Source organism: Acomys minous (assembly GCF_964271855.1).
Source record: "Acomys minous genome assembly, chromosome: 17".
Lineage (NCBI taxonomy): Eukaryota > Metazoa > Chordata > Mammalia > Rodentia > Muridae > Acomys > Acomys minous.
In genome coordinates, this window is record NC_140500.1 from 23,912,041 (window position 1) to 23,984,129 (window position 72,089).

The following is a 72,089-nucleotide window of genomic DNA, read 5'->3' on the forward strand; positions in this document are numbered from 1 at the left end:
ACAGCTGCAGGCTATTTGCTTTCTCACTTGCTCACCCTCCCTCCCTCCTTCCTTCTCTTTCTCTCCAAGTTCTTGCCATTAGGAAAGCACAGACTGGTCTGAGGCTGGTGGCCTCCCTTACTTTAGCCTTCTGAGTGCAACAGCCGGTAAACAGAATAAAGAAGAGACTACAGTACACAAAAGAGGAGTGCAATTAAGAGGCAGAAATACTGAAAGTAATAAAATCAAAATATTGGATATGTACAACTGAATAAATCAAACAAAAAATCCTAGCATTAAGCCTTACCAATAAAATGGATTAAATGGAAGACAAAAATAACAGGACAAAAATCATGGGCATAGAAGGAGAAGATCCCTCTTCCCCTGTGTGATATTTGTCTTTCTGAGTCTGGCTAAAGAGCTATGTTTACCGCAGCATTTTTAAATACAGTTTTAAAGACTATCAAATAATCCTTTGCTTTCTAGATAAGAAACAAACAGTTGGTATTTCAGGGACAAACCTTTTTTGGATGAAGAGTGACAGCTAATGAGCTGCCACAAACACTCTTTGAAAACATTTTCAATTATGTGCCCCTCACAGACGAGGAGAAAAGGGACTACAGCTGTGAGGTGCTTACAGCATAATTTATCATAAAACATGAGTGCCTTCTTGTATTCATGCAGGAAACAGAACTAAGGATTGTTAAATTTCAAAGTCCTTGTATGGCGTCAGTTCACACCACTTACTACCAAAGTAAACACTTTTTTTTTTCATGGCAAATTAAAGCTACGGTGGCCAGGACTGCCTTCAGTGTGCCTTACCTCTGAATTCTTCTGTCTTAATTTCTTTTCTGCTCTTTCCCTACAAGTCTCCAGAAGCTTTCCACATACCCTTTCACATAATGAGTCATTTAAATACTGAATGCAAGAAAAATAAAACAAGGAAGGAAAAGAGGGAGACATAGGAGACCAGATATTGTGAGTCTCTGGGGTCTGTGTCTAAACTAGCCGTGACTTTGTTTTCAGCCTTTCACTCTGACTTGATGATCAGGTGATAATTAAGAGACACAGGTGGTCTAGCACGCCACCCTCCCATTTGGGCTTGAGTCATACAGTCTTCCTTCTGAGGACACTGGCGTCTATATGGATCACAACTTTAGTTGGCCATCCACTATGGAATCTGAGAGCCAAGGTTGATGGGTGGGTCCCTCCTACTACTCCTTGGAAGATTTTATCTCTTCATAGAACACATTAAACCCCAAGCAGTGAGGGTACTTTCTGCTAAAACGTATCCAGCTTTGTATTTCTGGTCAAGTCAGTCTTTTATTAGTTCATAAAAATACACTCTTTGGCTCTTCCTGAAGGTGTCCCTACAATCATTCTTTACTTTCTCTTAGCTATGATCCATCCCCATCTCACGAAGACTATTTAAACCAATATCACTGTACAATTTTTTTTGGTATTCTAAATTCCTTCCATTCCTGATTTTATCAGTTTTTATTAGATGTGGAAGCATAAAATGTAAAAAAAAACAAAAAATGATGACTGAATTAATGATAGAATAGTGGCTGATAAATTTGAAAAAAATCATTTATTTATCAAATCTCTGGAAATACAAAAACACGGTTTCTTTTATGAAGTTGTAGGAAAAGGGCTGTAATAAAACACTTTTTATTCACGATGTCCTCAGGCATTTCCATAATCTGTGGTAGTGGAAAGAAAAGAAAATTAAGATAGGCTTGGGTTGCCATGAACGAACGACATCCCCTGCCTCTAAGTTTGAACAGCATAGTGTCCAAGACACAGCAGAAAACAAGACCCACTACAGATAAACACCCAACTTGCAGTGCAGCAAACTAGCTGAGGGCCGGAGAGGCACCACACCTCTCCAACGCACACGTCTTCCCATAATAAAATGCAATATAAGCAGAATGATTACTAAGAAGAGTATTTGCCTAGAATGTTCCAGAGGAGGAAACTTGGGAGACAAGTCAGAGAAACTGTGGGTGCCTTTTAAAGGAATGTGAACTACTTACTTGTGCTGCAGGGAGCACTGTACTCAGCCACTGCAAACTCATCTGAGTAAGAGAGAAAACGGAAACAAATGCATCATGTGATGTCACTATGGGCATCTTCGACTGCATCAGAAACGGCCCAGGCCTTCCTCTGATGCACTGCTAGCTGCCTTGGGCATCCTTCCAGGTACAATGAGCCACATTTTCTTTTACCCCAGGTTCCTGACAGTCGGTAGGACAGTCCTTAAACCCGCATACTGTCCTACAATCGGCTTATCTGACAAAAAAAAGTCACCTCTGCAGCTATTTTGTTTTTGCTGGTTGATATATTTAAACCAAGGAGTTTTTTTTTTTTAATTATGTGTCAAACTGGATGGAGACAACACAAAGTAACGAGCAGCCAGGGCTGAGGGGTCACCCAGCACAGTCCTAAGTTTAATGTCTCTGTGTTCAGGATGCTTGCACTCACCTTTCTCGTAGTAATCATAGACTTTCACTATGGCTGGCTTCAGGTCTTTTATTGGGATATCTTGCTGAACGGTGAAGGACAAGGTCAGTATCTGTTTTGACACCTGGAAGTCAAAAGGAGCTAAATGATTTTCCTGGAAGCTTTCTTTTTCACTTTAAAATTAATTTGGGTCTTCGAGGGTTAGGGACTTTATCTACTAACACTGTGGTGCTTGGTGCAGAAAGCCCCCAATGTAAATGGGAAATTGCCAAAATTACTTCTTAAATAACTAACATAAATTCATCACTATACAGGCCTTAATTCGGTGGTTCTCAACCTCCCCAATGCTGTGACTCTTTAATATCCTTCCTCATGTTGTAGTGACTTCCCCAACCATAAAATTATTAATTTTTGCTACTGTCATGAATCAGAATATAAATATCTGATATGCAGGATTTCTGATATGCAAACCCCAAAGGGGTCATGACCTATAGGTTGAGAACCACCACCTTAATCAAAACCAGCACATGAGTGTGTGTGTGTGTGTGTGTGTGTGTGTGTGTGTGTGTGTGTGTGTGTTTTCTGTTCAACTATCTATTATGCCTTCTTCTAAATCTCAGAGGTGTAGTATAGCTTTGCCTTTCTATGTTGTAAAAACACGGACATAGACCCAAAGAAGTCTATAAAAGATGAAGCACTGCTGCTTTGCCAACTGAAATTCCTATCAATAGAGGTATTGCTACTGTACCTATCTTTTCCATCATTGGCCCATAGGTGGATTGGTGTTTTACTATTGCATGGTCCAAGTGCCAGCTGAGGTTGATGGTATCTTCTCCTTTTATACTATTGATGAAGATGATAATATAATGACTGGCTGATCATTCTAATCTCTTACTTGCAAGTACCTTCATGCTAACTGGTTGATAAAGTGAAAACTGCTGTTGAGAATGCCTTACAGGTCCCTGAAATTATTCATATCCCAGTAGCACAGTGTGGCATTTCTAGTCATAGACGTGGGTGAAATATCTCCAAAGAGAGGGCAGCCACTGTGGTCTTAGAGTTCCCACGTCTCTAGCACGGAGGTGATGGCTCTGAAGCTTTCCCTTCCCAGGCACTTCCTGATGGCTATTATCTACGTGTTCTGCACACAGACAGTCAAGGCTCTCACCTTATCCAGGTAAATCAAGACGTGATTATTGCTGACTTCTGTCCGGCTCACATTCACGGATCTTTCAAGCTGAAGAAAATGGAGACACCACAAGGGTTAATAGAATAGATTCTCTGGAGAATCCAGAGAACACCAGACTATTTTTATTATCGGAATACCCTGAAGGTAAAAGTAAAAATGAAAGGTAATTTCAAGGAAGGGCACACTATTAGTATGGCATATGAACACACACGAAGAGCTAATTTATCTGAAGAAAGAGGGACTATTTGTTATAAATACAGAAATTACTCATTGCTCAAGGTTCAAATTATATTTATTCATGGACACTTTTTTTTCCCTTCTTTGTTTTCTCTAACTTAAAACAACCTCATTTTCGCTTAACTTCTATAAGTGTTACAGAAGTTTATGACATCAGTCATTTCCATATTAGCTCACTGATTGATATTCATGTGCTTTATCTTCTTAAGTGTCTAAGATCCATGCAATTAGAAAACTGTTGAAAAGAGGCCAATGAGTCTTTCCCTGGGAAGAGCCCATTACTGGTTATCCATCACTGAACGGTCAACTCTGAAATCATGTCCACATAAACAACATGAAATGGACTTTTATTTATACTGTTTATGTGTTTATATATGCATACATATTTATACATACATGTACATGCACACATGTATGTAACAATACTACAGGAAAAGATGCCATGAATTTTAAGAGGGAGTAGGAGGGAAACACGGGAGGGTTGGAGGGAAGAAAAGAAAGGAGAAAATAATGTAACTGTATTTTAATTAACACAAGTAAATAAAGAGAAAAAAACCTGTTTATACATTTACCCAGTAGCCATGATGTCTAAATAGTGCTACACACACAAACACACTTTATCTGGAAAAGGCCTAAGTCTTTAAGATTTAATGTAATAATGTTTTAATAAATACTGCAGAACTATATAAAATTAAATGCACTATTTGGGCTTATAATGAACATACCATCTTCACTGTTGGTTTCAAGGGAATAAAGCCAGACAGCATCTTTACATCAGCAATTGCCATGTTGGAGTCAGAACGGCTTCCAGTGTAACTGAAGATCCAGGAAAGGGGAAGTTAGGTTTTCTTGAATTACTAAACCTTCCCTTTCTATGTCTATATGTTGAATACTTGATGGTTCTACAAAATTTGCATAAGTCTTTCCAAGGGTCCTGGAAAAACTGTCTGTATTAGAATTTATATAAAGCTTAGTAAATCCATAGAAACCTGATCTAGAACCAGAATTTCAAGCAAGTGGACTCAGGTCTGTTTTAAGGAAACTTGGCAGATCACATGCCTTGGAGACCTCTAATCTGTACCAAGTCCGAGCTTTATTGCCACAATTTCCTAAGCAGAGCAGGCAGCCAAGCCAAGCCAAGGGCCTTGTGGGTACATTTTTGTAAGTCTTGTGGCCACTTGACTATTGCCATATAAGTATATGCTGTTTTCCAAATGGATTAAACTATATGCGACTGGACTTACATATGGACAGTGGAATTACAGTGGGAGAGGTGTTACTTCCTCTTATTTAAGTCTTCCAAGAATTTTTTTTCCTGTAAAGATCAAGATTACTAAAAGATTTCATTATATAGAAGGAATTCAAGTGCTAGACAAAGGATGGCACCGCTCATTTATTTGCTATCAGGGATAAGTAATTATTCAATGGAACTAACTTCTGAAGCTACATGACGAGGGACACAAGCTCCATTGCTGAGCACCCCAACCTTACCAACTTAAAAGAGCATCTAGTTTTAAAACAGATCTAAATATTTGCTATCCAATAGCTTTGGTTTAGTGACAAGTTCTGGTAAGAGAATGGGTTGTTTTCCTCCCTGCCCCAAATTATAAAAAATGGCTCTAACCTGATATTAAGTGAGATCTGGAAGCTGGTGTGAGTGTTGGGACCCTCACAAGTCTGAGGCAGAGTCTGCAGCACTAACGCAAAGGGGAACTCCTCCTTTTCCGGGAGAACGTTGTATTTCAGGGATGTCTGTGGAGCATCAAAGACAGAGGTCTATTTTTCCCTTCTTCAGGATGTCCTCAACTCCCCCAACCCTTTCTCTGACTTGTCCATTTGCTGGCCAAGCTATGCCTTTACAGGGACAGTGATTCCTGGGGGGGACCTTCTTCCTCTGCCCAAGTCTCACCTGGAGGTAGACACATCCTTCTCCTGTCACCGTGGCGGTGTAATCCTCAGGCACGGTCGGCAATGTGACCCTCTGTAGTAATAACTGGTTGCCCTTGTCCACTTGGAATTTTTTTAAAACTACATCTGAAGAGTGGATGGTCACCGTTACAGCTTTCTTAGCTCTTGTGAAAGTAGCTGCTCGATATTTGGACAAGGCATGGAGAGCCACTACTGTGTCCTGAAAGAAGAATGGAATAACCCCAGTCGGGGATCGCGTTCAGGAGTGATTTGTTCTCAGAAGTCTGAAGCTTAGTGCCCCCCACCCCCACCAGTGGCGCTATTGGAAGGTGGATCAAAGCCAGGAGGTCATAATGGTTTCAATTAAAAGGTCCCACATAGGTTTATATAGTCGAATACTTATCCATCCCCCTGTTGGTGGCACTGTTTGAGGATATAGGTGGTGTGGCCTTGCTGGAGGCATCACTGGCCAATTGGGTTTGAGAGTAAAACGCCTTGCATCATTGCCACGCTGCTCCCTGTCCCGTGCTTGATGTTCAAAGTGTGAGCTCTTAGTATCTAGGGCCTGCCTCCATGTCTGTCCCTTGCTGCCACACCTGCCCTCCATGACTGACGCTTATCGCTCTGGGAACCATAAGTCAAATAAATGTTTCCTTCTTTAAATGGCCTCGGTGGTTAGCATTTTGTCACAGCAGCAGAAAAGTAACTAATGCTTTTTAAATCATTGGCAGTAGGGTTCCTGGGAGGGATTATGTTCTGTTGGGAATCCCAGGGAGTTCTTGTGAGTATGAAAGATCAACCCTGGCCCTACATGGATCTCTGGCCCCCTGCTTTAAAACGGGGTGTCATCGTCTTCCCACATTTGTTCTCCCCACAGCCATCCACCATAAGGTGGGAAAGCCATCAGGCAAGGCAGCCCACAGCAGAGCCTTATTTCACATGTTGACACGTTCTCTGGACTTTTGGTATCCAAGCCTGTAAGCTTAATTAGCTTCCTTGCCTTGTAGAATTAATTTCTCTCCGGCATTTGGTTATGGAATGAAAAGGGCGCTCTCATTTCCCAGAGTTCTGTTAGCAGTCACAAGGGTTTTAGGCTTTTGTACTTTTCCTCGCTTAGATATTAAAGCTTTAAGGATTGATTATAACCTTCACATGGCTAAGAGGACCACAGCATCTCAGCTATCGCCTTGGGCTGTATGCCTACAAGTCCATCAGCAAACTGATCTCGATCTCTCCCGTCAAAACCTGTGTGATGCGGGTCGTAGAAGATACGTGTGACGGGAGTGGAATATTTTGTCGGCGGCAGCTGTTTACTTATGAGGTCCCTCCTGACCACCCTATCTGCTGTTTTCTAGCCCGAGCTTGGTCTGGCCCCTTCCCAAATTAAACCCTCCTCCTCTGCCAACGAGAAGCCAAGGGCCTCTGTAACTGCTCAGAGTCAGCCTTCAGTTTCTCCAAAGGAAGCAAAGGGGGCTTCTTATAAACACCCTCCTGCTGTGCTGCTGTTCTTGCGTGGCTCTCCTTTTTCGTTAACGCACCACCTGTGCTCACTTCCCCCTCGCCATGCCGTGTTCTCAGAGCCACTGACACGGAGCTGGGAAGGCATATTTAAGTAATTGACTTCTGATAAATAAATGAAAAGCATTTTGATGACATCATTAATTTTTTTCATTCATGTGGCAAAATAATTTTATTTTTAATACAATAGAAAAGGGCAAGATTGTATTTCTCCATATCCCCTTTTCCCTTACAGAGAATGTATGCTAACATCTACTTTCTCTGAAAATTTTTATGCGTTGTTTAGATGCATAAGTGTACAGTTGAGCTTAAAAGACAGGATAAGTAAAGATATCCCATTATGTCCCTAATAAGCATGTTTGTGTACTAAGAGGAATCTGGGGGTCATCAAAAGTGTCTAGTCTAAACATAGACCTATGAATGGACGCATTTGCAAGGAGTGAATGTTGAGTTAGCGGTTCCCATTAACAGCTCAAAAGAGCATCTTAGCATTCAAGAAGAATGTTGGTAACCTCCCCCTTCCTTCTTCTGGTGGCCTAGTACTGCTGTAGGCACATAGATTTCTTACTGAAACCAGGAGAGCACAGCAATACAGGGATGGGGTGGAGTAGCATCATTTAAGATTCCATTTTAGCTGCCCTTGAATTTCTTTCCATTATCTCTGTATATTGGTAATCCTTCTAGTCACCTCCGCTATTTTATTCTCAGGTGTGTTTTTAGTTGGTGAATCTTTTTCACTAGCTAAAGACGAAGTCAAAGCTTCTGGCCAATCACTGACCTGAGTGGAGGAGAAGCCGCCATGGGAATTCTGCTGCTTTGTGAGCCACTTCACGATGAGCACCGCGGTGGTCAGGTCTTCTTGGGTCGGGGCTGGCTGGTTGGTGAGGTAAGCAAGGAGCACATAAGCAGTCATCTCTACCTCAGCAGAGGGGGCCTGGGGTTGGTACCAAAGACCCACGGGCACTGCAGGTTTGGTTTTCTTAGATCTGGTCCAGTGGATGGAATTGTCTGAAAGTGAGGGAAAGATATTTGTGAGCAGCTAATTATTTATATGCAATTGTTTGAAAGTAGCCAAGGCGGAGCTAAAGTGAGGCTTGCTCTTCCGATGTAACCTCTCCAGTCTTAAAGAAACCAATTTCCCTTCGGTGTAAAGTGTGAATTGGACATTCCAGTTCAGTAAAGGCAGGGAGTGTTGGTAGAGGCACAGGCGCTTTAACCACCATGACTTAAGATAGCTGCTCCAGTTGTATGGTGGGGGAAACGTCTCTCACTGGTTGTGGGTGTTGTGTCTCTGACATGACCTAGAGCTTAATTAAAATGTATTAGATGCCTTGCAAAGCCTTTTCTGAGGAATCTCCTGTGCAAATCAGAGAGCACACAAGAAAACTTTATACTCATTAGATTGTAAGCTATACTGCTGTCTTTAGAATACCAGAAGCTAACATGGCTGATAAGGAGTGGGAAAGACAAGGACTGTCATGGAAAGTCAGTTTCTCCTTGGGAGCAAGTTAGCAAAATTCAACAAATAAAATAACGCTTGGCTCATAGTGAGTCATCATGCTTCTAGAAGTGCAACCTGGAGAAGTTGGCATGGATGCAGAGAGATGGGCACCTGGGCATCCACTGTGGATGTCCACAAGGGACAGGAAGTAAGTCTGATGTAGAGGCAAATGTCTGTCATTCCAGGAGTTGGAAGGCTGACACAGGGGGATTGTGAGTTTGCAGCTAACTTAGGCTACCTAAGAAGACTTTGTCGCAAAATTAAAAACAAAGAATGAAAATTAATAAAGCATGGGGCTGGAGAGATGGCTCAGTGGTTAAGAATACAGTTTGTTCTTCCAAAGGATCCAGGTTCAATTTCCAGCACCCACATGGCAGCTCACAACTGTCTGTAACTCCAAGATCTGGCACTTTCACACCAATGCACATAAATTAAAATTAAATAAAATACTAAAAAATGAAAATTAATAAAGCAAAGTTGCAAGCATTGCTAGGGAGACTTATTTGTATAATCTTAAAATCAAAAGGAAAACATGTTGCTGAAGTATCAACAGGTATGATATTGCGTATATAAAGATGGAAACTTTATAAAATTAAAAATATTTATGGATACACATGCAACAAATACATAGGTATATACTGCATATATACATATAAATAGAAATTGTGATAATGAATTTAAAATAATGTTAACCGGGCCTGAAGAGATGGCTCAGAGGTTAAAAGCACTGGCTGCTCCTTCAGAGGTCCTGAGTTCAATTCCCAGTTCAAGTCCCAGGGATGGTGACTCACAACCATCTGTAATGTGACCTGATGCCTTCTTCTGGCATGTAGACAGAGCACTGTATATATAGTAATAAGTAAATAAGTATTAAAAAATAATGTTAACCTCTAGAAGTGTAAATGAAATAGGATTTTTTAATGCATTGTGAGTAGTACTTTATTTCTTATACTGGGAATGAGGTGCTCAGGTATTTTCTAATTATTCTTTCTGACTTTTGCATTATCTGAAATATTTCTCAGCATATTGAGAACATTTAATGACACTATCAAAGAAGAAAGATAAGGCCAATTTTATTGGATATGTGCATTACAGTTTCTATTTCTTTAACTTGTCACGTAAACTGTGATATGTGCAAACATCTTATTTGAAAATAGAGAGATTGGTCAACATGACTGATTTGTGTAATGAGATAAAACACCATAACTTTCTTATGAGGTCACCAACTAAGGGTCACATGCTGATGAGGAACGGACATCTTAGGAGTAATGACAGCTGGTGCTTTTGTAACGTACACCACATGCCACAGACTCCACTAAATGTTTACATTTATTACTCACTCAATAGGACAACCCTATAGAGCAAACGTTATTCCTGTTTGCAGATGGAGGAAGAGAACTGCCAATTACTGGATGGTTTGCCCAGCTCCATACATGTACTTCATTTTGGAGAGACTCTCCAAGGCTGAGCTTCTCACTGTCACACATGATGCTTTTTATTTTTGGATATGTATGTCACAATCCCTCCAGTGGAGTCTGTGTGACAAATGATACGGCACAACCCAAGGTGACGACCCCTACCCAGGGAGAGCCTCCTGGAATGGGTCTGATGTTCCTGCCAGGAGTAACTAACTGATTGTAGCCTTCTTGTTTTGGAACATTCTGCCTTTGTTTTTGCTTGCATATCAGAACTTTTCAAATGTAACTGTGTTACTAGGAGACGCTCTAACTTGGGACTGCAGCCAAGGGACACTCAGGTTCTGCCCCACTTATTAAAACAAACATGGCTAAGAATCACCAGTTAATAGTTTATATTATGACTTACAAATAAAGTGTTTAAGAAAGCTCCAGATAGTGACGAGAAGAGCTAAGAAAAAGCTGTCATGACACACAGATGTTTGGCATAATGAGAAAACATTGACCTTTGATAAAGAGGGCACATGCGTCCTGACACCAATCTAATGCCTTGAGATTGATGATTCAACATATATGACAGCATTATTACTCTGCATCCTGTATTTTAAATTGTATGAAAAAAATGTAACCACAAAAACACTCTCCATTCAGAAAAAATGTGTATAAAAACCTAGCTTGCTTGTCTGCAAAATACACTCAGACTTAAACTTTCCCCTTAATTGGTCTGTTTGTCACTTTGCCTATCTTTGTCCAGTGACGCTTCAAGAACCCCCATTCCCAAGGACCTATACATGACTGAGACGGTCCATGGCATATGTGGTTTCATTTTTGAAGTCCTAAATTTAAAAAATATTATATGGAACAGATAGATACCTAGGTGTCTGGACAATAGATGGTAGGTAGCAGAGAGGTCCAAGATTGCAAAAGGCAGCGTAGGGACATTCTGCGTTATGGGTTGCGTTATGGATGCTGTTTGTTTGTTTTGGTGCACAGGATGCTGGCAGGAGAATGACCTCAGATGTGCTCTCACCTTCTTTTATAGCTTCCTTATCAAGTGATTTCAGTATCTCCCTCTTTGTGTCCTGGTTACCAGCAAGGGCAAATGCATAGGCCAACAGTGCCTTAGTGTAGACGTGGCTGCCATCAGCTTCCTCCCTTGCTGACTTCCAGGCTGTGTCCAGGCAAAAGAGGGCATTGCGCACAACAGGATGCTGTGAAAGGAGAGCAGAAAGGAAATGGCTGTGTGAACAAAGCTGCTGACATTCCCAGGTGAGCCCAGCAAGTATTAACATGGCACTGGAGATAAAGTTTTTTCCAATTCATTCTTATCCATAGAACAAACATCACCTAACCAGGAAATACCACAGAAGAGGTAGAAAAAAAAATATAAAAGCCACAGGAGAGGGAGGAGTGTTGTGACATGGTATCTTATTGTGGAGGAATGCCTTGAGTGGATGTAGTAGTTGTCAATAAAGCGCTGTTTAGCCAATCAGCTGGGCAGAAGGACAGGAAGTGGAAGGCGGGACTTCCACAGGAGGTGGTAGGAGCCTGGGGGGTTGACAGTTAAGAGTGGACAGTTGACGGGAGGGTTGGGGGAGAGGAGCCGCAAGAGGAGGATCGGATTGGCAAGTGCCTGAGATATTTGTAGGTTATGAGAATTAGGATAGCTTATTTTAGTTTATTGTTAAATTAGTAGCAGTTTAGATTCTGCCCAGTGTAGTGCTTGCAGTTTTGGATTACATATCAGTCTCTTTGTGTCAGTTATTGGCTTCCTAGGCCAAACAGATACATTTTATTGTGACGTGAATATTATAAGGCTAACACACTCATGAGCTTGCAGTAGCTGGGGCTACCTGCCCAAGATCCATGATCAAGCCAGCCAACATTAGGTGCTCTCTTGGCACTCTTGGCCAAGGTGCTCTTGGCACTTGGTAGTTTCTGGAGGAAGAGAGAACCATTATTTTTCAAGAGTACAGCCATTGGTCAGACCCCCATGTCTCAGTAGATGGCCCTACACCATGAGCATATGAGCAGCACTAACTGGACTCAGTGGGCTACTTTTTTTTTTTTTTAAAGCAAGCATGAAGTTGGGAAGGGCTGTGTTGAAGTGGACGTGGAAGGGAGGAAGGAAATAGGGAGGGGTAGATATGATTGTATGTTATTGGGTCCGTGTATGAAATTCCCAAAAGTAGAAAAATAAATAATCTACTATTAACCATCAATCTGGTATTATCTGTGTCTTTAGGATTCTTTAGGGAGTGGCAATGGCCATAGGAGAGAAACAGCACAGCTGCCTCCCTCAGAAAATGTAAACCTTCCTTCTTTGATGGAGCAAATGGATTTGGGAAGCATTGGCACTGCATAGAAGGAAAGCTGACACATGGCATGTAGGAAGCTCGAGCTTCAGACAACCGGACAGGGTTTTGTTGCACCCCGAACCATCTTTTGACAGGGAATGAGGTGGTACCTACAGTGACAGGGAGAGACATCTCCAGGAGAGCGATGGTGATATAGGCAGACAAGGTGACTTCATCTTCTACTCCTCCCTGTGAATGGGCAAGAGGAAAAGATCTGAGCATTTCTGAGAATTCTGTTAACTAGTTATCTTTATCCTGCTGTGCTGTGGAACTTATAGCAGCATTCCCACAGATAGCACATCACAATTAGTATGAACTCTATTGTCTCTCTCTCTTGGTGGTGTCCAAGTCTTCGATGGCCCTGTTGGTGATTTCTACCCTATAATCTCTGTCCTCACAGCTCTCATAATGGGTAAATAAAAACAAGCTCTGAGATGACTCACCTTCATTGCATTGTTGAACAGGGACCCGGAGCTCCTGAAACAGCCATTGTCCTTCTGCTGCTGAGAGAGCCAGAGGAGGGCTTGGGTGATGTGTTCTTCCTGGATGAAGATGTATCTCCGAGCCTGAGCAAAACTCTTCAGTACAAAGGCTGTGAGCCTGGGTGAGATGGAAGCGACTGCATGTGTGCTGTTACAATGACTTTAGATCCACTTCATATCAACAACATGCTTCATGCATCACTCCCTCATCTCCTTTAGTCTCCCAGAGAAGTCTGCTAGGCCTAGAATTTGCCTGAGCCGTCATAAGGAATCTACAGATTTCTGACACACTTGGGTTTTTTGTTTTTGTTTTTTGTTTTTTTGTTTTTTTGGGTTTTTTGGGGTTTTTTTGTTTTTGGTTTTGGTTTTGGTTTTGGTTTTTTGTTTTTTGTTTTTTTGTTTTTTTTTTTTTTTTTTGGTTTGTTTGTTTGGTTGGTTGGTTCTTAGAGAACTAAGGCAAAAGATATATACAATCTGAAAATGAAACAGCACGAGATGGTTCTTGGCCCTCCCCTGGAAAGGTACCTTGCTATGATGTGTAAATAATGCCATTCTCTCGTGTCCAACTCATCTATGCAGTGACTTTAAATTTGCTTTTACTTAGGAATGTAAAAATAAGATTTTGCACCATTCTATTCTTCATTCTTTCCCATGTAAATGAAGTCATCCTCTCTCAAGATAAACATGACCCAAGAAAGATGATATAAACTGAAGTTGATATGGCTTATCTAGAAGTCATGTGATTTGGTCACTATATCCCTTTAAAACTCTTGGTTAGGGGAGAGTCGTTTTAGGAAAGAATACATTGGTAGAGCATGACCAGAATGACTTTTAGAGACACATTTAACATACATGTACTTGAATATCAAAGTCTCTACTTGTTAACTTGCAGACATTGGTGCATTCCTCTATACTTTAGTTCTAATAACATATGTCTTAACTGAGTTGATATTGCTATGACTACAGGGACCGCCTGTAAAGAGCTGATTCAAAATGAGAGCTCAAGAAACTGGCTTCTCCTTACCAGGTGTTGCCATCACTCCTGCTATCCTTAGCCCCAAAGGTGCTGTACGAGCCATCCCGGTGCTTGTAGTTTAATTGTCTTTGGTAACCTGTAATGGAAGGTTCGTGAAACAGTGTGGCAGGTTGAGGACCCATGGAAGCCAGAAAGGTTATTAAAATGATTGACATCTCTTGTAATTTTAAGAATTTTTATCTCTATATATGTTATAAATATCCTATGTATCATATATACATTATAGATATAATTTTGGTATACACACACATATATATATGTGATATATGTATATATATATGTATATATATGTGTGTGTGTGTGTGTTCTGAGTTCATAATATTTTATCAGAGAATAGATAGTTCCTATGAAATAAACCATGCTAGTGTTTTCTATTATGGTAGTAGGATAATACGCAGTAGTAATGATGAATAACTCAACCTTATTGAACCAATACAACCGAAACAGTACTGTCAACTCCCAGTCCCTTATTCAGTACTCACCTGTACTGAGATATTCAATGGCCTTGGTCTTGATCTCCTCAGTCAGTTGCTGTGTTTCATTCAGATAATCCAGGACATAGATATTAGGAGCAAACAGAACCATATTCTGTTCTCCACAGCCATAAGGCATCTTGAGGAGATCCTGTGTATTTTGCATGGCAGAACCCAATATGTCTCCTAGAAAATGGGAGCAATGGGAAATAATGAAAATTTTTAAATTTTATTCTTGTTACATCTCAATGGTTATCCCATCCCTTGTATCTTCCCATTCTTCCCTCCCTCCCGTTTTCCCCTTATTCTCCTCCCCTATGACTGTTCCTGAGGAGGGGGATTACCTCCCCCTGTATATGCTCATAGGGTATCAAGTCTCACCAAGGAAATAATGAAATTTAAAATTATATCAAGAAGGAGTTAGTGATTAGTCATGTTAAAAAACTGAGTAAGTTCACAAAGGGCACAGACAGGACAGAAGGATTATTGGAAACAATAATTCAAAAAGGAAAAGTTAAAATTACAAGTTCATGCATGTGAATGTATGTATGCTTGTACAAATGCATGTGTGTATGTATGTATTAAGACAAGGTTTTGCAATGCAACCTAGGCTGGCCACAAATTCTGTATCTTCCTGCCTCAGGTGTTGGAATTGTAGGTGTGTACTGCCACATTTTTGTTGTTGTTGTTTTGAATTAATGTTTATAGAAAAATAACACTGTATGAATTGAGCAGTTGTATTAATATATTTAGGAATGGGGCTGGAGAGATGTCTCAGTGGTTAAGAGCACTGCCAGCTCTTCCAAAGGTCCTGAGTTCAATTCCCAGCACCCACATGGCAGCTCACAACTGTCTGTAATTCCAAGATCTGATACCCTCACACCAATGCACATAAGTTAAAACTAAATAAAAATATTTTAGATAGATAGATAGATAGATAGATAGATAGAAAGATGGAGGAAGGTGTGTGCATACGTAACAACAATTTTTTAAAAAGAGGTAATAACTTAAGAGAGTGTGCAAGGGGGCACTGGACAGCATTAGAGGGAAGAAAGGTAAGGAGGAAATGCAGTTATATTTTAATTACACAAATTAAAAATTACAAAGCAAAAGCAATTTTTGCTGTGTAAATACAAACATCACACACACACAAACAAACAAACAAAAATACAGCAAAACTTAATGCCCTGATTTTCTAGGGCATGAACTCACCCAGCACTGTAACAGAAGCTCGGGCTGAGTCCTGTACCACTTTCAGCGGCAGCCTCAGGGTTATCTGTTCAGATACCTCAGCCCCTAGGGGAAGAAGCACAGCAGCTACAGAAAGGCAGGTCTGCCCCAGGCATTTGAGAGACTTTGATGGCCAGGAAACAAAAATTGCACCTTAAATGTAAGCTACTGCTGAAAAGTTGTTCCTTTTCAAAAATAAAAGTTTTTGTTCTGATCTTAGGGCCTACTAGGAGTAGGAGGTATTCAGAATTTCATCCCAAACCACCTGTTCCCCCGTGGTGTGAAGTGAGAGTCAGGAGCTGAGGTTCTGTGGCAGTCACCCCACAGCCTGCACAGTGCGCTCAGGACAAGAGCACCCATTGTAGCATTCACACTCACGGCTCCTCTCTCCAAAATCATGAAGGGGGGAAAGCAAATCCAACAAAGGCTCGTGTGTGTGTGTGTGTGTGTGTGTGTGTGTGTGTGTGTGTGTGTGTGTAATTAAGCAAAGAAAAACTCCCTAGACGTTTCTAAATTCTACAATTTCACATTCTTTCTTTCAGACATGACCTCTAAAATAAGAGCGAGAAGGGGAATAGTACACAACTCATTAAAAAGAAAACCACTATACATAAAGGTAAAATAGGAAAGTATAACAGTCATTTTCCTATGTACCTTTTTAAATAAAGTTAATTTCAGTAGTTTTGCAAGAAAGAAAATACTCTAAGCAAAGTAGAATAAAAATAAGAAGTGGAAAATATTTTGGCTTGCTTAAAATAAAGTAATAACAACTAGAGAGAAGCATGATGAAACGGGAAATGTTAAGCCCCACTATTTCCCATGCCAGGCTCAGCCCGCATCTTTTCAGGGACTAGAGCATCTTTGGAAATTCACGACACAGAAACAAGCCTTAGACACGTGGAGGGGGTGGCCCACAACCAAAAAGAACCCAACGCAGAAGGGTAAATATGATGCCAATTTAATCACTCCATCTTCACTTTCCACAGGTTAGCACAACTTGACACAGAGTCCCCCCAAGTCCACAGTTTGTACAGGGGAAAAGACACAACCAGAGAGAGTCACTCATCTCAGTTGGCACTCTAAGTTGCTTTCCAGGGAGCCAGCCCACCATGGTCCCAACTCATAGAAAACCTGAGGGCGATGTCACAGGTAGACCACACATACTCTGATGAGGATGGCTTGGGACATACTGCTATAAGAAAGATCCTCTATATTTGCCTTATGGTAACTAGAAAGAAATCTAAAAAGGATTAAAAGCACACTGCAGAAAAACGTCAGACCGCAGAGAAGACATTGGGAGTGGAGGAAATGACGCCTCTGCGGTACTAGGAATGGTTACCATGTGGAGAAGGCCTTGCCTGCCAATAAGCACCTCGAATGGAAAAGGATTAGGGTCTCCACTATAAAGACAGAACAGGAGTAAATGAACAAATACAAAAACCTCACTTTATGGTGCTACAGTGCAATCGCCTATTCAGGACACATATCGGAACAGGAAATAAAATGGGGGTAACGGCACTTTTATCTTGTAAAATAAATTAAGAGTGTGTGAAAAGAATCAAAGACATTATACAGAGACTCATTCTTTAAGAGAAAATAGGAGGTGTAAAGATACATGTCTCTCCAAATCAGAGTGCGTAGACAGATATTAAAGGATATGCAGTGATACAGACTGTATTGCAATAATGAAGGGGACCTCAGTACCCCACTTTAAAGTGTCCTCCATCTTCCTGGATATAGTAATACTAATACTAATATTAACACTAATAATAATAATAATATAAATTGCTAACATTTGCTAGTTTTTTTAAAAAAATTAGCTCTTTAAGGCGTGTCTTCTTTTTCTTTGATTATTATTGATATATATGTATGTATATACACATATATGCATGTGTATGCACAAATATATAGCTACAACCTGCTGCGTCAAAAAAAAGAGTTTCATAAAACATACTTTAGTCATATTCATGCACTCTCAACCTTCCCGAAATCCGCTTTCCTAACTATGTCTTTTTTTTTTCTCTCTCTCACCTCAATACCAATTTGTTCTGTCCAAACATTCTTGCATGTGTGGTCATCCACTGGAGTGTGGTTGGTGTTCCAGGGGCTACACTCTTAGAGAAAGCTGCCCCCCCCCATCCTAGCATCTAAAATCTTCCATTTTCTCAACAGCCCGGGGAGGGACTGTGGCCAGCACACTTCCATGCTGGGATGTGGTCTGGCATGGGCTTGCACAGGCTTTATACATGCCGTTGCAGTTGTGGTGAGCACATACATGCAGCTGCCCTGCTTCCCTCTGCTGTGACACTGCTTCCTTGTAAGTCACTCGCCACCTCTGGCACTTATACTTTTTCTGTCTCCTTTTCCACAGTGGTCTCAGAGATTCTGGGGGGGGGGGAGGTGCAGTGCGTATGTTCCCTTGAGGGCTGAGCATTCTGCAATCTCTGATTCTCTGGGCATTACACTGTTTGGGCCTCTGTGCTAATCACCATCTACTGCAAACAGAAGCTTCTCGAGAGATGCATTGATCTCTGGGCATAACAATATGTCTACCTTGAGATTTCATCTTACCTCATTTTGAATGCCTAGGATAAAAGACACAAGTAATGACAAACGCTAAAATGGGTGTGGGAAGGAGTATGGCAATAATCAGTAATATACCAGCAAGCTAAGTCCGATACCACGCTTAAAGAGTTATCCGCCATGATCCATTGGGATTGGCCCCTTGGATACAAGTGTTGGTCAGCATAGGCCAGTCATTGTAATATGCCACAGTGACAAAATGAGCAATCAAAGCGCTACCATTTCATTAATGGAATTTGAATGAAATTCGAAATACTTTCTTGATTTAAAAAAAAAAAGCCCTCACCAAATTAGGTGTAAAGGAACATCCCTTAACACAATAAGGGCAGCACCCACTCAACGGTGAGATTTTGAAAAACTTTCCTCTGTGGTCTGGAACTAGTTAGGAACACCTGCTGTTTCATGTCTACCAATAGTGCTGTACTATTGAATTCAATCAACTATCAAAAGGAAATAACACTCGCCTGTCCAAGTCCTTAAAAAAACATTAAAGATGGAATACTTCTGAATAATTTTTGTGAGATCATTGCCAAGAGCAATAAGACAAGAATAAGAAAGAAAAAAAATCATCCAAAGCGTGAAGGGAGAAGTGAAATCATCACTGTGCCATGAGGATTGCAGGACGCCCAATCCTCCACTGTAAAGTCCTCGCACGTAGTATATGAACACAGTACCTCAGGGTTCAAAATCAGCAGCGCCACTGTGTTCACCACAGCTATCTGAGAAGAAACTAAAATAGGGGCTGGACAGATAGCTCAGTGGTTAAGAACACTGGCTGCTCTTCCAGAGGACCCGGGTTCAATTCCCAGCACCCACATAGTGCCTCACAACCATCTGTCACCCAGTCTCAGGTGGCCCAATGCCTTCTTCTTGCCTCCATGAGCACTGCACATGCACATGGTACACAGACACACACGCAAGCAAAACACTCATAAAATAAAAATAGGTCTCAAGATCTATACGAAACCTAAACAGCAATCTAAAAGAACTCTAAGTAACAATCCCATATGTAGTTGCTTTGGGGGAGAAAATATGTAGGAATAAATTCAACCAAGACTTACAAGAGATAGAAAAAGAGATCCTGGGAAAGAAGCGTTGAAAGAAACTAAAAGGGAAACAGATAAATGGAAAGCTATTCCCCTGCTCATTGGTTAGAAAAAATAGTGTAAAAATGCTTGTATGACCCAAACCAATTTATAGATTTAGCACAACTCTTTCCAAATTTCATGATCATTTTTCATAGAAAATGAAAAGGCAACCCTAAAATAGATCTAGGAGCATGAAAAAAAAAAAAAAGCAAAGGTGATCAAAAGTGAAAAGAACAGAACTGGAGGCATTACACTGTATCTAAACATGTTTTTAAAAAAACAGACGTAATTAAAATCACATAATATTTACATCGAACTATACACAGAAAGAACATTGTAAAAGCATAGGGATCAGAGAAATCAGCCCGCACATGTATAGACAATCAATTTTAAATGAAGAATAAAGAATACACTGAAAGTAGGAGGGTCTCTTCAAAAATTGGGACCCAGAGAATGAGTTATCAGTCCAAACACAAAAAGAGCTAGATCCTTGTCTTTGCAAGAAACCTCTTTTTGTTGTATAATGGGTGGTTGGTTGTTTTTTTGTTGTTGTTGTTTGTTTGTTTGTTTGTTTGTTTGTTTTGGTCCCCTTGCCTCAGCATCCTAAGTGCTGGGATTATAGGCAATATCCACCATATCCTGGCCTCTTCAGGAATTACTTTCTAACTTACTTGTCACATGTATTGATGACACATCAGGTTTCCTCCCACAGAGAACATATAAACAATCTTTGAACTTCAAATGTTATATGAGCCTTAGTCAAGGTGAGTCGAACTACAGTGGTTGAGGCTTACCCGATGGACAAAGCAGACTGTTGAATGTCACTTCGTTCTCTAGACCTTCGGGCTTTAGGCAAAAGAAAGAAAAGTTAAGACAAAATGCATTGACCCTATTAATATGTGTGTTGTTGATTTGGGGACCACAGAGTCCCACATAGTGAAAAGAAGAATTTGGAGTATTATATAAGAGAATGAGTGAAGACTAATGAAGAAAAATAGCAAGAGGGATGGAGATAAAAAGAGATGTTGAAAGATAGATAGATAGATAGATAGATAGATAGATAGATAGATAGTAGATAGATAGTAGATAGATGGTAGATGAGAAATTTGTGAAACATACATATATTACTATGGTTATCACAATATCTACATATTTATGTTATTATAAATCTTATTCTGGGCAGCACATGAGTCAACATTAGAAGAGTTGAAATTCTAAAACTAATTAGATTCCCAACTGAGGTCACTCTTCTGTGACTCAGCGTGGTGTCCCATCAGCTAGGCAGGGTCACTTACTTCAACCAACAGGGACTTGATGACCGTGTCTTTCTTTCCAAGTCCAGGGACCTCTGGTATCTTGTGCCTACATACCTCCTGAGAGTTGAGTGCCTCTGCACTCACAGTGAAATTCACATTTCCTGGTAGAAAAAAGAAAAACCAAGCAGCTATGAGTATGTTTCCCCCTTGCCCTCACTTGCAAACTCAGAATTACGAAGCTCTAGAGTCATAAAAACATAGAGCGGAAATGGAAGGGACATCCATCGAGGTCAGTGACACTCGAGGTGGAGGCGAAGAAGCCAGGCGCCCTTAGACCCTTGTCTTACAAGGAAGGGCTTCTTTTTGTTGTGGCTGAGTTGTTTTATTTCAGGTGGGGTTCAAATTATGTAGGCAAGACTGGCCTTGAACTCATGGTAGACTTTGTCTCAGCCTTCTAAGTGCTGGACTGTGGCTGTGCACCAGCATACCTGGAAGTGCTTGCCATTCTGTTAAAGAAAAACAATCCTCCCTCTTGGGGGTGGGGTGGAGGGTCTTTGCCTGTGGGGCCTGGGTGGGGGGAGGTGGGGAGCACTGTTTAAAAGGTCTGACTGGGACTCCTGATCCTCTGGGACTCTGCTGCTCACCTAATGACTTGGGGATTATTACCCAGGACACAGTATGCCGCTCGTTCATACAGATGCAGTACGATGTTTGTTCCTTCTCCACCGGGGCAGCTATAAAGTCAGGGGAGGCCTCCAGCTTCACAGCCACCTGGAAAGAAGCAAGATTAGAAGCAGAAGGAGACCACTGTTAAACTGAAGCATGCTTGGAGATGGTTAGGTTTCCGGTTGCCTAACATCAATGAGACAAATAAAGACCCAGTATTGTGTGGTCCATTTACTAGCGTTTCAGAGATAAACCTCAGCACCTGGAGGGCTGCTTGTTGGAACCAGAAGTAAGACAGTAAAAAAAAAAATGTTGCCTGGGTGAGCACTGCTGCTGGGAACCTGGAAGGGTCAGTCACTACACAAAAATCTATAAACAGTTATGGTTTTGACAGAGGTGAGATGCACACAAACAAATGTACGCACAAACAGAATCACACAAACAAACATAGCTTTTAAATGAAGCTACATATAATGAATAGATATATAAGAATGCAAAAGGTGGATCTACAAACTCTAAAACATGGGATGGGGGAAGGTGACGATTGCTCACGTAAGAAATCTTTCTATTGCACAGCCAACCTAACTTGAAAGGATTATGATCAAAGCTTGAAACTTGTCTATGTGGGTTGGTTCTTAGAGATACCCATTTTCACAACATATGAATACGTGTAGCATAGTTTCTTTCTCTGTTGACTGAGTTTGTATAGACAACGGGTGGATTTTTACTTATTCTTTTGTTGTTATTGTTGTTCCTTCTTGGTATTTCCACAAATGTGACTTTTAATTAGCTTGTGCTCAATTGAGGAAATAAATCTCTACCCAGATGCATGTTTGGAGGAAGTTCAGCACAGTGGCCTTGAGCGTGAAGGTTTCTCCACGGATCACAGAGTAGGGCATCGTGAGCTCCACGAAGAAGGGCTGGAAGGCTTGGAGAGATGCCACAGGGGAGAGGCCAAGTCCAGTGTCGTTGGACAGGCAGAAGGCCCCAGCCTTCCACTCAGTGATGGTGTCAGGAACCTTCACTTCCATCTCAGCCACTCCTGTTGAGCTGCAGGGGGTGAGATATGAAGTAAAGGAAATGAGATCTAAATAAATCCCTTTACGAGAGAGGCCTAGAAATGACCCTATGGTCATAACTTAAATGCACTCAGTAGAAATGTCAGTAACTGAAGAGCAAAGCTAAGACTTTCAGTGGGGAAATGGTGGACATTTCTTCTGTTTTCAATTAAGTCCATATCATAATCATTTCCTGATAATTAGAGCTAAATCTCTTACATAAAAGCATAGCTATAAACTGTGAATGTAATTGGTATTGTTCTCAACTTCTGTTACAAAATACAACCCTACTAGGATGGGTTTAGAGTTACAACTTCTGCTACTACTGTTTCTATTTGGCTGAATTATCTTAAGTGTAGCCTATCCTTTTATCAATAAAGAAGCAGATCATTTTTAATATCTAAGATGCTCACTTGCATTTGGTCCTTCTGTCCACTTTCCAGAATCTTGTAATTAAATTTTTCTAATAGTTTTTACTTCTGACTCAAAAGATATAAGTAACACAGTAATTTCTCCTGAAAACGATAGGATTTAAAATTGGAAAAATCACATGAGAGTTTTCAGCTTCTCTTTAGAAGGGGTTCATTAAGCCTCATTGTTCTCTGAGAGTTGGACTCCTTGCTAGCCCACTGCCAGGATCCTGAATGGAAAGGGGGCCCCCTCCCACTATTCTGCTTCCAGTTTTTCCTTCAGTGACAAAATGAGCTTCTAGCTTCTCCTTGGAAGGGATTTGTGAATGCATGAAGCATTTCAACTACTGAAGTACTGTCCAAGGGTCTTGTTGGCCTCCTAAATCGTCCGTCTCGGGTGTTGGGGAGTAGGAAATGAGTGGTGCTTGCACTCACAAGATCTCTGACACCATGGAGAACAGGGAGAAAATGTGCCACAGATGTGCACACGTGACCAGTGTCTCTCTTTCAGGGCTAAGCACAAAGAGGATAAAGGAAGGAACATTCAGCTCCTGGTTTTGTCATGGGATACGTCTGACTGCACACCCAGTGACACTGTTTTGCCCCAGGGAGTTGGGCCTTTGCTGAGCTCACAGGCTCTGGGAACCTGAACAGCTGCATGGGCCTTTCAGACTGCTCCTTCTACTGATGGTCCCAGAGACAGACTGAAGCAGCCAAAGAGCTTGCCTGTCTCGGGAAGCAAAAGGACAAGATATTTGTCACCACAGGGACATGTAGGGTGGTGCAAACAAGGACAAAGATCTGAGAAGCATCCACAACGGTGGTCCTCAGCTTGTGGGCCATGACCCCTCTGCGAGTAGGGACTGAAAGGGTAAAGAGAAATATGTGTGGTACGAAGACAACTGGGAGCACTGTGGCAGACCCTCTCCTCTGCTTTGCAGTGCGAACCCAGCTCCTGGACTCTCCAAGAGAAAGTGAGGGGTTGGAACAAACACTTCAAATGCAGAGGGTTTCCTTTCCTGCCCCAGTGGATCAGTCTCCATCTCATCTGTCTCAAGGCAGAGATTTACTGACAGGTCTCGGTAAATGCCAAGCTCCTGTGACCACAGGGACAAATAGGGTGGTCCAAACAAGCACAAAGATCTGAGAAGCATCCACAACGGTGGTCCTCAGCTTGTGTGGGCCATGACCCCTCTGGGGGCTGAAAGACCCTTTCACGTACATTGCCTAAGATCATCAGAAAACACAGACATCTATGTTACGATTCATAATAGTGGCAAAATTATAGTTATTAAATAGCAACGAAAATAATTTTGTAGTTGGGAAGTCACCACAACATGAGGATCTATATTACAGGGTTGCAGCATTAGGAAGGCTGAGAACCCCTGCTCTAGAATCCAACTTGGTGAAGTGTCTTTTAAGTAGTAGGAGACTGCAATACCTCATGTTCAACCATGGACACAGCATGCAGACAAATCCCATGAAGAAATGATAAACTTGAAAAAACAACCAAACAGACTTAGACAGAAAACTATGGATTCTCCTCATGCACACATGGGCTCTTCAGGGCACATTACATGCTGAGTTAAGAAACAAGACTCAACAACTCTAAAAAGCACAAAAATCACATTGTGTGTCTTTTCTGACTAGACTGCTTCATTCATCAATTGCCCTAATTTAAGGAAGAATTAACATCAGCCACTCAAAGACATCCCAAAATGGCAGTAGAGATCAGCCTCACTCAGTTATCAAAGTCAGAGGAGAAGCTCAAAAGAGAATCAAACTATAAGCCAATATCATAAGAAAACAAAGATCCACACTCTTTAATAGAATAATAGCTGCCGAATTCAACAGGACATTCAAAGGCTTGTACAGTGATTATTGATTGCAGAGCAATGCAACCAATGAGGCACACCACATTAGCTGACTAGAAGATAAAACTCACACAATTATATTAATAGATATCTTAATACAGAACAAAAAAATCAATATTCTTTCATGATATGAACTCTCAATGAAGTAGGTATAGAAGGAAAATTTCTCTATATAATAAAACTGCTCACGAAAACCCCCTAGCATTATAACCAATGGAGAAAGCCCAAAAGCATTGCCTGTAAGATCCAGCACAAAATAAGGATCCCTCCCCAGCTCTTGTTCAGTGGAGCACTACAAATATTGCCAAGAACGAGACTAGGAAAAGAAGTCAAGACTAAGATGATCCCCGTTTACCGATAATCTGATCCCAAATGGGAAAAAAAAATTCAAAAGTCCATTAAAAAAAAAAAACCTCTTAGAACTAATAAATAAACTCAGAGATGCTGTCCGATGCACAAATGAAAGTGTGTTTGCATTTCTATACCAGTAACAGGCTACCTGAAAAAGCAACAGACAACAACCCCACTTAGAATGGAATAAGAACTTAGAAATTGGTGTAGCCTAGGGGGCTTCTATGTTGCTCGACATTAGTAAAACACCATGCCAAACAATCCTAAATATATACATTCAAAGGGGAAAACTCACCAAAGTTAAAAAACTGTGATGGGTTTATATTTCTACATCTTATATAAAAGTAAGTTACTTACTTCACAGCCACCAAGTCCCAGATCCACGTCTCAGGGAAGTAGGACCGTATAGTCTCCGTGGGAGCTTCTGCAGCCCCCACAAAGTGATCCATGAGGCTTTGGCCTACGAGGTAGGCCACACGGGGCTCTGCGGCAGGTGAGAGAAGACACGGGTAATAAATACAAAGATAGAGTTCATGGGACGCTGTGCTACCAAAGTGATACCACAGAAAGATCTGGGAGGTGAGACGGGAGTCAGGAAAGGACATCCGGACAGCCAGGAAAGGCTTCTCAGAGGATGTGATACTTCACCTAATTCAGAGGTATTAGAACAAACTGAGCTGAGGTGGGCGTGGGGGAGAAAATCCCAAGCATAGAATGGAGGAAGTGTGGCAGAAAGCCTTGGATTGCTTGCAAAAGAGAAGCTTTTGTGGAATCCCAAGAGAGTTACTGCCCATCTTGCGAAGTGGAGAGAGAGGCCTGGGGTGTTGGGTGAGGAGGAGGAGGGCAGTGGCCTGGGTTGCCATTGACATGTTCATCTGGCAAAGAAAAAAAAAATGTGGTAGTGGTTTTGAGAAGCAGTTTACAGCAATGGAGGAATCAAGGATAGAAAAACTATGTCCTCCACACTGACTCAGGAGGTCAGGCAGCCACTTTCTACTTCTGAAGTACTGGTGAACATCTGGCAGCCACGCCCTTTAGGGAAAAATGTACTATAGACACATTGACAGGCAGGCACTACATGGAAAAATGACAATAAGCTTCCTGTAAGTCTTAATAATAAAGGATTCTATGGCTTATAAATAAAATATCTGGTTCTCTGTAGTAAATTTCACATAGAAAACAGATTCTCATCAAACGCTTTCCTAGATTTTTCCTTTTCTCCACAGTTAACGCATCCAGTCACTACATAACAATATAATACTAAATCCACGCTGCCAACTAGAATTTGGCAAAGAAACAGCTTACATAACCAAAAATAGTGAAGAGTGCTCACTGGTCCTTTGGCCTGTTAAAGAAGATGCTTTCTGAGCATTTTAACACTTTTTACAGACTGATGAAAACCTTCCCTTTCCTTTCAGCCCCCTCATCTCTATTGGCAGAGACAGGGTATTGGTAGTTGATTTTCTGACTCCTTGGAGCCCATCCTTTCTTTACGTTGTGCCTGTACTGGATTGGCACTTCTCCTAGGCCATGTTCACAATCCACCTCTGTCTCTGCAGACTCACACTTGCTGGAGGGGTGTCAGTATCAGATTTGAGCTTCTATTGTCACCAACACTATGCAATAGCCTTAATATATTTGAATCAAGTCTTTTGTTAATTTTGGTCATGTTTTGTTTTTAAAATTTTGTCTTATATGGTTCAGTATTTTAGGCACTAACCTTCTCTATCATCTTCGTCTCTGTGCCGTTCACAGATTTTGGGTTTATGGATCTTTGAGTTGGTGAACACTTTTAAGCCCATTTCCTACAAAGGAAACGACCACCCATTAGTGCATTCCCAATACACACCTCCTTTCATCTGAATTAAACTTTTCTGTGTTCACATGTAAAGCAGGAACTGTAACATGCTAATGGTCTTAATGCCATCCTGTCCCTTAAACTCACCCGATAGTATTAATCCTATCCATAATACTTACAAATATCACAAAGCAATGGCTTTCAATAAAAAGAACACTTCATTAATCACTTAAACGCCTGGTCCTGATTCCATTGATTTGGCAGATCTTTTCCTGCTGGCGACCTTGGAGAAGTCACTTGGTCCCTTATTCTGTTAGTTTCAATCATGGTAAGAATACAAATAACTTTCCTATACAGGGTACTCTAAGGACCTCCAGACTTGTCTTTGAGATAAGATGTTTACCTTCAGGAAGCCATACATGTCCTCTTCATTTGTGTTATGAACTGGGGAGTACAGGACTCCATTAACGTAGATGTCGTTTTGCCTGATGCAACCTTTGGCATCTTCTTCCTGCTGATCCGCACCCCTGGGGAAGCCCGTGAGGTCTTTCACTGGTAGCATATCATAAACCTGCAGAAATGCAAAGCACGCAGGGGCTGACTTGTCCGTGGCTCTTTATTAAGTAACTGGGAGAGAAACCCATGAGCAGCAGTGGCACCATGACCTAGCGAACTTCACACTTAACCAGTCAAGAGTCTAATACTTGTTTACAGCATTGGGCAGCGAACACTATGCTCAACACTCAAATGAAATGAGACCGTAACAATTGAGAAGCTGAGTTGTGCCGTAGGTGACACAATGCTCAGGGCAGAAGGGATGAAGTGACAGTTCTGTCACCACCTTTGAGTTAGCCACCAACTCTGCTTAGAGTGAGGGACACATGTCCCAAAGAGAACAAGTATTGTGAGCATCCTCCATGTGGGAGGAAGTAGCACTTCTAAGGTTTCCTTCAAAATGGTCCAGGTTGTTATACAGTCCCTAAGGGCTGAGCTCTGAACAGGACACGATGATATGGTTCAGCAGGTATGTCTGCCATGCAAGCCTGGGGACCTGAGTTCAATTCCCAGAGCCCGCTGTGCAAGGAGAGAGCTGACACTGCAAAGTCACTCTCCAGCCTCCACATGTGCTCTATGCTGTAGGACTTGCACATCCGCACACACTATAAATGCATACACAATAATATAAAACAGGAATTTACTTTGCCATTCTCCCATGATTCTCTCATCTAGAGTCCCACTAGAATGTCCTCCCCTCTGTCTCAGTTTCCTGGTAAGTGAAGGCTTTCGTGGGACATGCCCCTTGGGCTAATATGCAGATATAAGTGAGTATATACCATTTGAATCTTTCTGCTTCTGGGTTAACTCACTCATTATGATCATTTTAGAAGCCTACAAGTAGAACATTATGATAGGCAGATTTGGGCATAGGGGTCCTGCTCAAACTAAGGCACCAGCCAAGGACAATACAGGCGGTAAACCTTAAACCCCTACCCAGATCTAGACAATGGACAGAACACTCTCCACAGTAGAGTGGAGAGTGGGATATTACTTTCTCACATACTCTGGTGCCTCACCTTTGACCACGTGCCCTGGAGGGGGAGACCTGGTGGCACTCAGAGGAAGGACAGCAGGTTACCAAGAAGAGACTTGATACCCTATGAGCATATACAGGGGGAGGAAATCCCCCTCAAGAACAGTCATAGTGGAGGGGAATAAGGGGAAAATGGGAGGGAGGGAAGAATGGGAGGATACAAGGGATGGGATAACCATTGAGATGTAACAAGAATAAATTAATAAAGGAGAAAAAAAACAGGAATTTACAGGTCAAGACCTTATAATTTCCTTCTACTTCCTTTTCTAACTCTGTTTGCTTGTTTGTTTGTTTGTTTGTGCAAGGTCTCTCTATGTAGTCCTGGCTGTCCTAGAATTTACTATACAGACCAGGCTGGCCTCAAACTTACAGAGATCCTCCTTGCCCTGTGTCCTGAGTGGTGGGATTAAAAGTGTATGATACCACATTGGCTTCTTTAAAACGCGCGCGCGCGCGCGCGCGTGTGTGTGTGTGTGTGTGTGTGTGTGTGTGTGTGTGTGTGTGAAAGTCAGAGGGCAGCTTGTGTGAGTGATTCTCTACTTCTACCATATGGGCTCTGGAGATTGAACTCAAATCATCCGGATTGGTTGCAAGCGCTTTTATTCATTGAGCCTTCTTGCCAGCCCTATACTTACTTTTTTATGAATTAAAGATATTTTATTTCCTTTTGTAAGCTTTCATAAATACTTTAACAAGAACATATTCCAGTTGGTCTCATACTGAAAATGTGAAGCTCTGAGAAAATAAAATTAGTATATATACTGATAAGTAGTTTCGTGTAATAATGTGCCCTTTCATTATGTCCTTTTGTAACTATATTTTCAATTTTTTTATATCTCAATGTCACTAATCACAGTGAGTTACTTTCCTTTTCTTTTTTTTCAGCGATGTTCCTTAGTTGATGCCATTCTTATGAAAATGGAAACCTTAAATACTATTGGGTTTGTATGGTCTTAGAGCAGGCAAATAGACTACCCAGATCCACTTCATGAAGTTCATCATTTTCATTAGGCTTCCCAAGACATTAAAACTAGCTTGAAAACAAGCATCATCAATTTTGCAGAGTTATGGGCTTCATCTACTCTACTCAGTTTTATATAAACATACTTTATCATGACCTCCCTGGTTTTATTATTAGAAATAATCCTTATTTTGCACATCTGCACTTCGCTTATAGCACTTTTTACAGCCTTTCTTGTGCCTTCCCAAGCACTGCCTAGCTCAGTGGCTTAACTCAGTCACAGCTGGCTTTATTTGGCCATGTGATCTGGAACAAGACATTGATGCTTGAATCATGTCTTTCTGGTTAATTTGTACTGTGTTTTTGCCATTTCAAAATACTGGTTTTCTGGTTGGTTTGATATACCAGGCAAAACACTTGCATCATTTTTTCCCCACCTACAGAAGCTAAGAGTGTGAGAGAAGAAATGAGAAATATGAAAGAGTGTGTGCAAGGATCTTCCTTACCAAGCCAAGTGTCCATCAAAGTTCAAAACTATTAACCTATAGGAAACAATGGTCATTTTATTTTATGCTTTTATTTCTTCTTTGAGAATTTTATATAATACATTTGACCATTTTCTTTCCGCTTCCTCAATGTAACTATAGTTTCTGTAACAGGTCTGACATTACTCAAGCATTTATTCTGGCTTCAAGGCCATCACATGGGTTGTCCCTCATATCTAAGGCAGACAAGGACTCACCCAGGATGCAGAGAGCTCAGCCTCAGGCCTCAGAAGCAGCAGGCTCTGGTCCATGGCTCGTAGAGCACAGAGAGACTGAGGAGAAGCCGTGACACTAAGGAGGGCATCAGTGGCAGGAAGACTGCTGCTTGGGCGGAAGATCAAATTCACCTGACATATAGGAAAGAAAGGTCAGAAAAATCAGTTTGTGATTTCCACCCTGTGTCCCTTTCATTTCTTAAGAATTCCTCACCTTCGACACATAATATTTTGGGTTGGTGTTATGCTACTTGAGTGAGGCCTCCCCGCCCCACCCCACCCCGACCCCCTTGAACTTTGCTTTGCTTCTCAATTGTATGGTCTCTAAAGATACTTCTAAACAGGCCATTTGGAAGTGTCTGTTTTTGTTTTTTTGTTTTTTGTTGTTGTTGTTGTTGTTGTTGTTGTTGTTTTTTACCTCTGATATACAGTGCATGCCCATTTAACTCTGGATTTGTGAAATGTGAAAAAGTCTAAGCTGTTTTTGTTTGGGCTTTGTGTGGTCTTTAAACTTGCTCTCATACTTCCTAAACTGCTGTGCTATGTGTTAAGAGTCAATGCTGCACAGAGATTTCTGGAAGTGAGGCAACAACATGACTTCTTCTTGTTTGTTTGTTGCTGTTGATGTTTTGGTTTGGCGAGACAAGGTTTGTCTGTGTAGCCTTGACTGTCCTCGACTCCCTTTGTAGACCAGGCTGGCTTCGAACTCACAAAGACCAGCCTGCCTCTGCCTCTGCTTCCCCAAGCATTGGGATTCCAGGTGTGGGCCACCACGCCCAGATATAACATGGCTTTCTAATGTGAGTCTGCAGTGACTGTGTAGAATCTTGCTGAGACAATTCACACAGGTATAAAAGAACGGGTAATAACTAGTGATAGATGTCGAGATTTTATTCTGTAAAGGACCCACCTTGTTGTCCAGACAGTTTTCAATCTCATATTTGACAGTGTCTCCAACCACTTCTCCATCAGGCAGAACAGTATAAAGGAGCACTCGAGACAAAGGAGCCATGTCTGTCTTCACCGGGATTAGTATGGAGAAATTGCCTTTCACTGGAGCAGAGAGAAAGAGAGACAGCAGCAATGAGTTAGACGTGTTCAGAGAGAAAACAAGAGTAACTTTATTACACAGAGCCACACGGGGCTCCCAGCCTGGCCAGTGACTGCTACCATCAGTGGACATAATGAACAGTGCTCATAGCAAATGCATGACTACCTTGCAGAATTCTGGCTTTGGAGAAGATAATTACATGAAATCCTTCTTCCTATATAAATCATATTTTTTTTCCTCATCACTTTAGGGATTTAACTGGCTGACACTAGCCTCAAATGCTACCCAAAGGAATGGAGGTATGGACCACACCATTATTCACTCTTTGATTCCTTACATTAGGAGAAAAAGAGGAAGTTGTGAGACCTGATGGTAAGAGGTTAACACACTGCATTTACGCTTATGTCCCCTTTACCCTCTGTGAAACATGGCACTATCCTTTTCTCCTGAAGAGGTCTACACTTCCGCAGACGCCAGCTCTGATACCTGTGCAAACTGTAGTGCTTGCTTTAAACATTCTTGAGTTTGCTGCACCAAGAGACTTAGAGACATGCTAGTTCATCGTTTTCTACACCCTATCAGAATGGTGGAAACCTTCAAATACTTATTCTTCTGTCATCCAAGGGCCGAGTCCCATCCCTTGGTAGAGATAACCATCTGAGCCTTTGTAAATGGTCACTAATTTCAGAGGAGAAACACACATGCATGTGTACATACACACACACACACACACACAGAGAGAGAGAGAGAGAGAGAGAGAGAGAGAGAGAGAGAGAGAGAGAGAGAGAGAGAGAGAGAAATACTTTAACCTAGAACTTGGTAAGTAGAAAGCATCCAGAGTTTTCCTCCTCTCGTTTTACACAATTCTAAAATGTCCTTTGTGTTGAGAAGAGCATGCACAAATATTTCTGGCTAGAAAGCTTAAAGTAACTACAGAACACTCACGGCCCAACCAACATTTTAACTAATCTAAGGAAAATACATTGGGGGGCTGGGAGGGAAGAAACTATTTGACAAAGGGTGACGAAAAGGACATTGCATTCCTCCCGGCGTCCTCTTTATTGTGACTAGATGGAAAAGAGCCCATTTGGAAGCCTCTCAGGCACGCAGTGAGGTCAGCCAGTCGGCTGGCACAGCCGTGGGGATGAGGCCATACTCACTGTCTCCCTGCTGCACAGGCAGAGCGTAGGTCCCCACTCGAACAATGCCTCCCTTTGCCATTAGCTGCAAAACAGGAAATTAAAAAAACTTCCAACAGAGATCTTAGAGTAGCTTCCACTCTACATGCGTCTCTTATTTGAAGCACCTGCTGGAAATAATTAGCCCCATGTGAAGTCAAAGACTTTTGAAAGAAACAAGAGTGAGAAGCCAGGGGCCGCAGAGTGTGGCTCAGCAGTTAGGAGCAGGGCTGCCAAAGAACCAAATTCAGTCCCCGGCACCCACATTGGGCAGCCCACAGCCCACTGTAACTCCAGCTCTAAGGGATCAAAGTTTTTTTGTTTTTTGTTTGTTTGTTTGGCTTCCCTGGGCACTCGCACACATGACATACACAGATAAGGCACATACATAAAAATAAGAAGCTTTAAAGGAAGCCAACGTAGCAATGCCCACAGTTTCATAAGCCTGTGTCTGTCCCCCAGAGAGCTTTATCTCACAGCAATAAGGCAGCGACCTCCCTTCTCACCAGATAATAGAAGACCAGCTCCTTCAGGTCCTGCAGGGCCACTCCATTTAGAATATAAAGTGCCTGGACCTGCAGTGTTTGGTCACAGGGCAGTTTCCCAGGTGTGGATACAAGGTGCACGAAGCTCTTGCTTGGTGAGAAAACGGCTTTGGCAGTGTGTCGAGCGTCTACATTCTCTGCTGTCAACCATCTGTAGCCGTAACAAATGCTGTTATCCTTGTATTTGGCCTAAAGAAAAATGATGTTACTTTACAAAAGTCGTATGTCAGGGACACCTGGCTTCACGATACTCTGCGAGCTTATTCCTTTAACTAGCTACTAGACGTAAAAGTTAACGAAGGCCCTTATTTTATTTATCTGTCTTAAATGTAGCCCTGCTTGTGGCTTTTCACCACAGAGCATCCTGAGTTTAGCATTTGTGTATCAGAAGAGGAGAACAGAAGAGCCCTGGGGCTTGCTGGCTCGTTGATTTGAAGGACCGTCTGCTCCTTTGCCACTACAGACAGACATTGGAGCTACAAAACCTCGCCAAGGAGCATAAACACAGTAACCACTCCGCAAGGTAGGCACATCGTTGGTGATTAGTTGCCACCAGGCTTTATGAGTCAGTGAAATAACAGAGCCCTATAGATTTGAGAAAAATGCCTGCAAGTAGCACTGTTTAGAGCAGAGTTGGAGAGTTAGCGGATGTCCCTTCCAGGCGTGAAGGCATTCCATGGTCCTGAATTTCATAATACCTAAATCAGACTAAACGTCCTAATTGTTAACATAAATGAGAGCTTTTATGGTATCAACACTTAAAATGTTTTCCCGTGGCTTTTTTGGAATGTACAGTACATTATCATTAACTATGGCCATGCAACTGGGCAGTAGGGTCAACAAAGATATGCACGTAAGAGTAAGACTGCTAAGCTTAATAGCAACACCACTTGTCTGCATGCAGTTATTTATTTATCTATTTATGGAAACTGGCACAATATTTTCCATGGCGCATGTACCGCCTTACAAAGTAGAGCACCCATAAAACTAGTAAAAGTTGACCTTGAACTGTCTCTAAGTTATAGAGCTGGTTTCTCTCCATAGGACTAAACACAACTTGGAGCCTTCATCTCTTTAGGCTGGGGTTTTGTTTTCAGGACTTGTTCATGCCATTACAACCTCTTTCTACACTCACCTTGATAGTCAGGGAGGTGCCCACAATGTCATCAGTGTTGATAGAGAACTTTGCCAGGCCATCCTTATCAGTGGTAACATTTGAGTAATGGTTTGCTTCATTTGCTGTGATGAAGATCGTTTCATAAGGAATGGGGGCATCTCTCCCATCCATCAAGAGCACCTGAAGATGAAAAGCAAAGGTCTGTCCCTAGGGATGGCGTGCACATAGTCCCAGGCACTGAGGGTATCAGCAGAAGGCTATGTTGCGGTAAAAGAGATACATGTTTAAAAAAAAAACACATGTAACTACCCGTAATATAAATTTAGTGAGCAGAACCAACTCTAGGAAGAAAAATAAGAATGTGAAGAGACACAAAGCAACGAGAACAAATAGGAATTACCTAACAGGTGCCTTGTGGCTAATTTATAAAGACCCTGTTCTGTGTATATAACACAGAGAGAATTATATAAGACAAAAATTATATAGTTATAGAAAATTTAATTCAATAGTCAATTTTATTTAAGATTCAGATTCTTTTTTTTTTTTTTTTTTTTTTTTTTTTTTTGGTTTCGAGACAGGGCCTCTCTGTGTTAGCCTTGGCTGTCCTGGACTCACTCTGTAGACCAGGCTGGCCTCGAACTGACAGCGATCCGCCCACCTCTGCCTCCCGAGTGCTGGGATTAAAGGCGTGCACCACCACACCCGGCAAGATTCAGATTCTTATTTTGTGGTAAATAAACTAACTTCCTACAGCTTATCTTTATGGCATAGCATTACATATGCAAGCAAAGAATTCTGATAACGGTGCCATGTGCTTCTCTGGTTGATTTGTATATGTTCCCGCTTCTCATCCAAAACAGTCATCCTTCTGAGGAGTGGGCAACTTTATGATGTGCTGCCCATAAGCAGAGGAGGCACACTCAGCATTAGATCAGGTTTTAAGTGCAAGCTGTTGTTAATCCTGAACTCAGCCAAGCAAATAAATGAAAGAACCCAGTCCATATTATAAAGTTGGTGACTTTTTTTTTACTTTAAGCTACTTTGAATGTTTTTGTATTTTTAGCTGACACGTTTGCAAAGTCTAATGTGAAATTTCAATACATGCATGAATGGCGTATAATGATGAGACGAAGATAGCGGGATATCAATCCTCTCATGTATCTACTAGCAGAAAACAAAAACAAGCTGACGTGGACCAGCATCCTTAAATATCAACAAACTCTAGGTTTATCAAGAAAATGCCAGCTGCATGTGCAAACCTAAGAACGGGCACACAACTCCACTCTTTTGTTGTCTGCTGAGACAGTCCTGAGGCAAATAGTAAAGTTATTTCCCAACATTAAATTATAAAGTCTATAATATACTCCTGAGAAATTTTAAATAGACTACACTTTGGTTCTAGGAAGTAGTTTCCAATGATGTTCTTCCACAGAACTAACCCTTCCACAGTGTACTCTATTCCATTTAAGTCTAGTCCTGTCTTCTACAGCCTCCACAGCGAAGCAAGCTTTTCATAAAAAGCGACAATGCAGCGCAGTTACACACTGGGATAAACACAGCCATCACCTCAGACTTCTAGAGTCCCAGAGATCATTTGAACATCTGCCTTCCGTGGAAAAAGCAAGAAAGGTCACTATGAAAGACAGAAACCTCAGACAGCATTATTATTCTATATTTAGGGATATATATGTACATATGTATGCTGTACATATACATATATACATATGTATACATGTATATATTTTTACAGAAAACTAAAGCTAATATTATATTTTTTAAAGCCCCTGGCACAACAGAATCTTCAATACCTAAAAAAAAAAAAAAAAAGAAAACAACCTTTGTGTCCATTCCCACACAGAGTTGGTGTTAGAAGAGTAATGTGACTTGTTATCATGAATTTCCAGGGAGGGCCCAGGTGATAACGTCATAAAAATCTGCTAATTAAATCACTGACTGCTTTCATACAACGCTGTTCTAAAAACAATTTTTTTAAAAACCTTACCCACTTGACCAGCCTTTAGGATGATTTTCTAGGCTTCATATACAACTTTAAGACAAATGCATGCACTTTTGTAAACTATCACTCTTGGTTAGATAATAGGCACTGGTCTATATTCTTTTCCTTTGGCTACATTTGATTGGCAGGGCTAACCAGGCAGAATCTTAGCAGACATTATACCTGCCATGTGAGTTCTGATAGCACATGGCTTGACGAACTAAAAATTAATTAATTAATTAACTAATTAATTAAATACATAAATACTCCACCTGCCCGGTGAATGGAATTCCTTGTCTGAAATGTGAGTCCACGTCCACAAATTTCAGGTGGGTTATGGTCCTTGTGATTGTAATGAGCCCTTTTCCAGTTCCTTCCACACCTAAAACAGAAGGGGGAGATGTTCCGCTGTTGAAGGCCAATGCCCGTGAACGTCTTACGTCATTACCTCCATCCTTACAGCTCATAATTTGGCCCAAGTCATTTTCTTCCTTTTCTTCCCCCACACCCATGCAACACACGACCTGTTCCTTGCTCCTGGATCTTGGCGCTCACTAGAAGCTGCATCTCATGCTCGTGCCTCTTTAGCTGGAAAGCTTTGGTTTTCACTAGCTGCGAGAAGCAGCCATGGCTGTCTAGCTGGTAAGGGAGAAAATAAAACACAAAAACATAGTGCATACAGTCCTGGCTAATCTGGTAGAATTTATGGGGGTGATGAAAAAATAATCTAAGTATTTTTTAATTGCAGTGTCTGTGCCCTGCCGAGGGACTAATTACTGATAATTTCATAACAATATCTTATGTATAATTGACAGATGTAATTCATCACTGCCTGGCAATCCCTAAAGATAACCACGCTAATGGTATTTGAGTAATCTTACTGCAACAGAAAGCTAACGCGTCACCAAATGCTGGGTCCCCACCTGTTGAAACAGCTGCTAACTGCTCATCTCTCCGATGACTGTTTCACTTCCCTGGCATTTAGATGGGGCACTGCAATAGGCTCTTGCTTCTAGAAGGAGACTAGAACTGATGCCCTTCAGGGTCAAGGTGATTTAAAAGATGCATGGCTTTTCTCCTTTTAGAGAAGAGATGTGGGAAAGAAAGCTTTGTGTGGTTCAACTTCTGGAACACATACATTGGGCAATCATGAAGGACAAATAATAATTTTTTAACCTCAGTTTTTTTTTAATTTTAATTTCTTAGAGATATTATACAATTCTCTTCCTGCCTTAGCACCACGTTGCTGTCAACACTGCCTTGATTGTTAACTCCCGGAAGGCACAGCTCTAAGCCTACCTGTTGGCTGAGTTTCTCACAGAAAGCCAATGAGTCTTCACCGAAGCAGTTAGAAGGATCACTGTACTTCCTGCAAATGTCCACAGTCACATGCCCTGGAACAGGCTTCCCGTAGGTGTATCTGTCATGAGAGCATTGCCAAATGACTCAAAGCAGGCATCCACTGGACATCCCCGTTCCTGCTTTCTGCAAGTCCCCTTCAGCTGTAATGCCCATATGAGTGCAAGTCCCAGCCAGTCTCAATGTTTCTTCCTACCTTGTGCTGGGGTCATTCGTTACACACCAGAAGCAGGCAAACTGACTGTGACTCAGAAGACCTCCATGCCACATGCTGGAGCTCACTGCACTCTTTTTTTTACTCAGGTATTTTTTATTTTTATTTTAAACTATTATTTAACTTATTTTGAGACAGTTCTATAGCCTAGGGGAGCCTTGAACTCACTATCCTCTTGCCTCAGCTTCCATTGTGGTCACAGGCATGTAACACCATGCTCAGTTCTTGCCTTTAAAATTTCAGTATAATCTAAATAATGGTGGGGTTTTTGCTGTTACAAAAGCTGACAGTTTTTTAATTTAAAATTTTTAAATTATGACACAAGTATTAGGTTTCATTATCATATTTTTGATTCTCCCCAGACTCTTCTTGCTCATTCTCTTCCTCTCTTACGTAACCTTTCCTCATAGTCCTCTCTTCCTGTCTTACATCACCTCTCCACTCTCTCTTCTTCTCTCTTCCCATGGTCTCCTAGTCTCAGAGCGTATCCCCACACTCACCCCCACTTATATGCACTCATATGGGCATTACAAGCTAGGATCCACAACTGAAAGAATGTGTTTTACATTCTCAAGAGGAAAGTTACACCAACACACACACACACACACACACACACACACACACACACACACACACACACACCTCATTAATAGAAACTGCAAATATCTTCCAAACTACTGTTTGATGTATCCCCAGCATAAATTTCTATGTTTGTAACTTTTTATTAAGGAAATACGGCTGTGGCATAAATGTCACATGTGACTGCTTTGTTACCAAGGGCATGTGTTTCCCTCCCTATTTGAGAATTTGAGGTATCTTTGTGTTTGTTTGCAAAAACACTGATCAGCAGTTACAGGGGGCTTGGTGGCCTCGACTCTGGAGCAGCTGACAGTATGCAGCCATGTGTAGGTCTCAAGGCATCTCTGGTCTTTTTACTTTCTGTTCTGTTAGTGTCACTCAGAACAGCGGTAAGGGGGAGCTAAGATCCTGCAGACACTTCTCAGTTCAAAGAGAGAGATCATCCTGAGAAAGCATTCTCAGCCTCTCAGCGGAAATGACAGTGCAGAGAGGGAGCTAACTACCACCTGATGAGGAAAGTATGACTTCTATACAGAATCTGATTCCTACCCATTGTTTGCAAGATCAATTTGTGACCTGTCACCAACTGAAATCCTCTATACGCGTGCATTAGTTACCTCCCTCCTTAGTGTACCGAAGGCACTTATGGCTAAGGGAAACCCAGTATCCTTCAGAGCACTTGTGTGAGTGTGCGTGTGCACGTCTGTGTATGTGTGCATGTGCGTGCACACACACACACACACACACACACACACACACACACACACACACACACACATGCAGCTTTCTCACTTGCAGAGTCAGTCCAAGCCATGTGGCCTCTCTATAAATGGTCCTCATTTCATTGACAGATGTAGAAATGTTGATAGAGATATAAAAGAAAATAAAGATGAAACACAAAAGAAAAAAGAAGAAGAGAAGGATGGCCTACAGCTGGGAACACTCTCAAGGGATGTAAAGCTCTGGTGTGGCCCCTGCTCCTGGCAAAATCAGCCAAAGTATCTCAAATGGCAGATGTGCTTCAAAGAGCTGTTTTCATTTTCATCAACTCACATGCCACACACGGACACATTGATCTCTTCTTCCAGGATGGTGATTATCTCTGGCACTGTCACTTTCACCTCAAACTTTGGAAGCACTGTGGGCCACAATAAAGGAGGTTAGTGGTTGCTCTTCAGATCTTAAGGCTTTGGTGTTTTCTAGTTCTTTGTAACAATTCTGGTATTTTGTAAAGTTAACTCTATTCTCCAATTTCTCCGTACTTACTTCATTCTCAGGTAAAGATTTTGATTAAGGAAAGATGACAGTTCATTATAACCTTAAAGAGTCAGTTTCTCTCTCTCTCTCTCTCTCTCTCTCTCTCTCTCTCTCTCTCTCTCTCTCTCTCAATTGCCCCTTTATACTCTCACTACTGAAACAGCATTTTATTTTGGTCATTCAGTATTGCTACAAACAACTAAACTAAATGACATTTTATTCACAAGTCACTAACACTCCATTGGACTTTGACATAATTGATTCTATTCTAAGCCCAAAACCATCTACAGGAAGCAGAATGAATCTAAACAGGCTCAAACTCTGAGCTCTAGAGGTCAGCTATGAAGGACAATGTCCCATGATTTTCTGCAATCCATACCGAATTCCTCCACAGAGAAGGGGTGCTCTATGGTTCTGCCTGATTCTGTTCTTATCACCACTTTGTAGGAGCCCTCAGGGGGCTCTGAGGAGAGCGGGAAGGACATCTGTTTGAGGCCACTCTCCAACTGGAAGCTCTGCCATTGTGCAATGCGATTTCCTTTGGGGTCCTGTAATGAATTAACCATAATTCATAAAGGTGCAAAGAACATCAGAGGTTGTGAAAGAAATCTATGGAAACTTCCATGTTAACCAGAAAGAGGGGAAATTAGAAAGAAGGGCCCAGAGGGCAGATGAATTCTAGTCATCTGTTTCTGGGTAGCCTGGGAACTTCTCCTTTTCCCCAAAGTCTCTTGCATATTGTCAAAAATGTCCTCCAAGATGGTTTCCCCTGAAATACCTGTTTTCCTCTAATTGTGGCCTATTTGTGTTGCTCACCTGGACATACAGTAGAGGAATCTGAAAGAAAAGAAAGAAAGAATTTTATAATGTTCTCAAATATTCTCAATTCTAGTTAATGTGGAATAATTCAACATAAGTGGACTATCTATATATCTATTACCTATACAAGTATCTATTCTACAAATTAAATTTTGCCAAAGTTTTAATTAATTAATTCATTTCGAGTAATTGCTAGGTATTGTTAAGAACTTGGTAGGCTATGGTAGTGGATACATATTGTGTACTATTGGTAGGAATGGGGCTTGCCAATATTATCTAAGGGCTTGCAGCATCGTAGTCGAGAACATTCTCTTGCTATGCAGCTTCACAGACTGAAAGATAAATATATGGATCTGGAAGTAGCTAGTCTTGGGTCCAGCATTTGATGTGCGTAATGAGGTGTTTATAATAATGAGAAGGGATGGGACTATCTCCTCTACTGCTAATGCTTATTCACTTATAAAACTAATATATATAATACACATCTACCTGTATGTTGTGTGTCATTATAGGTGCTGAGAACACCGCAGCACAGAAAAGAAGAATAGGTCTGTCTGTCCTCATTATAAAAGGCAGTGAATCCTCGCAAAGGAATGACTATAATACTCCAACATCCTTCATAACAAAGACTTTGGTGTGTTTGAAAAACATTTAATCCTCTAAGAAATATTTGAACTTAGGTGTTTGGACAGCTATCCGTTGTTTATTTTCTTACTTCTCCTAGTTAGAGACTAAAGAATAAGTTTAATTATTTGAAAAGCAACTGGGTGTCAGATAGTGACAGCACATGTCACCCATTACTTGACCTGGGATATGTTTTAAATGAACAGCCTATACTATTGCAATGTGAGACATCACTGTTAATACCTTCCAACTCTTCCTCCTTCTATGGCTTAAGCAGGGTCCCAGCCAGCTTATGCAAATAACAATGGTTTTAGGTAGATAATAGGAAACTTACCAACTCATTAAGGGGGTGAAATTGATCATCCAATGAGACAACACGAAATTTCACTGAAATAGAAATGTTTTTGATGAGCCCCAGCCCTCAGCCAGTCCTATCCACAGGCAACAAAAACTATTGAGGAACCAGGACCACAAGAACTGTGAGGAACAGGCAGAGCTAGAGGCGCTTCCCTTTTGATGCTGTCCTCTTGGTGGACCTTGCATACCTGTCTGTCCTGGCTTGTAGATGGGCTTGTCAGTCTGAACAAAGACCAGATTCTCTTTGTTCTTCACCACCACTGTGCTGCGCCTCCTGAACTCGTGAGTGGCTCCTTTCACTTGGACAGTGAGAAACATCACGTCATTGGATGAAGACTGTGGGACCTGAAAAACAGAAGACGGTCAAAAACCCCAGCGTGTCTCTCCAGCCTCATCCTCCTCTTCCTGGTCTATATTTCTGTGGAGCTCTCACTCTGTTTCTTGATTTCACCCCCCCTTGGAATTTTGATATTTTACAAATGGAAAGACCCAAGCATGAGGTGAGGAAATGCGTTATTAAGAGAAGTTGTGACTGAAAAAAATCTCATCTTGATTTTTGTAGAAAACACAGTGCACAGTTATATACTGCGTTTGACCAGGTTATTGTACACTAACAGGACATTGTAAAGGCAGGTGGTCAGGGTCTTAACACTATGGGGCAAGGAAGCATTTTATTAGTACTAGATTACAAGCATCCTTCTCAGAGTGGTTTCAATGTTTTTTTTGTTTGTTTGTTTTTTACTCTGAAAAGAATATGAGGTATCCCTGTCCATCACCAATGGTGGCTTATGATTGGTAATGTTGGCTCTCGATTCTCTAATTGAGTCAACTGTACATAAGCCAAGTGGCTGCACTCACGGTGAAGGCGGCACAGTGGAATAGGTCCTTCTCAACCTTAAGGTCGGTGAAGAGGCTTTGGTTTCCCTGGACAGACTCCATGGAAACTCTCACAGTCACCGTCTCGTTCAGGTGGATGAAGAGGAGGCAGCCCTTCTCAAGGGCGCCTGCGTGGAGCAGGGAGGGGATCATTACCATGTAGATTCTGGGAAGGGAGGAGCACAGTTAGAAGAGAGTGAAGGGGTGAAGGAGTCTGTGCCATCAACATCACTAAGTCCCTTCACCGTTCCACCATCACCATCCTTAGTAATTCTGTAAGACTCAAAACTGCTTTGGGTGGCTTGATATTCTCTCTCTCTCTCTCTCTCTCTCTCTCTCTCTCTCTCTCTCTCTCTCTGTCTCTGTCTCTCTCTCTGTCTGTCTCTCTCTCTCTCTCTCTCTCTCCTCTCAGGCCATTGTAATGAACACCAAGAACTTGCTTCTGTTTTACTGATAAGGGATCTGAGCCTCACAGAAAGCCAGTCAGTTGAGAATCTCAGTTGTGGAGAGCGGATAACAAAGCCATTGTGTGTTACCCAACCTGGGTGTTCGCATCTAAAGTATTTGCCTTTCCAAATGTAGAGAAAAGCTCCATTCAAACACAGTCCGCCCTCTAGTAACTCAGGAACAGAACAGAACAGTTTATCAATAACATATGACTAAAGACTGACCCTGCAGTTTCAAACAGTGACTCTCAAGATTGGTTTTAGATGCCATGCACCTCTATGTATTCTCAAGTTAACTTCCATTTTTATTACAAGTTCAAATAGTAAGCAAATATACTCTTTGAACACTCTAAAATAAGGCTTAATCTCTATCTATCTATCTATCTATCTCTATCTCTTTGGGGTTTTTTTGTTTGTTTGTTTGTTTGTTTGTTTGTTTTTGTTCTTTGTTTTTTGTTTTGCTTAATTTCTCTTAAGTTAGATTTCAACTTCCCCATAGAATTTCAAATATTATAGGTAGTATCATCTACTTAGAAATATATATTTGAGAGATGTGGTGGAGTGTGACTTAGGAGGCTGAGGCAGGACAATTTTCACAAGTTTGATGCTGCCAGGCCTACATAGCAAGAACTTGTCTCAAAACAAATGAACAAAACCACAAAACAAATGAACAAAAAGAACAAAGCAATAAAAAAAATAAGTAAAATGCAAAAGTTCTTTTTGTAATGGTCAAAAATTCTAATTTCTGTGCCATTTACTATCTAGAAGTTTATACTACAATTTCCTTATTCTTCAAAATATCTTATGAACAACTCTTAATTTTTTATTAACAGGTATATATACATATACATAAAATATTACCTGCGGGTATATAAGTTTAACAGTTACTCTTCTGCCAGGCGGTGGTGGCGAACACCTTTAGTCCCAGCACTCAGGAGGCAGAGGCAGGTGGATCACTGTGAGTTTGAGGCCAGCCTGGTCTACAAAGTGAGTCCAGGACAGCCAAGACTACACAGAGCAACCCTGGCTCGGAAAAAAAAAACAGTTACTCTTCTTTGTGTCAAATGTTTTCTTATGATTGAGCTGTTTTCAGATGTTCTAATACACAATTTACCAAAAATATAAATCATGATTCATACATATTAGAATTCAAATACATTCAAAGCACGTCTTTATTGAGAATAATGCATGCCCCATCTACCATGAACACTGATGATCTTTAGTTGAATAATCCCCATTAAAACGAATAACATTTTTCTTTTGTGTAAATATAAGCCCTAAGAAAAACAGCCTCCAATACAAGTAAATTGTAGATAATAACTGTGTCTTTGTCACCATTTCTTGCACATCCTCTTCTATGACCCGCCTTAAATCACCCAGAGCCAGTGTTGTTCTAACTGGCTATCTATTCTCCTTGATTTTTTGAAACACGGAGTTCATTACTAGCTGATTTACACAATAGTCAGCTTGGTCAATAGAGCCGTTTGCTTTCTCAGCATCAAGTCAACATTTGAAATCTTTCCTGGGCATTTTTAAATCCCCAGACAAAGCGCCACTCCGGAGAGGTGTGTCTTTATTTTATCAAAACGCAGTGAAGGATGTAAAGGAGGCAGCAAGAAGGACAAAGCTTCGACAGAGACACTGGAGGTTCTGAAGACACAGGGGCACCCAGAAGGATTCTGTGTGTCACGAGGGTACTTGGGTGAGTTTGAAATTTAGACAGCTCAAGAGAAATGATTAAGGCTGAGTTAAGGAGGCAGAACGAAGGGTGAGGAAGATTTGGAAAAATGTCAGAGCTGGAAGGAGAGCCTCGGAGGCGAGAAAGATCGTGATGGTTTTACAGGAAAGGAACGAGTAAGCAGAAGACTCTAAATTCAAGCTTCTGGCGTTCTGTGGAACTCACGGCTTCTGTTGTGTGGCGGCATCTGTGGGCAGCAGCGGTAGCAGCGGGGGCAGCAGCAGCAGCAGCAGAGGCAGCAGGGTCAGGCTTGGGTGGTGGAGCCTTCGCTTCCCCATACTGCAGAGAGAACTGGAGACCTGACTGCCTTGCGCTGAGCTCCCGGCCGGAGATGTGGTCCTGAACGTGCGGTGGAGCAGCCGGACTTGATGCTGGTCTTTGTGCAAACAGCTGGTTCCACCCACACAAGTTCTGTAAACAAAGCTGAGGTCTTTGAACATTCTCTGAAAGGGTCGTTGATGGCCTAATTACTGCCAAGGTTAATTCCTGGCTGGTTAGCCAGCATTCCCAGAAGGATTAACCACTTTCCAGTTACCGCTCACTTTTTTCTGTTTTTTTTACAATAAAGCTGATAATCAGCTTCTCCACCCCCCACCCCCGCAGCTTCCCGCAGCGCTTTTTATTGATGGTCTGGGCTCCTGCCTGGATAGTTGGCAAGGAGGCTGCCGCTTAAGCAGCACTGGGGAGGCGTGAATACTTCACTCCAAGCGAGTCAGTCTGCCAGCAAGTTCTGGGCCGCATAAGGCCTTGTCTTTAACGTAAGGCCCACGTTCAGCAGCCTTCCGTGAGAAGAATTTTGAACCAAACTAGGAAGTAGGCTTTGACTTTAGAGATATTATACATTAGGTTGAAAGTGAAACATCAGGGAGAGATGATTTGTTTTTTAAAAGTTTCCTAATGCTTAGCTGTAATCCGGGTGCTGGAGGACAGGAGACAGGAGAGTCTTGTGCTTGCTGGCCAGGCAGTCTAGCCTACACAGTGCATTTGAAAAAACTCTCAATGTAATATAACATTGACCTTTGCCTTCACACACACATACACACACTCATTTCTGTTTTTAAGAAAGAGAAAAGTAACATGCTTCAAATAACCCCCACCTACTGTGCCTAACAAAGACCCCAGGTGTCTTTGTCACCCACTGTACAGACACTTTTGCAGGGCACTCCCCTCTAACATCTAGGTCCTAGAGGCAACATCATTAATTCATGCATCAGTCCACTCATTCTTGCAGCTCCTCATTATTGATCCTCCCTGGCTAGAACCTAGCGATAGAATTTCAAGGCAGTAGAAGAAAGAATGCACAAATCCTAACATTCTTTTGGGGCAGAAGCTAGAGCATATTTTTACAAGTGAGAGGACCCACCCGTTATCATTAGAGAAGTCGAGGACATCCTGAAGGCACATGTGAGAGGCACACAGTCTGAAATCAGTACATTCGTGGGATCCTGGAAACAATGTGGGAGGAGGCAAAACTCGCAAGTAAGCTGAGAAGTGTGAGTGGTGGTTAGCCGGAGGCAGGAGATGGGGGAGGGGACATTCTAAGCTTTAGAATGACGTAAGTACATGCTCTTTATGAAATAAAATTCAGTTGTCCCGAAGGAAATGCCTAACTACTTAGAAGAGTGATCAAGAGAATTGGCTTTAAATGAGAGAAGAACTTTGACAATATTGGAGTTCCCATTTGTTGCTTGGAGAGAGCAATCTTACTGAAAGAGAGGAGACAAAAGAAATCATCCAGGAGACAGGAGAGTGAGTGGGGCATTCACAATGGAACTGGAAAGAGGTTGCAGAGTGATAGCATATTTGAGAGACAGGATTACAGGAATTAAAAACACGTTTGATTTAATATTCCAGCTGGTCAGTAAGTGAGTTATGCTGTCTTTAACTGGGTAAGACAAGAAACAGACAGGAGCAGAGGCAGGGGCAGAGGGCTGGCCTGCGAGGACAGATAGTTTTAGAAAGTGCTCGTGAGATATCCAAGCAATCTGTTCTTGGTCTGTTTGTTCTAGGACTGACAAGCTTCCTAACTCGGTGTGCCATTTCTTCTGTGAGTCATCTCTACCCTTAACTGCCGATGCCCTGGGTCACAGTGTGAAACTTGGATCATGGTATTTCTTTTTGGACAGAATCTCAAAAACATGCATGATTTGAAAAAAAAAAGATTTGTTTACTTATTATTCATACAGTGTTTTTCCTGCTTGTACTCCTGTACCAGATCTCATTATAGACGGTTGTGAGCCACAGTGTGGTTGCTGGGAATTGAACTCAGGACCTTTGGAAGAACAGATGGTACTCTTAACCTCTGAGCCATCTCTCCAGCCCATATGCACGATTTTTTTAAATTAAAGATTAAGTTGAGTTGCCTGGGTATGAGGTCCCTAGAGTCTCCTGCTTGTGCAGGCTGTGGAATCGAATGGCGATGCTCAGATGCTGATGATGAAAAAGTCAGAATCCCAAGACAAGGGTGCAAGAAACACTTGTCTAAGTGATAGGCAGAGGCAGTCAATAGAGCAAAAGTCAGGACCGAGAAAGCTCAGGAGAGTGATGGTGTCTCTGAGTTCCAAGAAAAAGGACCACTCTAAAAAGAAAATAATTTTACTAATGATTGTGAATCTATGCCAAGGCCTCATTAACAATAGCATTAAAATTTTTAAATATATAGGACTTTGTAATACCCTGATTCAAACTGTAACAGAGTTTTAGTTATTTTTGCATGCTATAAACAAGCATGTTCAGGGATGATTTCTTAAGCAGGATTGATAATGCTTAATGAAATTTACTCGATCCCTCATCATAAATTGTGAGGATGAACAGTGAAGGTCGCCACTGCCAAATTTCTGGCTGTTTGTGTCCAATGTCACTGTAAAATTAAATTACAGAAGGGCAGCCATTCGTCTAGATTAGTGATGAGAACATTGGGGTCCGTCTGCCTCAGCATCTGTCTGGAGCAGAAGCTTCATCCAGCCGCAAGGGAACACGGTAAACAGGAGAGAATTGTGTAGTTGACCTGAAAAGGAGAAAATGGCAGTGTATATCTTCCAGAGAGGCAGAAAGAAAGGAAGGCCCCTAAAGAGCAGAGAGTCTGGGATGCGTGTAAATAAAACATTTCTTCTATAAACGCTGAGCAGGAGCAGCCAATATAAGGGCAAGAGGTTGACCTATTGTGATGGCTAAAGTGAGTTGTCAACATGGCAGAATCTAGCCTGGAAATGACCCTCTGAGTGATCTCTGGGGATTACCTTGGCTACCTTAGCTGAGGTTGCGGTGGCACGGGTCCCCTGGACAGTGTGAAAATGGAGGAAGTAAACTGAGCGCCCTGCAGGCTTAGCCCACACTCACAGTCGGCTTTGACTGTAGGTGTGATGGGCTGCGTTGTGGTCCTGCTGCTTTGACCTTCCAACCCTTGGCCTTGAGCCAGAACGGACTTTCTCCTTAAAGCTGTTCTTGTTAAGATGTCATCACAGCCACAGACAGAAGTCTAAAACGTGTGGAGAAGGGATCGTTTCAGAGGGAGACTCAGGACAAGATGAGCAAATGTGCTAAAAAATAAAAACAAAACAAAACAACAACAACAACAACAACAAAAACGTGGATCCAGATGGACCATTGTTCTGTGGTTTGTAGCCAAGGACAGAACTCCAGAATACTACCTTAAGGGAAACAAACCAGACACAGAAAGGCAATTTTGTTTCACATGTAGAAACTGATAGAAGCCAACTGGAAATATAATTGTGATTACTAGAGCCTGGGGGACTGGGAAGGGGAAAAAAGGTTGAGATTGATATGCCTCATATTGTGTGCATGAGTGGAAATAATAATAAAATAATAATAATAATAATAATAATAATAATAATAATAATAATAATAATAATAATAATAACAACAACTATGTATGGAGAAATTAATTACCTCCTGGTAGAGGCATATTCTTTACTCTGTATCTTTTACTCCACATATTCATAAAGAGAAAAAAGCTTTCAAACCTATTTCACTTGAAGTGGGGGAACTTGAAAAGAAAAAGTTGATAAATAAGTGGAGCCGTCAGTTGCCAGGTCACTGGGGCCTCAGTTCTGACTGAACCAGGTGGCCAGGGCCAGATGAGTTATCTGCTCCGGGCCTCAGCTGTCTTATCAGTGAGTTTGAAATCTGACATCTGTGCTGTCAGCCTCACAGGGTTAACATGGGCCCCACGCTGCAGCAATGACCTTCAGCCTGCAAACCTTATCACACTAGAGAAAATTAATCTTTATGTTTTAAATCAGTGGTTGAAAAGAGGTCATTCACACCTTCTGTGAGGTTTGCCATAGGAACAATGTCCAAAAGTACTTCCAGGAAGTAACACCTGAATAGATCATCCCTCAGGGGAAAGGGCACGTACAACGTGGATGAGTTTTACACAACTTTAAAGAACTTAGCCACTGTTTACAAATAGAAAGATGAGGTAGGGTAAGTGAAAGTGAGAAAATAAAAAAGGCAGTCCATGGAGCGGAAAGCAAGGGTGCACCGCACAGGGGAGCATGTGGCACTTGAGAATACAGGGCAATATTTGGGAGTTGAGAAAAAAGAAAAACAAGATTAAGAAGGCAGATAGCTCTTAATTAGAACTAGTAAGAAGAAACCACTTCCCTCTCATGTTGCAAATGTACTTACAGGGACTAGAAAGTCCTGTGATTGCATCTGGCGCACACTAGGTCATGCTGCCTAAGACAAGAGAACACAGGCACACATATATTCTCTGCCCCTGGTGATGGTGAGGACATTGCAGCTGTTAAGACGTTAATCACCTTCAAAACGAGAAAGTTAAGTTGTCCACATAGCCACACTCACCAAGTCAGAAAGCAGCCAGCCAGAGCCAGGAATGAGGGGCAGTGTGTGTCCACAGTGATGTTCTCAGGGTTAAGCCCATGTTGTCTGTGCTGTCTCACTATTTCTCTTACCTCTTAGTGAAAACTCAACAATAGAGGTAAGAGCAGACTGATTCCCAGGCGTTTCTATTCTCACAATGTCCTGGCCATAGACTCCCCGAGTTATCAAAAGTTTAACATGTTTTGTCTTCTTGCTTGCATTCCATTTGCTCCCTTAGGTTTCTGAAGACAACTGACACCCACAGCCAGATGCCCACTATGGTTGACCCTACATTGAGATATGGAGGAATTAGTGCCTAGACTAAGCCAACCTACTACAACCAATGAAATTCCACCTCAGTCTCTATACACACTATGCACATTCTTTGAAGTCTTGTAGATGTGTTTTTGTTTTGTTTTTAGACTTGTTTACTTTTGTATTTTATGTATATGAATGTTGGGCTTGCGTGTATTTCTTTGCACCATCCCGCACACCTGGTACCTGCAAAGGTCAAGGGAGGGTATCAGCTCTTCTGGAACTGGAATTGCAGGTTGTTTGTGAGCTGCCACATAGGAATTGAAATCAAACTTAGACCCTTTGGAATAGCTGCCAGTGCTCTAAAGCACTGAACCATCTTTCCAGCCCCTGAAGACACATTTTAATTGATGTGTCAATATGATGTTTGCTAAAAGTACAGTCTTGTAAAAAGATTTTACACACACTTTCATGTCATCTATTTAGAAATATAATATCTTGCCAGCAGTATGAAAGATCATATCATGTTCCCATAAGTCACCTTTTAAAGTGTCACCAGTTTATGGAGGGGACACCGCACATACTTTTCACTTTCGAAGTCTGCAGTCTTTGAGCTGCTTGACATCATTGAGCATGTCTGAATGCATTCAGTATGTTTAAATTCATGACGCCCATAACTTCTAAACCATCTTTCCAGACTCACTTAATTTATTTTTAACAGACAATATGTGTGTGTATGTGTGTATACATGTGTGTTTGTGTCTAAAACACATTACATTACTCAAATATATCTATGAATTGTAGAATGGGTTCAACAACATTTTAGTGACATTTTCACTGCATGCATGCATGCATGTATGCATGCAAGTGTGTCTGTGGTGCCAGTGCACATGTCAAAGGACAAGGTGTAGGAGTTGGTTCTCTTCTTCCACCATGTGTATCCCAGAATCAGGTGTGGTAGAAGTGCCTTTGCTCATTGGGCCATTTAACTAGCCCTTGTCTCAGTAACATTTTCAAAGGGACTTTTCTGTTGAGTCTTTTCTGAGACTTTTGACTTCATTTTTATATAAAAATGAAGATACTTTTTCATGTTTACATTTTATCAGTTCATTTATTACTAATATTTATGAGAGTTATAATGATGCAGTTGGCATAAGAGTTAGGAGATCAGCACAGTAATTTAGGGACAGGCTGGGCCTTTAGTGTAAGTAGCAAGGGTACTGAGGGTGTTATTTGACACAGTTACTCATTCCTAATATTCCACTGGTTTCATTTTCAGGAGCAGAGACTGGTTTCTTTTTTAACCAAGTGGTGATCCTAGTACAGGCTTCTCCACTTTTGCAGAAGAATGTGTAACTTACCAGTGCCCATCCGACTTCCATGCTGATTTATCCCACATGGCAATGCAGATCCCTGAGAAAGTGCTGTGGCACTCCCCGACAAAGCCTGACTCAAAGCTATGGTGACTATTAACGTGTCTCAAATGTGGGGCTCCCCATCAGTACCAGCACCCTCTGCCTTCATATCTCCAACATAGAATGCAACACAGCCCTGCAATTTGTCTATCAGCTGGTGGATCCTTGAGATCTTTCTAAATGGTCCTTTTGACTTACTTCTGCTCCCCATTTCTAGGCAAATGTGGACCTAATTTACTGTGCTCGTTTGCCCAGGCATTCTCTTTTACCTACAGGTAATGCCGGACAAGGGTATCAGACATTTGGAAGTCAGAATAAGCTAATTGTGAAAACATAACTCTACAGGTGGAGCAGCAGGCTCTGGGGCAAATACCATGTCCATGAATAGTAGTTCTGGGGCACCATCAGGAGGTCACTGTGGGCACACTAAGTTCTGGGGCACCATCAGGAGGTCACTGTGGGCACACTAAGTTCTGGGGCACCATCAGGAGGTCACTGTGGGCACACTAAGTTCTAGGGCACCATCAGGAAGTCACTGTGGGCACACTAGGTTCTGGGGCACCATCAGGAGGTCACTGTGGGCACACTAAGTTCTGAGGCACCATCAGGAGGTCACTGTGGGCACACTAAGTTCTGGGACACCATCAGGAGGCCACTGTAGGCACACTAGGTTCTGGGGCACCATCAGGAAGCCACTGTGGGCACACTAAGCTCCTGCCCTTCTTCTTCTTCTTCTTCTTCTTCTTCTTCTTCTTCTTCTTCTTCTTCTTCTTCTTCTTCTTTTCTCTCTCTCTCTCTCTCTCTCTCTCTCTCTCTCTCTCTTTTTCTCTCTGTAGAATATGTTATTTGTTTTTATATTCCATCTTTACAAAAGCCATTTGGAAGTGTCTGCTAATTCTACTAAGAATTGAGAAGTGAAGAACTCAAATATTTTTAGTTTTTTCAAATATTTATTAGATTATAGAAGTAAGTTATTTATGCTAACATACAAAAATGACATGAAGAACATAAGATATGCCTGTGTGTGTGTATGTGTGTGTGTATATATATATACATATATATCATATGTGTATTGTACATACATTTTTTATTTTTTTCTACCTGTCTCGATTTTAAGCACAGAGTTCGGTGGTGCTACATATATTTACATTGCTGTGAAACAGATTTAATTCTTTTTTTCCCCACAGTTTTTAGAAACATCTATTTTATCAGTGGTGAGTAGCATATTTAAGAGTTAAATACAGAGAGCTAGAGAGATGGCTTAGAGGTTAAGAGCACCATCTGTTCTTCTGAAGGTCCTGAGTTCAATTCCCAGCAACCACATGGTGGCTTATAACCACCTGTAATGAGATCTTGTGCCTTTTTGTGGTGGGCAGGCACATGTGTGGGCAGAATACTATGTAAATAATAAATAGATTTTTTTAAAGAGTTAAATACATTTAAATAATGTAGAGGTTGCTGCATGTCGGCCGTACTGATAACTACAAAACCATCCAACTAGAAACTGGCCAACAGGTGACTGTCTATAAATATTAGAAATTCAGTTCTTGTTTAATCAGCCTTGATTTGATCACCTTCTAGGGGGCAGGGGCTGGATAGGGGAGCCTGCTGGACACAAGGAAATATATTAAGGCCAAAGATAACTGTTCTCAGAAGTTTCAACAGGATTAAGCCTCCAGTTCCAAGGCAAGCCCAAGTTTGTGGCCTCCAGTATTAAAGCTCTTCTTATCTACCAGAGCAGACCTCAGAGTCTGAGTAAAGCTGCTCCAATTAAACTAGAGTTGCTGACCTTCCCAGCAACAGAAGCAGAGGGAGCCAACAGGGTTTCGGCAGCAATGCCAAAACCAGTGCAGTCGGTACCTAATGTCCAAGCAAGGTGTCAAAATCTGCACGTACTTTCTGATAAATTGATTTCTCCAAATTCTGTCCCACATTAGTGTGTAACAGGAAGTGCCCAGTCCTGTAGCCTACTGCAAAGTTACTCCTTGTCATCTTTGACTTGGCACCATTATAGGTCATCTGGTACCCAGCTGGTACTCTCAGCTTCCTGCCTTGGCCCCTCGTGCCATGCCACTCTGCCACTGTGGGTCTTCTCTCTGAAGCTGTTGCCCAAACAAATGCTTAAATTGTCTTTGGTCATGGTATTTTATCATAGCAATGGAAACATAACTAATACACTGTCTAAATGTTTTACATTTGATACTATATTACTAGTCTATAATTGCTTTTATCGCCTGGGCTTCTGATTCATACTCTACAAATCATTGCCAAGACCAACACTGTGAACCTTTCCACCATTTTCTTCTAGACATTCTATAAATTTAGTTCTTGTTCACAACTTTAACTTTTTAATTTAATTTTACATTTAACATAACACCTTCTGCTAAAGTGTCTATCCCTATTTAGCAGCCTTGGAACTTGGTGAAATACCATTTGAAAATAACAGAAAGGTATATTTTTTTAATTCTATTGTACTCAGCTAAGTTATTTGTCATCTTTATTCCAGTACAGCTCTGTCAACATGATTTCATCTGTGTAATATGAAGCTAGAAGTATGGCTGCAATTTCCAAATAACATAATTGGCTATGTAAGTTCCTTTGTGAAATTCTAAATTGACTTTTATTTTCAAGGTAATAGTTTACTCTGCCTTTACTTAAATATCCTTTAAAGATAATTTCTTATGTAATATCAATATCTACCTTAAAAGAATATACAACTGTGGGTAGTTACTATATATATATATATATATATATATATATATATATATATAATGACTCATCTATTAACACTCAATCACTTCTACTTATGATTTATTGTATTCTACTTAAGACTTCAGTGAGAATCCTTTTTTTGAGGAGTAATCTGTATGTATTACTAGATATACCAAAAATTAGGTCAAAGACAAATATTTGATGTAATTACATAAAATAAAGGATATAGGTCATTACTATACAATGGTCAGTGGTATGTGTTGTGTAGAAGGTGATTATTAAATATGCATGTGATGATGATAGGGAAATATATATATATGTGTGTGTATATATATTTCTATAATAACTTTTGAGGTATATTTTTCTTGAGTACCAAGAAAATGGAAAGACATTTCCCCAGTTTTTTCCCAATGCCCCAGAGTCCTGGAAGACACTGGTCAGAGAACTAACTTTTCTCTGGCTATCTTCAGACTATTTGATATAGTCTGGTCGGTAAGTTTTGTCTTAGAGCCTCTATTGCTATGATAAAACACCATGACCAGAAGCGACTTGGGGAGGCAAGGGTTTCTTTCATCTTACAGCTTGTGGTTCATCATTCAGAAACGTCAGGTCAGGAACTCAATGCAAGGACCTGGGGGCAGGAGTCGAAGCAGAGGCCCTGGAGGAGTGCTGCCTACTAGCTTGCCTACCCATAGCTTGCTCCTCCTCCTTTCTTATAGAACCCAGGACTACTGCACAGAATGTACTGAGCGCTTCCACGTCAATCACTAAATAAGAAAATGCACCACAGGCTTGCCTGCAGGCCAGTTTTATGGAGGCATTTTTCTCAATTGAAAGTCCCTTTCCCCAAATGACTCTAGCTTGCGTCCTGTTGACATAAAACTGGCCAGGACAAGGATCAAGCAGAAAACTGCCCCGTGGGGCTACGGCAGGGAGGAAATGGCAGTGTGCTCACCCCACCTCCTCATCCTTCTGTCATGGCAAGTAGCTATCTGCTTGGAGTTCAGTGACTGTCTTGAAAAGTTCAAGCAGCTGCTTGAGGACAAAGACCTGTTTGCCAGGCAGGTACAAAAGACAGAGACGGCCTGGCTTCTGTCCAGCACCGTTGAGCAATTGCATCCACCCATCAGCCTTGGAATATCAACCTCTGGCCCTCTCTGCTTGTTTCAGGAACTTGCATCTGCTTCCTGCTGTTCTCTGCCAGAGGAATTCCTGGTTAACTCACAGACAGATGTGACATTCTGGGATTAAGGCAAGTTGGCCAAAGACGTGGGTTACGAAATGACATGAGGTATTAGACAGACTGCAAATAAGGGACACCCAGCTTGACTGGAGCCAAGAGATAAAACTAGATGGAAATAGAGCTTGAGTTGCATTTTAAAAAGAATTCAGGGGGCTGGAGAGATGGTTCAGAGGTTAAAAGCAGCTTCTGCCAGCTGCTCTTCCAGAGGTCTTGAGTTCAATTCCCAGCAACTACATGGTGGCTCACAACCATCCATAATGAGATCTGATGCCCTCTTCTGGACTTCAGGCAGAGTGCTGTATACATAATAACTAAATAAATATTTTTTTAAATTCAGATTTAATTTTGTAGGTAATTGTGAAAACGACAAGTGGGAGAGGAACAGTTGCTCTGGTGGAGATGCTAGTAAAGGGCAGGAGGAGTCCATGAGAAGTGAGGAGTGTCCATGAGAAAAGAAAATCCAAAGCTACAGTTAACAACAGTAGGAAGAGGAAAAAACATGGACTTTCAATATTTGACATAACTTAATAACATCTCAATATTAAGACTACATTTGAGAAAGAAATTACAGTTCTGTTGTGTTATCACCTCTAAGATACCATCAAGGTAAATTATCAATGCACTATTTAAAGAAGGAATCTCATCTAAATAAATATATATTGGTGGTGAAAATACATCCTGACTAGAAAGGTGAGGCTTTTTTGGGTTTTGGTTTTTTGTTTTTTAAGAATCAGTGAATGCTGAAGTAGCTAATATTTATGGTCCTGGAGCGTTCCTGCCATCAAGACAGTCAAACAAAACCAGACAATGCTCTTCTGTTAGTCCACAGACACTTTTATGCACTCTATGAACCCGGTGCTGCTCTGTGCTGCACAAATGTTGCAATATAACTTTCTGCTACTAGGGAGCTTACATTCCTGTGAAAAACAAGCCAAAATACACAGACAAATGAGTAAGGCAATTTCATGCAATGATGAATTCTGACTAAAAAGATGCTTGCTTTTTCTCATAAACATACTAAATGTTCTCAAAAGATACTAAGAGGAGACTGGGCATAGTGGCTTACATCTTTAATCCTATAACTTGGGAGGCAGACACAGGAGGATCACTGTGAGTTTGAGGTCAGCCTGGTCTACAAAACAAGTCCAAGACAGCCAGGGCTACCCAGAGAAACCCTGTCTCAAAAAAAAAAAAATACTAAGAAGTCTGGACTGTGTGTTCAGAATTCCAGTGATATTAATTTTTACTCTTACAGAAAGGGAGGAAGCAAACTATGCCAGTTTAAAGTAGAGGACAGCATGTGTTTAAATCCTTGGAAATAATGCTGAGAACAGAAATCACACCAATGTGAGCGCACATCATTACAAAGGAAGAGAGCGGGGGGGAGGGGGGGTGAAGATACAAGCTCTGCATACAGATGGCACTGGAATCCCAAACCTTGTGCAAGGTAAAGGGGTAGATAGGGCAGGAAACCTACCCAGTGGGACTTTTAGGCATAAGACAGAAGGAAAACCCAGGCAGGCCACAGCCACGCTCTCACTCTTCAATAGTAGCGCTTGCGATGAGAGCTCTGTGAGTGTGCAGCAAACAGATGCTAGAAAACAGCCCCCCACCCACTTCCTACTCTGCTGGGCTGTGCCTTAAGTGGCGATCAATCTCAAGATAAATTTGTAGTTAAGTCTTTCAGCCCAGGAGAGCAGAAATGCCTTCTTCTCTATACTTCCCAGCCTCAGAGGTCTCCTCCTTTCTACAGCTTGAGTGACAGCCCAGAGCATCAGAGTGGTGGTGATTTAGAAACAAAGTCGCAAACACAGGCTTAGCATTGGAGAGGAAGTCTGGGGTCCATTACGTTTGGGATAGTGGTGGTTTTAATAGGAATGGCCCCCATAGACTCATGTGTTTGAATGCTGGGTTCATTGAATGCTCCCTAATAGGGAGTGGCACTATTAGGAGGTGTGGCCTTGTTGGGGTAGGTGAGGCCTTGTTGGGGTGGGTGTGGCCTTATTGAGGTCAGTGTGGCCTTGTTGGAGAAAGAGTGTCACTGTGGAGGCAGGCTTTGAGGTCTCATATATGGTCAAGCTAAGCCCAGTGTGGCTACAGTCTCCTGCTGCCCGTGGATCAAGATGTAGAAGTCTCTGCTCCTCCAAAACCACGTCTCTCTGTGCACTGCCATGCCACCATGATGAATATGGACTGAACCTCTGAAACTGTAAGGCAGCCCCAATGAAATGTTTTCTTTTATAAAGAGTTGCCTTGGGCATGGTGTCTTCTCACAGCAATAGAAACCCTAACTAAGACAGGAACTTTGGCCCAACATCTGAGAGGAGCAGAGAGAGGGTGAGACGACAGAGGTCAGCATGGCTGGTGCATGTAGGGGTTCTTGGAACGCCATTCCTTGCCCCACCAGAGCAGATCTCTTTGGCTTAACTGCTTTCTACAGTCCCCAAGCCCCAGAGACACTGAGTGGCGTGCAGCCGACTGGTGTTTCTCATGCCCTAGCAAGCATTAGCATTGGACCTGGTAGGATGGACCAACCAGGTGGTCCTCAGGCTCAGTTGAAATGCTTCTGAACAGAGTAGAAATAGTGAAGCAGGGAAAGAGGCAGCTTATAGCATGGGAGTAAATCTTTGTTAGACATATGTCTAATAGGCTCTGATATCCATAAGATAAAACAGAATTTAAAACAAAACAAAGCAAAACAAACAGACAAGCAAAAAACCCTCAAACACCAAAAGACAAGCAACCCTGCCAACAGATAGCATTTTTCAGATGAAATGGAAATGGCCAACAGATGCATGAAAGGATATTCAGTATCTTTAGCCTCCATAGAAATGCAAAGCACAACATGAGCTTTCAATTAGCAGCATATTTTTTCTGTCTTTTTCCCGTCTATTTACTCCACGACTTTGAATTAGAAAATTTAGCGTATTTATATTCAGACTTTTATTGATAGCTAAGAGCTATTTCTGCTGAATTCCCCCTCGCTGTTCTTTGTTCCCTTCTACATCTCTTGGTCACTTTTGTGCAGTGAAGATTTGTGGTACTAACATTTGGTTGTTACCTAGTTCGGTGTTTTTTCGCCTGCTCCCCTAGCAGGGCTCACACCTTGATTTGATCTCATGACCATAGACAACCTCAGTCCCGACATAGGATTATCAAGCACCCTTCGTAAAGTGCATCTGGCGGTCATGAATTCCATCTGCTATTGGTTATCTTAAAAGGCCAACACTGCTTTTTCATTTCTGAATGATACTTTTGCTGAGTATAATATTTTTTATTGGCAGTTACTTTCTTTCATGACTTATGCATGGCTCCGTTCCTTCTTAGCCGGAGGGTTTTTGCCAAGAGCTCTATGGTTAATGAGATAACCCTCAAATGTGACTTTGTGATTTTTCTCTTAGTGACTTCAGAAATCTTTCTACCTTGGACTTTTGGAAGTTTGGTCTTAGTAAACATTGATCGGGATATTTTCTGATCCTCTCCATTTAGGGTCCTATATGGATCCTGTACACAAACATCTGTATCTTTCCTAAGATGGGGGATTTCCAAAGCTGTTATTATATTTACTCAATTTTATATGTCCTGAACTTTTTTTCTCATCTTAAGATACTCCACTTGTGGATATTTGCCACTTAATGATGTTTCAGAGATCTTGAATGGTATCTCCATTGCTTCCTATGTATTTATTGACTCATTCATTTATTCATTCATTTCAAAAATCTGACATACTTCTAAGGGATATCAGTTTCTTACTGAGTGCAGGCTTTGGGCCTAGTTGAGCATCATATGTAGTATCCCCATGGCTAATAATAATTTATTAATTTATAATTATAATAAAAATTCAAGTATTAATTAAAATAACAATAATTGGTTGTTTAATTGTAGTTAATACTATTATTATTATTATTATTATTATTATTATTATTATTATTATAATATAGATAATGAATAAAGACATTGCGTACTACACTGGAATTACAGTGATCCACTGTCCCCATAGGCCATACAAGAGTACTAGTATTCTAACAACTGAGGCAGGCAGATTCGGTGCTCATTGTATGCAGACTCCCACAGCGGCCATAGTGGCCACAGTTGGTGATAGAAATTTCTCAGGCACTAGTTCTGGGATCAGCATGCGCCTCTGCAACACACAACTCTAACAGTGGGAGAAGCCAGACGCATGTGCCCTTTTGCCCAGCACTGCAGTGGGCTCAGTTCTTACACAGGGACAGGGGTGTCTAAAACTGCAGTACCTACTCTGTGGTGGTTACACCCTGATGTGACACAGTACGACGTCAGGGAACTGGCAGGAATCATTTAGATGCAGTGGGCAAGAAAGTGTGGAGTTCCGTTCTGCCAATTCAGTGGCACTGTGTGCCCATGGGTGTGCCAAGGCTAGGGGCAGGGCAAGCCATACCCAGGTGTGGGAGCATTTATAGAGCTGGACCAAAGTTTGTGCCTGACCCTTTGTGTGTGTGTGCCCTAGAGGCGTAGATCAGGCCATCCAAAAGAGAACCTGTTCCTACGGCTAGGGCTGAAGAAAGAACCCCAGAGGTCCTCTCCAGTCCTGTCACCAGCAGGCTCCTTCTGAGTGTGGACCAGTGCAGGGAAGTCATCAAGAACAGCACGTGTCAGCTCTCAGTGCTGGCACTAATCTGAGTTCGCACATGGCTGGCCTTGATCTTCAGATAGCAAGCACCTGATCTGACTCATAAAGATGTGCCTTATACTCTCCGGGCTGTAACACCTGCCTACTAAAGCGCAGGCAGACTCGGGTTAGTCACTACTAAACATTTTGATTTCTCCTCTCTCTAGCAACTTCCCACCCAGTGAATAATTCTCTCTCTGCCTCCCTTTCACCTAGCTCCTCAGACTCCACAGCTCTAGGTTCCCTTGAGAGTTCTGCCTTCCTGCCTGAGGTTCAGCAACAACTGAACCCACTGTCTTTTGTACATCTTAAGTAGCATCGTAGAAATCTGCATCACTGCCGTGCTGTCTCATTAGTGCGATAGCCTCCTACCTCGTATCCTTCTTTGTGCCATTCCTCCCCCACTATCCACCCTTTACAACAGCCTAAGTAAGTCCTCTGGAATGAAAATATAATATGTCATGCTCCAGAAAATCTTTTCAACCATTCCCTGCTATGCTTCTAGTGAAATCTGAAATATATATGAATGTTATATGAGTACTTTTGGCATACATTTATTAACATACACACATACATAAATATACACAGAATATATGTGCATTAGGACCTATAAAAATTACATATTTCTATAAGATAATTTAATAAATAATTATTGAGGGAACAGTTAAAATTAAATCAGTGTCTAAAAGAACTAATTGTCAACTATTAACCTTTAACCTGTACTTTTTCAAGTGTGGTTTCAATGTCCACAGTGCTGTTGTCTTTCTGAGCGCTGTGTTATTTGCAAAGCTGACAAGCATTTCTCTTGTGAGTTAATGAGTTAATAACCAAACACACAGAACCACAGAGGAAAAGTATCAAGAAACTCAAGTTTTCTAGGAAAGAACACTTTCTAGAAAATATTTTGTTTATCAGTTGATGTTCTAACTTGTGGCTTCATCCATGAGTTCACTAACAAATACATAGCTTACATTTTGCACAAAACATAACATCTACATGGAATTTTTTTGCCAGTATCATGTTAGATGGTTGCTGCATCATTATTGTGTGCTACCAGGAATTAATTCCTTTCTTTTTCTTCCATCCTCACATCAACAGCTGTGGCTGAAAACACACTGAATTCAAGACAAATAGGTCTTCCCCATAGTTAAAGTAGGTTCTTTCTTTGTGAATTTGTGTGGGATAAAACACTGGTATCCACAAAAAAAAAAAACCCAAAAAACAAAAAAAACAGACAAAACAAAATGAAACAAACAAACAAACTAAACCTCTGATTGTTGCAGCCTGGACTCTATTTGAACAAACCAACTATTCAAGGTGGGAGACAATGAAGTAATTTCTCCAGCAAACTAAACAATGACGTTCCCAGTAATAATGACATTTCTGAGAGCTCTGTGAAAAGGAACTCAACGTTATTTTTCATAAACTGTAACATTGATATCAAAACTAGGCAACAACAACAACAACAAAATCAAAGCAAGCTCATGGGGGAGTGTCAATGAATGCCTTAAGTGAAAAGCAAAAGAATGAGAGCAGACATTAAAGAATTAATTTTTTTTTCATGATGACCAAATTGGTTTTATTCCATATAGGTAGAAAAGTATTTGAAAAAGTAAATCCCAGCTAGTAAAAGAACAACCAAGGAGTAGATATATTATGACTTTATGTACCCACTGAAATAGATCAATTGCTAAATGAAGGTTTACTACTAAGACATTAATAAAATATGATCAACGGTACAAAAGAAGATATTTTTTAAGCAGATCAATTCAATGTAGGGCTAAGCTTAGAGGCAACTGGGCGTAAAGAAAAGGTCAGTAAAATGGGTGAGGAAAATGTGCAATGTAGATGAAAAGGTCAGCAAGATGAAAGAAAAGGTTCAGCAAATAAACAGAGGTTTTTGAAAGCAAAGGAATAGAAGTGTTGGCAGAACTAAAAACTAGATATATCAGGGCTGGAGAAAAGAGGGGGGGAGGGGCAGGAAGGAGGGAGGGGCAGAGGAGGGGGTGGGGGAGGGTTTAAGAAGCTCCTGTTGCTCTTCCAGAAGACCAGAGTTAGGTGCTGGAAAGCATTGTCTGTGGATCCCTCACTCACAGTTAGCAGTTTGTAAAATCAAAGACTGGGCCACTGAGACTCCCTCCGGAACAGGGACTGAAGGATCTCTTGCCTATTCTGACCCAGGACTTCACCCCGAGCTGTCCCCTTTCACTCTGCCACTCCAGGCCCCTGCTTCCACACCCCCCACTTCCAGTTAGTTCCAGACTCAGGCAGAGCCAAGTCCACACACTTTTTATTTGGTCTGACCCAGGAACTGCCCTTGCAAACCTGCCTCGCACAGGCACAGGCACAAGCGAGAGCTACATGGACACACTTTCTTCCCGGGTCTGACCCTGGTCTCTGGACCTGTGCTGCCCCTTAGAAGCAGCTGGGCACCAGATTCCAGGCGGTTTTCTTTAGGGCATTGGCCGGGGTCCCTTTCTCCACAGCCCACTCCTCTTCTTCCTTTCTCTGCCCAGGCCCAGCTGAGAGCCATACTAGGGGTCTTTTATCGGCTTCCTCCAAGCAATTTCAAATCATCCCCAAGACTCTCAAGTCAGACAGTGAGGGCTTGAGGACAAGGAAGACAAATTAGATAATTTAAATAAACGTATGAATTATTTTTTAAAACTGCACATACAGAATATGCAGGACACACATAACTCTTAAGAAGACCCACATTGCAAATTTAGGCACAAATTTGCACAAACGTAAAGCTAAGGAGCAGGAACTTTTTTCAATACAATCACTGAAGAAAATTTCCCAAATCCAGGGAAAGAGATTTGGGTAGAACAGACACACAGAGTACTCAACAGGCAAGAGTAAAAGAGGAATTCCCCAAGCTATGTTAAAAGACTATACAGAACAAAGAAAAAGCTACAATGAGGCGGCCCAAGTCATACGTCAAGGCAAGCCCTCGGAATAGTGGCTAACTTCCCAGCCTAAGCTTTAAAAGCCAGAGATGCCTGGAGCAATGTACTTCAAGTTCTGAAAGAGCAAGGCTGCCGCTCCAGACTACTGTACCTAACAAAACATCTTACATAATTGAAAAGAAAAAAAAATCTTGCACAATAACAGCAAGCTGAAAGAAGTTATGACCATTCAACCAGCACCACAAAAAAAAAAAATACTGGGATAAATATTTCAGACTGAAGAGAAGGATAAATTTACTACAGGAAAAAAATATGATGCTAGGATAAGTGCTGTGCACAGTAGAACTAAGAAAACAAACACCACAAGATCAATAAAATCATAGCGGTTAGTACGCAACCATCAATAACAATATCTTTTTCATTTAAGTTTTTAAAGGTTTATTTATTATTTATACAGTATTCTGCCTGCATGTGTACCTGCACACCGCAAGAGGGCACCAGATCTAATGACAGACGGTTGTGAGCAACCATATGGCTGCTGGGAATTGAACTCTGGACCTTTGGAAGAACAGTGCTCTTAACTGCTGAGCCATCTCTCCAGCTCCCAACAATAATATTAATGGTCTCCATTCTGTAATCAAAAGATAGAGCAGCTGATTGCGCTGAAACACATGATCCACCTGTTCGTTGTCTGCTAAGCACACCTTGGCTTCAAGGAGCAAAAGGATGGTGGTGGTGAGAGGAAGTAGTCCAAGCAAAGAGGACCAGTAAGCAAGCAAGTGCTGCTACTCTAATAGCTGAAAAACAGATTTCAAACAAAAGCTAATCTCAGGAGATGGAGTGGAGCCACTTCACTATTCTAACACTGTGGGGGTGCTGAATGAAAATGACCCCCTAGGCTCAGAAAATGTCACTATTAGGAGGTGTGGCTTTGTTGGAGGAAGTGTAGCCTTGTTGGAGGAAATGTGTGGGTGTGGGTGGGCTTTCAGGTTTCAAACACTCAAGTCAGACCCAGTGTCATTCTCTCTTGCTGCTGCCCGCAGATACAGGTGTATCTCAGCTACCTGTCCAGTGCCACGTCTGCCTGCACACTGCCATGCTTCCTGACATAATGACAGTGGACTAAACCTCTGAGACTGTAAGCCAGCCCCCAGGTAAATGTTTTCCTTTATAAGAGTTGCTGTGATCATGGTGTCTCTTCACAGCGATAGAAACCCTAAGACAAACACTAAATATATACAAACTAAAAATGCACTCAACTTCCTAAATCAAATACTGGTGGGCATAAAACCACAGCTTAACCTCGGCACAGTAATAGCATTGTTACAATGTGTCCATTGTGTGCCAGGAGGAAGGGAAGAGAAAACGGTGAGCTCAAGAAACAGCAAAGTCTTTTCTTATTCCCATCACAGAAGCAGAGTTGCTGATCCATCAGGGCCACCAGACAAGAATTCAGGAGCCTTGTTTCTTCAATTTATTTTGCTAACAAGAAGTTCTAGTTAACCTCGAAAGTGTGCCTGGCAGTGTTTAGGGAACATCCAAAGGGTAACCAAGAATGTAGAGACAACTGAATCATAGAAAGCAAGGTTCCAGACAGAAATTGAATAAAAGTATACAAAAAATATCATTTGCATGATCAAGTGGACTTAAGGATGGAAACTACATTAGCCAAAAAAAAAAAAAAAAAAAAAAAAAAAAAAAAAAAAAGGTTTTGAGGGGTGAGGGGAGTCCAGCATCCCTTCATGATAAAAGATGGTACCTACCTCATTGTACTAAAGGTTATTATGACAAATTCATAGCCCATATGATGCTAAATGGAGAAAACCTAAAGCAATTCCATTAAAATCAGGAGCAATACAAGGGTACACGCTTCCTCTATTCATTTCCAATGTAGTTCTTGAAGTCCTAACTACAGCAATATGACAAGGAAATACAAGAGCTATAAACAGGAAAATAAAAGGTCAATGTATCCTTGTTTGTAAATGATATGAGTCTACACCTAAGAGACCCTAAAGACTTGACCAAAAAAACTGCTAGAGCTGATAAACACTTTCAGCAAATTAACAGGATTCAAAATTAACACATGAAAGTCAGCAGCCTTTCAATGTACCAAAGACAACCATGGTGAGAGGAGACCAAGAGGGGGGCAGCCTCGCTCACCACCGCCTCAAAACAACAACAGAAGCCAGTGTGGGTAAACACAGACAAGGGTGTGAAGGACCTCGGCAGTGAAAACTGTTAAACTCCAAAAACAAAGAAACAAACAAAGAAAAACCAAAAACCTGAGGAAGACACAGGAGGGTAGAAAGCCTCCCATCCTCATAACTGGAAGAGCTAATATTGTGAAAATCATCCCCGGAGCAAAAGAACCTTAAAGATCTAGTGAAACCCCAACCAAAGCACCCATGGTATCCACCACAGAAACGGAACAAAAAAACCTGAAAGTTCACGTGGAGGCACCTGGAAAACCAGACCAACCCGAAGCAAAAAGAAGAACACTGGAGGAATTCCCACACCTGACCTCCAGTTCTGATCTAGAGCCCCTCTAGGACTAAAACAGTATGGTAAGGACACCAAGCAGACATGGATCAATAGAACACAACAGGGGATGCGGGTATAAACCCTTGCAAACACAGAGAAGAAGAAAAGACAGCATCGTCAGCACAGAGGGGAAACTGGACAGCTGCACACAGAAGAATAAAACTGGATCCCTCTCGCCCTGTACAAAAATCTACCTCAAATGAATCGAAGACCTCAATGTGAAATGTGAAACTCCTAGAGGTGTGGTTCTCAACCTCGCTAACACTGCGACCCTCATGATGTGGTGACCCCCAACCATAAAATTATTTTCGTCGCTACTTCATTAACTGTAAGTTTGCTACTGCTATGGACCGTAATGTAAATACTTCTAGAGAGAGAGGCTTGCCAAAGGGGTCACGACCCACAGGTTGAGAACCACTGATGTAGGCAGAGGTGGGGGACACTTTAAAGAGGACTCTAGTCACTCAAGAAATAAGGCCAACAATTGACAAATGGGGCCTCATGAAACTAAAAGTGTTTTCTTTACAGCCAAGGAAATTATCAGTCGAGCGAAGAGGAAGCCTCTGAAATGGTAAAATCCCTGCAAGCTATGCATCTGATAGAAGATTAATATCGAGCGCACACAGAACTCAAAAATCAAAGCATGCAGAAAATGATGCAATCAAGTAACAAGACCACAGATCTGAACGAAGAAATGCACATGGCCACTAGGTGTTTTAAAACCTATTCAAACTCCATTTGTCACCAGGAAAATGCAACCTCAAACCACCTTGAGATTCTGTCTCTCACCTTGGTCAGAATGGCTGTCATCAAGAAATCAAATAACAGCAAATACTGGTCAGAGTGTGGGGAAGAAGAGTGCTGTTCACTATCAGTAAAAGTACAAACTGACACCTCCGGGGTGGATATCCCTTAATAAGCTGAAAGCAGAACTGTCATGTGACCCGGATACATCACTCCTGAGCATCTAGAGTCCTCATGTCCTCCTACAGAAATTCCTGCTCATGCGTGTTCACTGCATCTCTTTGTGCAATAGCTAGCAAATGGATTCAGCTTAGCTGTCTGTCCATTAATAAACCAGTGGATAGTGAATTGTGGTACATACATACATATATACATACACACATACATATACATGCACACATACATACACACAGACATACAGACATACAATGGAATTCTGTTCAGTTATACAAAAAAGATGAAGTGGCAAATTATACAGGTGAATAGACAAAGTCCAAAAATATATATACTGGGTTGAGGTAACTCAGGCCCAGAAAGACAAATAACAAATGTTCTTGCACATCCAGGCTTGGAGTCTTGAGAGCTGTGTGTTTAATGAAGTGCCTGTAGATGTAAGGGAACTAAAAAAGGGGGGGGAGGCTTTCACAGGGAGGGAACACTTTAAAGAAGGGGATTTGATGAAACATGGGCAGTATGAAGGTCACGAGGCGGGTATGAGGGTGGAAAGGTTAAAAGAGGGCTGGAAGAGGGGGAACGGAAGATGAGGGGAGGGTTAACCAAAACAAGGCGGCGTATGAAAAAAGCCACATGGAAGCCAGTTATTCTGCAAGCCAATTTTTGTATTCTTGGTTGTGAGCCTAGCCTTTAATGGCTGAGCCATCTCTCCAGCCTTCTGGAGGCCAGTTTCTAAAAAGTTTAAAAATAAAGTTACAAGGGAGCCGTCTGTCTGAACAGGTAATTCTGCCTGTAGAGGTCATAGGTTGTTAAGCTAAATTCTCAGTGCCAAGTATGAGATCCCTCCTTATGTGCCCGCTGGTCTCCCAGAGACATAGGCCAGAAGTGGGAAGCTTCAAAGAACAGTTAGTGCAAAAAGTATGAAATGAAACAATACAGTGATCACCATTGGCTGGGTGGCTGATGAGCATAGGAGAAGCCTAGAACCTGTCAGAGGGAAGAATGATATAAAACAACTTCTGTTTTTCCAAGTCTCTTTCCCCCTTCACCCGGCTTGTTTTCACTCATTACTTAACCTTTTTGAAAAGCAAAAGCTCTACTATGTTTCCCCCAAGTATTGAAAGAAGACACATAAGTTTGGAAGCCTTAGGCTCTCAGAATGTTTGATACAATTACTTATAATAATTTGATATAATCATTTATATATTATAATTTTATAATCAACATTACATACTATGTTATACTTTATAATAGTTCTATACAATTATTATCCATATTTATAATTATTACAGGCAATTATTTATATATTTATACTACCATAATTTATATTATTTACAAATATACCCTATTTATATCATAGCGTGGTATCAGAATTGTGAGAAAAAAAAACAGAAAAAAATTGAGAGCTGCAGGGGGAAAAAAACATTTGAGACGTAAGGGAGATGGCTCCAAGGAAGGTAGAACAAATGTAGAGGCTGGGTTCATGGAGACATTCAAGTTGGAGTGCCCAGTCACTCTCCAAGCCAGAGTGTGCTCTGCTTGGTTGCTGTTCCCTAGATCACGCATGGCTTCAGTTCTCTAACATCTTTTTCGGAATGATAAAGTTCTAGCCTGCAGCCCAGAACTCTCCACTAGGGGGCAGTGTTGCTTTGTCCCAACTACGATGAGGCCAAGCAAGCACACAGTGGGGAAGAGGTAGATTTGAACACACATCACACAAAGACAGTAAATATATGGCTTCAAGTGTCAGGGGGCCTGATGACGAGAAACTTGCTTCGGAATTTTACAATGAGCCCAGGCAGCCTTGGAGAGAAAGGGTGTTTGTGCTCGATTCCACACTGATGCACACTAGCAGAATTTAGTAAAAAACTGTTATGAAAAAGTGTCACTATTTTCAAATCCCCATCATCCTCAAATATCCTTAAAGACACCTTATAGGACTTAATTCTCCTTTCTTCCTCATAACTATTCCATCTGAAGATCTCCAGTTGCCATGCCGCCGTGGAGCATTCTGGGTAGAGGAAGTAGGGCCGTGGAAATTGTTGTTCACCATGGGACTGTGCTAAAGCCAGGTCACTGAAGGCGGTCATCTCCACCTCGCCAGACTAGCCTGAGGATGAAAGCAAAGATCCACCGGTGCCCTGGGTTTCTGAAGTCCCTTCCCCCCAAAAAATAATTGAGTTATTTTAAGATTAAAAGAACAGAAAAGAAAGATCAAACTGAAATTGGTAAGCGGTGAGTAAACAAGCCTATGTCAAACGGAACTCAAAACAATAGGCTATGATGCAGGGCGGGACCTTTTCCCACAAGGCCCTACAGCTCACTAGCTTGTACCTGGGGCTTGAAGTAGCTCGGTTTAGTTCTGTTAGAACGGAATGGACAACACTGATGGAGGAGGAAGCATAGAACATCCTTACCAGTCTCCCATATGCCATTTTAGCTGAATTTATTAAAGTAAGAAAAGGAGTGAAGACACGGGACTTCTGTCGTTTGTGGTATGTTCTGGAGATCAGAGTATATGTTTGAACCACTTTCAAACTGAACTATTGATTTAGAAATTTTGTGAGGATCTTACCAGAAACATTTATTTTTGGGGACGTCATGTACCATAATGATCTTTCACTCACTGTGTGATGGAAGGTGGCCTTCAGCCTCTGATTTGTGGGTTGCTGGGAATCCAGCCCAGGGCTCCCTGCCCCGTAGGTAGGCACTCTACCAAGAGAGCTATATCTCCAGCTCTTTCTGCAAGATTTCAGGGGGAAAAAAGTGAAATCATTTCACTTCCCTTCATATGTACGTTTTGGTGCCTTTCATCCAAGCATATAGACAGATACATGTCTGTGTAATATCTTGGGCTTAGCCAATAAGAATAACATCCCATAATTTATGTATACTCTGGTGCGTGTGCCCTGTATAGCACATGCTGCCTTAGAGAAGGTATCACGAGGTGGTCCTGATGTCACAGTGTGTGGTGTGATGAGAGAATTCTAGACGAAGCATCCTGCTCCTGGCAGGGGTACACTTGCTGTGTAAAACACTCTGTGGGCCTTTCGCTCTTGGAGTCTGAGCTTCTTGGTCTAACGTGCTCAGGATTCTCTCTGTTTCTAGTTTGGTTTCCCGCCAGAGTGAAAGCACAAGCCCAGATGACTGTGGTTTAGATATGGCTTCCTTGGGTCCCCCTCCCCCCTGCCATGTCCCAGGCTGACTCCAGGCAGGGTAAGTCTTTGCGAATAATAAGATCCTGTGAAAGCAGAAGAGGTGGTGGTGCCTAACTAGGGTGAAGAGAGGACAGAGCGATCTCTGAACTGGCCACTGCTGGGCAGAAACCTAATTAATGGCAAACAACCAGATGCCTATCATATTTCAACTGAAAAACATTAAGGCCTTATTTAAACTTAAGTAAACCAAGAGAACTTTTGCTTTTGGGTCCAAGGGCACACCAGGTAAATTTAAATGTCCCATTAATACACTCCCCCAAAGAGCACATTGATCTAAAAAAAAAAAAAAAAAGTTCCTCCTCACTGAGCAAAGCAAACTAGATTTGCTTTTGGCTGGGTGTTAGTCCAGAGAACAGGCAACAGTTTTCTTCCTGAGGAAGGGCATCCCTGGCATAATTGACAAAACATTGTTAATTATATTGGATATATTTAATCTAGTCTACAATTATGTTCACTGCTCACCATTAGAATATAGTGTGTTCAAATCCTATAGCTACTTTGGTTTCTAATCTTAAATATGTTTAAAACTCCTTGAGGACTCTTGTAGATACAATGTAGACATCAAAAGATCCAGATACTGACCCCTTTGCCCTGCGATTCATATTCCTAGGAGGAGAAGAATTGAAGTTTAGTATAAAGGGAATGGTCAATTAACCACTTACAAGTCCCTCAACAGCCATTGGCTACTTGTACCTCTCATATAGGAGTAGAGCCACGAAAATTTCCCTCTATCTATGTTGGCATGTGGACTGGTATCATCTTTGCAGGCTTTATAAAGTCAAGCATATTATTAAGAGTTCATTGGCGCAATGTCCTGGTCCTTTCCAGAAGGGTCATAGGCCCTCTCCAGCTACAGATTCTTACCTAGGTTTACAGTAACATGTGTGTATTCCCTTCAGTTGAGTGGACTCTAAGCCCAACTCTTGGTTACTCCCAAGATATTTGCACCACTATTGTACCATTAGGCATATTGCTGGCGGAGTCATTACTGTAATCCACAGGGTTTACTGACAGGTATGACTTCACGGCACCTTCTGACAGTATAAGAGCTAGACGTCAAGGGGAAGACTTCCACATCAGTACCAGCTGGATTCTCCAAGTCGTGTGCCAAACTGTGTGGTGTCTTCAGCAACAGGGCCCTACCTAGATGTTCTGGCATGCAACTAAGAACAATGGTGATAGTCTATATTGTTGGGATGGGCCTCTTGCGTCCACGTGACCAGTAACTCAAGGGGAGGTAATTCTTTGCCGAACATTGGTTTTCTTTCTTTAAGAATTTTTTTTTGAGAATTTCATACATGAGTACTGTATTGGTACCGTTTCCAGGTCTCCTCCTCCCACCTGCAACTCATCCCATGCAGGGTGGAGAATATACGGAGAGCCTGTGCAATGGCTTAGCCGGGTAAGTATAGCTCTCCTTCCTCATGAGAGAAGTTTCTTCCTGTGACAGACAGAAATTACAGAGATCCACCCACAACTGGTTAAAACGCATAGAGTAAGTGACCATGGGTACCCAACTCAATTGATACATCTGCAAACTCAGAAAACATCATGGAAGATGGCAGAAAGGGTTTTTTGTTGTTGTTTTTGTTTTGTTTTGTTTTGTTTTTTGTTTTGTAAATATAACTTATTGAAACTAGATTCTTTTCTCACACAATATATCCTGATTATAGTTTCCCCTCCCACCACTCCTCCAAGTCCATCCCACCTCCCTTCCCATCTGGATCTACTCCTTATCTCTCATTAGAAAATAATGGGCTTCTAAGAGATAACAACCAAACGTGAAAAAATAAAATATTGTAATGAATGTGGACATGGCAACCCAATAGGAGGAAAAGATGCCCAAGAGCTGGCACACGAGTCAGAGACCCACTAGTTCTCATGTCAGGAGTCATATAAAAAAATGCTAAGCTAAAAGGAAACCTCTCTGATGATGACTGGATAAGGCATTGATCTATAAGTATAGCCAAATATCATTAGGATATATATATATTAGACCAGGAGTGTTTGGACTATCTTTCTCTGGTTCTTGGTACTCAAGCAATGTCAGATATGGGTTCCTTCTTGTGGAGTGGGCCTTAAGTCAAATCAGACATTGGTTGGCTACTCCCACAAGTTCTGTGCCACCATTGCTTTAGCATATTTTGCAGGCAGGAGGTATAATAGGTTAAAGGTTTTGTGGATCCTGCCTTCAAGGCATGTAACAATCAAACATCCTGTAAAGCACAGCAGCCACAATCTTCCTGGAAGGAGATGTTGGAAGCTGAAGACAGGGACAACTGAGCACGTCTTCTAAAGATATTCGTGAGGCTGTACAGCTCAGACAACCAATTAAAGGTCCCCCATCTACGGTCCGGAGTAAAACTGACAGTCATGGGGGGGGGGGCGACTTTGGACTATTTTAGTCCTGTGTAAGGTAGATCTACCTCCTACAGACTTCTCTAGAGAAATAACAGCAGGGATTGGCTTTTCCAAACCCAGAGAACTGGCATTTTCTCCACCCTCTGGAATGAATCATGGGAGTAACACGAAGACAAAAAGTTCTTTGCACACAGACAAGCACCGGAAGAGCACACAGGAGAGGTAAGCACGCAGCTCACCTCTTCAATGAAAGGAGGGGCTTAGCTCTTCCTCCTGCAATGCCAGGGATGATAAAGTTTTACTCCCAGGTGATCCTTTATTGTCTGATGAGACAGGCCCTGCCCATATCTTCAAGAATTTACTTATCTAAGACCCTTTCCCTTTAAATCTTGAGCATTGCTTTTAGGCCATAAAACCCATTCTTATGAGTGATGTCACTTGGGCCTTTATAACAGCCTCAGAGGGAGAGGGAGATAGGAAGAGAGAGGGAGAGGGAGACAGAGAGGGATTTCTGCCACACGTCTTGGCATGTCTTGGTAGGGTAGGCCAAAAGAGAGTTCAGTGGCTTAGGCTTTCCAGCAGTCACAGAACCATACTGGAACTCCCATCCTGGTGAGTGATTTGGCTGGATCTCAAAGCCCTCCAGCTTGCAGGGTTTTTTTTTTTTGTTTTTTTTTTTTTTTT

At 41.6% G+C, this 72,089-nt stretch overlaps 1 protein-coding gene and 1 long non-coding RNA gene across 2 annotated transcripts; one reads left to right on the top strand and one right to left on the bottom strand.

The window, feature by feature from the left end:
- Positions 1 to 1,551: 1,551 nt before the first annotated feature.
- LOC311588225 (alpha-2-macroglobulin-like) lies at positions 1,552 to 44,901 on the bottom strand. Its single transcript, XM_084765704.1, has 36 exons — positions 44,506 to 44,901; positions 42,139 to 42,322; positions 41,469 to 41,625; positions 41,258 to 41,310; positions 40,297 to 40,317; positions 39,860 to 40,028; positions 39,277 to 39,361; positions 37,371 to 37,491; positions 36,596 to 36,710; positions 36,344 to 36,453; positions 34,094 to 34,255; positions 32,920 to 33,147; positions 32,396 to 32,459; positions 31,095 to 31,237; positions 30,167 to 30,316; positions 27,276 to 27,443; positions 26,795 to 26,879; positions 25,432 to 25,558; positions 22,203 to 22,431; positions 21,360 to 21,486; positions 20,755 to 20,876; positions 20,254 to 20,305; positions 15,771 to 15,854; positions 14,568 to 14,744; positions 14,074 to 14,161; positions 13,011 to 13,167; positions 12,682 to 12,756; positions 11,241 to 11,421; positions 8,073 to 8,302; positions 5,778 to 5,996; positions 5,493 to 5,620; positions 4,594 to 4,684; positions 3,611 to 3,679; positions 2,464 to 2,566; positions 2,016 to 2,057; positions 1,552 to 1,682 (listed from the first exon to the last, which is right to left on the bottom strand). The coding sequence occupies exons 1-36, from the start codon at positions 44,778 to 44,780 to the stop codon at positions 1,666 to 1,668; spliced, it is 4,608 nt and encodes a 1,535-aa protein (XP_084621830.1). The 5' UTR covers positions 44,781 to 44,901; the 3' UTR covers positions 1,552 to 1,665.
- A 604-nt stretch (positions 44,902 to 45,505) lies between these two features.
- On the top strand, positions 45,506 to 55,443 carry LOC311588237. Its single transcript, XR_014776114.1, has 4 exons — positions 45,506 to 45,819; positions 46,350 to 46,448; positions 54,738 to 54,819; positions 55,148 to 55,443. It is a non-coding gene; the product is annotated as an uncharacterized lncRNA (long non-coding RNA).
- The last annotated feature ends 16,646 nt before the right edge of the window (positions 55,444 to 72,089 follow it).

What these genes read in the sequence shown, in the direction of transcription:
- LOC311588225 (XM_084765704.1), bottom strand. Translation starts at nt 44,780, where the DNA reads ATGTTCAAAGACCTCAGCTTTGTTTACAGAACTTGTGTGGGTGGAACC. An exon ending in GATCCAGGAGCAAGGAACAG is followed by an intron (nt 36,454 to 36,595) that starts GTCGTGTGTTGC and finishes CTTCTGTTTTAG; the next exon opens with GTGTGGAAGGAACTGGAAAA. An exon ending in CAGTCTGCTTTGTCCATCGG is followed by an intron (nt 15,855 to 20,253) that starts GTAAGCCTCAAC and finishes TTCTTCCCCTAG; the next exon opens with GGGCTGAGGTATCTGAACAG.